The following is a 71,137-nucleotide window of genomic DNA, read 5'->3' on the forward strand; positions in this document are numbered from 1 at the left end:
AAAGGTCAATGCCAAAGATAGAAGCCACATGCATACATACCCCCAAACATAAATATTAACATTAACATGAACATATACACAAATCATATACTATATAATAAAAGTTGGACTTAGAAACTATGGTTGCACCAAGTAACTTATTACACTAAATTGCAACAAAGGCTAGATAAAGTCACAATAAGTATTTTAAATAAAAGCAAATTGTAGCAATTTTTTAGATAAAAACCACAATTTATTTTTTTTATCAACTTTTTTTTTTAATAAGGTAACAATAAGTGATTTACTAAAACATGCAACCTATGTTTTCTTCATATCGACTTCTTCTTCTTTGTTTTACAATAAGTTAATTGTACATAAAATTTTCATTATCTTACACTTATTAGTACTGAAGTATTCATCATTTATTTATTCTAATTATATTTCTCTTGATTTATCAATTTTTAGATAAACATAAATGCTTAATTTATTATTATTTCTTTTTTTAGTAAAAGATAGAAAACAAAGATCAAGTGTGCAAATCTTGCAAAATAAGTTATAACTCTTGAAGCAAATGTGCATTTGATATGATCATGTGAGACATAAGGCTTTGGTGTTGATTACATAATCTGATAGAATTTTTTATTATCACATTAAAAGAAACATTCATATAAACCAATCTCAAGATGAAACTGCATAAAATAAATTAATTTTGGAGTCTAAGTTACAAGGTGAGAAGGAATTAAGCACCCACCTTACCTAGTGAAATTGGTTTTCTAGACTATGTAGGCCAATGGCTATATCATATCATCCAAGTAATCAACCTGTTATAGACATTCAGGAACATGCTATTCAAGGTTGAAATAAGTGTGTGTGCATGGTGGAAAACTTTAATTCTAGCATTTAATCATTTTGGATGAATTGAAAATTAAAGTATGGTTCCTGTGCCATGTGATAAAGCTAAAAAAATGTTCAACATTATTTTTAATAGAACCTTAGGATATAAACATGTGAAGAACATATCATAAACATTCAAAGCATGTTATAAAAATATTCGAACAAAAGCATGCTTAAATCCTAGTGAACATATAATTAAAACAAACATGTTTTAAAGTTACACTAAGCATAAAAAATTAATAGAAAAGGGGGAGATTCCTCTTAGAATTTTTCAAGTGTGACAATAAATTACTTAGATGCAAACTTGAGACCAAGAGGACCAATGTTTGCCCCAGCATGATCTAACCAAGAAGACGAACCACATAGTGCCTTTGTTTATTACTTCCTCTAAAACCCTAAGAGAGAATTGTAGGGTCTCTTTTAGAACCTTTAAGAAGTGAAGAAACAATTACCGAGCTACAAACCTGAGACTAGAAGGATTGATGTATTCCTTTCTAGTGATTTAAGGCTAGGTGGATTGAATCACCTTAGGCACCTTTCTTTGCTACTTCCTCTAGAGTTCTAGGGGAGTGGGGTGCTTTGGAATGAAGACCTCTCCTCTATTTTTAGTGGAGGGGGAAGGTTCTGGGGGGTAGATGCATTGAATTTGAAGTTAGTAGGAGTGGTGAGCAGGCCAAACCGAAAGTGGAAGGTTTTGGTCTGCTATCTCTAAGCATTGGTAAAAGTGATCTTCTAGACTACCCTGTGACAACCCATGAACTTCCTTTTTAAGCTCTGAATTGCAATTAATTCTCTGAATTTTTTTCAATTTTCTGCCTAATTAATCATAATCAAACATTATGGAGCCTCAATTAGTTTTAATTTAATTCAAATTAAGAATTAATTTTGACAAAAATTAAGGGTTTACTCATTAATAATATAATTAATTATGTGTGTACATGCTTACCATTAGTATTAGTCTTGAACCAATAGGATCGTGATGTGTCATTTAAAGTGCGAGTGAATTTATTTGTATTAATTATTTATAGGTAATGCGCTCATTATTTATAAATAATGAATTTTTCATACTGAATTTTTAAAGATTTGTATAGGAAACATTTAATTTGGGATATGACATTGTTATTCAAATCAAGTTGTTTTGGCAATAATTGAAACAAAATCACCCAAAATAAAAGTAGATTTATTGCACAAAATCAACAATATTAAAAGATCATTCTAAAAAAACAATTGTGGGGCCAGAGAATTTGTGACCCTGGCCCACTTTACATTAGGGCCCAAGGCCTGAGCCGAGGAGGGATATAGCCGAGGACCTACGATGAAAGTCCATATAGCCTTGAGACATAGCCAAGGATGACTCTGTCCTCGGCATCCCCAAGGCACTCCTAAAAGAAAGGGCAAGAACGACATAAGAATAGTTTTGGGAAGAACCAAACACATCCGTGTTGATAGAGAAAGGACCCCTGGACAATATGGCGACAAAGGACAAAAGAAAGGCTGTCATTACTGCAATTAAATACTCTGCGCTAGACAGAACAATACTTTTCAGCTTTTACAACCACCCCTAACCACTTTGAGTATGGGCTGATGGGACAAGTATCAACCCTGGAAAGTTGAACCTACACGTGGACGTTGGAGGAGGGGTAAAAGCTAATATAAAAGGAGAAGTAAGCAGTCCAGTAAGGGGGCTGGGAAAAAAAGCCAAGAACCAAAGCCTCCCAGGCCGTGCTGAGGAGAAAGACTTCTTGAGCAAACATGATTCATTTCTGTATGATGACCATGATTAACCACCGTTCGGTGACCAAAGCCTAGCATTCCAAGCCCACGCTCTATAAATTATATTGTTGGGGCCCTCAACGTGCGAACCCAATATCATTTTGGGGTCGTTACAAATTGAGTCCTTACAACAATATTAAAAGATAATTGTAAACTTAAATCAGTGAAAATAATTAAATATTTATCAATTTACTCCAGCCATTTATTCAAATTAATTATTCACCTTTCTTTCTTTTTTTTCTTTCTTTTTTTGATAGATAGATAGTGGAGAAAGGGAATGGATGAGATTCAAAGCACAAATATCAAACACCACAAATAATGTCACTACTTTTAGACACTTATTTTTCTTTTCTTTTTATCATTTATTAGACTCCTACTTTTTTTTTTTTAGAAGAAAACCTCGTACTTTCATTAAAAACTTAGTCATGATCAACAAGAACAACTGAAGGTGCGGAGAAACATCCTCTATCCACACTAATAAACCTCTAAAATGTTTTGCATATTTAGTTAAGTTGTGAGCTACCGAATTGCCCAATCTACGTGTGTCAGAGAAAGAAATAGAGTTGAAGACATTTATAGTAGATTTGATAGAAACATACAGGTGAGACCAAAGGAGGCAAATGACTCTTCTTCACTTTTAAAAGATTTGATAACCATTTCAGAATCTCCCTTAAGGATAATTGATGAGAGACTGAGTTCAAGAGCAAAAAAGAGTGCTTTAATAGCTGCCATAGCTTCTAAATCATCTGTTGAGGGGGGAAGAGTGACTTTTTATGATTAAGATGATATAACCAACCCCTGATTGTTGCGAACAACCTCCACAGACCTACCTCTCCTAGATCTTTTAAAACTACTCCATCAAAATTGACCTTGAGAGAAGAAATTGAAGGAGAATGCCACTAAACCCAAGAGGAATGTTGTGTAGAGGCCTAGGCCATAGATACAAGAAGTTCTCAATGGAAATCAGCTAGGACATGGTTAGCATAAGGGATAACCTGCGAGATGGGGCAATCCTTGTTGCTAGTTTTGATCTAGTTTCCTCAATACCAAATAGTCCACACCAACATAGCAAAAATTTCCAAATCTTTTCCTTCTTCAATGATGTAGTGTACCACATCATAGAAGTTGAAAAAGGATATATTAGACTCTTACTTGAACCTTAATTATTTCCCAAATATTAAAACACAAAATAACTATTAGCACACACGTGATATAATATATATAGGGGTAATTACACTCCTTTCCCTTGAGGTTTAGAGAAATAACACTTCACCCCAAACTTGAAAGGAAAAAAAAAAAAAAAACTCCCCTCCCCCCTCTCTTAACTTTCGAATGACCAAACTTTGTTAAATTAATATCAAAATTGTTTTGTACTAACCTGCCTTTTGCCTAAAGGCACATGTTTAAAATTATCTTTGTAGGGGTGATAGGCCTAGGAGCCCATATCTATGTATATATTGAGTTGAGGACCCAATCCGAGGACGTTAGGCAATCCGAGAACAAGTAAACACCTTCATGAGAATCCGTGTTAGTGAGTGAAGAAGTGAAGTGTGGTCATGGTCATCCTAGAAAGTGGTCCAAGGAGGAATGCCTCCTTGGCTAAGCAAAGTCGAGATCGGAAGGTATGGTCTGACATCAAAAGCAACGTTCCAGACAATTCCATTGATGAGGATAAGTATAAAAAAGGAACTAAATATAGGGAGGCTACGAAATATCTAAAGGGAAAGCTGTTGCCACCGCATTAAAGGCTCTACAGCTAACTCTCTGGCCGCATTAATGAAGAAGTGATATCTGAACAGTAACTTCCAACCTTACAGCTACCACCCAAAGACTTCAGGAAGGTGTTGATAGGACAAGGATCAACACCAACAATCCGATCTGCACATGGAAGGTGGAGATGAAAGGGGAAGATAGTATAAAATGGAAGGGGGATCCTAAAAGAAAGTGATCAGGAAATTAAGAGGAAAACACTGTAGCAATCAAGAATTGAACTTGTAATCAAACTTGAGAGAAATATATAAGAATTGATCTCCTCGGACTGTGCTGATGACGATTTTCTTTAGATTAAACCAAACTATCTTCATTTTCTTGTTATTTGAATCCACTTTATTTGTTATCTGATTTATTAAAGCTCAGTTTTCCAACCCACTCTCTACAAATTCATTGTATTGGGTTTTTTGGGTATAAGTTCATTCATCCTTTGGGATAGGGACCCAAATTTGGTCCTCACAATCTTATTTCATAATTAAAATTCATTCTTTTAAATTTTAATTAAAGTGTAATTTAAAATAGTAAGTGTGAATTTTGCTTTCTTTAATTTTTTTTCTTCTTTTTTCAACGGGTTATGATGAAATTTTCCATTGCAAGTGTTTTTTGGTGCTTGATAAATTTTGCATTTTTTTTTCTAAATTTATCAGTTATTCTTTACTAACCATGATTAAATGTTTTTTAAAGAAATTCTTATCAAAATTTAGAATATTTCATTATTAATATAAACAGAAAGGGGGGAGAGTGTTAGTTTCTTCAAACTTCAAGGGAGGAGAGTGTTTTTTCTTTTCAAATTTGGGGCGGAGTGTCATTATCTCAAACCTTAAGAGAGGGGAATGTAATTACTCCCCACACACACACAATACCACCGCGCACCCTTGACGTGATGGTCATTCCACAAATCTAACTGCTTGTAGAGTGTGGGAGGGGTAAAGACCACAATTCAAGTCTCCAGAAGAGAGTTTCACACACATATACACTTAGATTAGGTTAGAGTATAAAAATTATCTTGTAAAAAAAAATTAACACACAATTATTGCAAGATTAGTTTTTAAAATTTTTTAAATAATTCAATAGTTAAAATAGAAAATGTGAAAAGGAATTTGATCTATGGATATAATAATAACTAGTCGCTAACCCGTGCAATGCATGGGAAAACTATTGAGTATATGAAATATTATTTAATTTCGGTTTATTTACAACAATCATCATATCATAAATGCATAGTATACTTAGAAACATGAGGTAACATTAATAATATACAAATTATTTTATATAATTTTATTATATAATTATTTTATAAAATTTTATATAGTAAATTAAGTTCTATCTAGCAAATATTCTAACTCTTTAAGTACTATCCGGCAAATATTGTAACTTTTTTGGGAATGAACGTTAAGTGAGCACAATTTTTAATTTATTTTTCTAAGATGTATATGAATGTTTTGCAAACATAACTTTCGTTGATTTTTGTAAGAATATTTAAACAATTAATTTTTTCTTCTTCTTTGATTGCAAAGTAGGATTTCAATCTCAAAAATTCCTAACCTCAATATAAAAAATTCAGTTGCTAAATAAAAAATATCAATTAATAAAAATTATGATTCTAGTCCTTAGTATCCTCAATTATCCAATAGATGTTGCATTGTTAAAATAACAATTTGTTTTTTCAACAATTATTGTGATTTTGTTGCATGACATACCTAAACGCAAGGCATTAATGATGGATGATATGTAGCATGCAAGCTATAGAGATATAAAGATTTATTAGAAAGTCTCTTTAGAAGAAGTTTATGTTTTTATTTTTGATTACTTGCCTTCGATAAAGATAAAAATAAAATCAATCACCAAAACGATTTTTTTTTTAAAAGTGAATAAGAGAGAAATATATAAATACAAAATTTTTAATATAATTACATATTACAATGTTATAATTTATAATCTATTTATATATATATATATATATATGAAAGCCAAGAAATAGCTAATGAAATAATCTCTGAAATTAATATGAAAAAAACTCATCACTATGATCATTTAACAATATGAAAGAAAGAACACAAACAAACACATAGGCTATAAAAGTAAAAATATAAAAGACAAAAGAAAGAAAAGCTACGAAGAGAAATTTACATACCTAGAAGACAAAGAGTTTGTAGAAACAAAAGAAAGGGCATAGAGGGTTTTCGTGTGGTGCCATCGGTCAAACCAATTAATAATTAAATAATTTTAAAAAAAAAAGCAAAAATAAAATAACTCATAATATTTATTAAAAATTTATCCAAGGCACATAAATAAGTTTAAGTGAGTATTCAAACCTCATAATACTAAAAAGATTATAAATAATCATATTAACATAACGAAAAAATTTATTTTTATGACAACTTTTGTTTTTATATGTTTTACAATGTAATCAAAAGGAATTAATTGGTCTCCAAGATTGAATTGAAGCTTTTTTATTTTAATAAAAAATTCAAGCTATTTTAATGTTTAGATACAAATTGTTCTATGTTTAGAGTAAATATATATTTAATATAATTGATTTTTTTTTTGGTGGAAAAGCAGGAGATTTTATTTAAACAAACATAGAGTTCATACAACACTTACAATTGTGCTGGGGTTACATAGCCGAATTTCCCCCAAGCCAGACAAGTCCCTCACATATGGTACATAGATAAAATTGGGACATTCACTATAAACAGTCATCCTACTACGGAGATGGGTCCCCCGCTTAGCTAGCGCATCTGCACATCCATTTGCTTCACGAACTCGTGATGCATGTGCACCTCCCATTCCTGCTCCAAAAGGTTCCTGCAATCACAGATCAAGGGCAATATATTAGTAGGATAATTTAAATTTGAACTTGTTAGCCAGTCTAGGACCACTTTGGAGTCTAATTCCAGATGAAGGCGCTTTACTCCCATATTCCATGCCATTACCAGTCCTTGTCTCACTACCTCCAACTCAGCTATATTGTTTGTCGCACTGCCCACATGCATAGAAAATCCTGCAATCCATTGGCCCTGGTGATCTCGAAGAACACCCCCTGCGCCAGCCAGACCTGGGTTATCTAGGGCACTGCCATCAGTGTTGAGTTTAAGAAAGGGGTAGGGAGGGGTCTGCCAGTTGATGCTCTGAGGTATCAAATCCAAGGGTCGCTTGGTGGTACCGGCAAGGAAATAAAATTCGATCGCCGCTTGAACAGCGGAATAGACTAGGCTATGCTGGGATCGGGATTTGTGTGAAAATATTCTTTCATTCCTTGCTAACCAAAGTTTCCAACAAGTGAAGGGAAAGTAGACCTGCCAAGGGGGGTGGTGGGGTAAGGAGGTTCTATTTACCATAGCATTATTTCGCAGCCAGTCTTGAAGCGGCCACTGGAAGAAAGACAAGGGTAGAATACCTGGGGATTGGTGCCAAACCTCTTTCGCCCAAGGGCAGTCCCTGAGAATGTGAATAGTCGTTTCAGGAGAGTGGCATCTGGGACAGCGGGTATCCGTATTTGAACGACCAAATGAGAGGTAAGTTTTGGTGGGGAGGCGGTCTCGCATAGCCTTCCACAGAAAGAGTTGGATCTTTTTGGGATAGGGGGACATCCATATCCATTGCCAAAGGGCTTTGTTCCAAGGAACCTGATGGCATTGAAAAAGGAATTTAGACGCAGATTTGACGGAACACGTGCCCTTATTGTGGGGCCATAGAAAAGAGTCAATAAGGCTAGCAACGCGGGCTACCGGAATGCCTTGAATAAGATCCTGGAGTTGGGTAGGGAGGGGAAGATTTAGAGAGTCAAACGACCACCCCTGGTTTGACCAAAGAGAATTGACACGACGATCGTCCTCCTGGGGGAGGAGAGGTCCCTCAATGTAATTCCGCAAGGATCCGTTAGGAAGCCAATGGTCTTGCCAAACTCGTATAGACCTCCCATCCCCTATAATCCATCTCATGCCTTCAAAAAGAAGCTCGGCCCCAAGAGAGATAGCAGTCCAAATGTGAGAGCCCCTTGACGTTCGGGGTGTGCTAAACATAGTAGCATGAGGGAAATATTTTGCTTTTAGGACCTTGGCCCATAGCGCCGTGGAATTAGAATAGAGGCGCCAAGCCTGGTTCATGAGAATAGCTTTGTTTCTATGTCGAGTAGATGACATACCCAATCCTCCAGCCTCTTTAGGGAGCGTGACAGTCTCCCAGTTGACGGTATGACAACTCCGGTGTTGATCAATGTCTCCCCAGAGGAAGTGACAACTCATTGTGTCTATTTGGTGACAAACTTTTTTTGGGAGCAGCGTGGTTTGCATGGCATAAAGCGGGACAGAGGCTACCGCAGCTTTGATGAGGGTGGCTCTTCCAGCCATCGAAAGGTATCTAGATTGCCATCCTTCAATTCTCTTATGGATATTATCCACGAGGTATTGATATGAGCTGGCTGTTCGACGGGTGGTAAAAATGGGTGTTCCAAGATATGTTCCTATGCGGTCTGTGGTAGGGAGGCCAAGGATACCTGCCACTTGATCTTTTATACGCCTAGGGGTTCGGGGAGAAAACTAAGTTTTAGATTTGTTGACGCTCATGAGCTGACCTGACATCGCACAAAAGTCCATCATGATTCTATTAAGGTTTTCACTAACATCATACAAATTACAAAGTTTTACAAACACAATATGAGAGAGGGAGAGAGAGACTGAGAGAGAGGAAATGATAAAAAGAAAAACACCAAAAACAAAGTGTGGCAGACAATGTACGTGTGGTAAAAATTTATTATTTTATAATATTTTTACCACTCATCAGAGAAAGAGAAAGTGAGAAACCTCTTTGTACAAAAAAAAAAACCATAAGAGAAAGAGAAAGTGAGAAACCCATTACAATCGGTGAAGACAACACGGTGTGCATCAATCAGTGAGCTCCAAGTCCAGTTTTTTGTGGCCGCTGTCATTGTAGTTGATACCGACTTAACAAATTTGACTTAAAGTGAGGTGTGAAGAAACTTCTTCTTATCATGTTTCCTGAGCTTTTTTTTTTCTTTTTTGGCACAATCCTTATGGCTGTCATAGGTAAACAAATCAATATTATATATATAATTTGTTTTTTCCTCATGTTTTCCACGGGGAAACAATGGAGAAGCTGAGAGAGTGGGACTCGGACTACTTTGCTTTATATGTATAAGAGAGTGTCCTTATGATAATGATAATGATAATGATAATGTAGAGTTTTAGTTTAAGTTGGATTTGTTAGAGAGATAGAATTTCACCCCTTATTAAGTTTAGTTTTATTATTATTTTGTTAATATTATATTGACGTGGAAAATTGTGGAAATTTTGAAAGTTTTGATTTTATATATATATATATATATATATATATTAGTACGTGCCAACCACTTTAGCAACATGGGTCTTGGCGTCGTAGTTCCAAGACTTGAATATTGGCATTGACATATTGGGGACTCACCCACCCTCCTCGTAACTCCAACGTATGAACTCTGTTCACCCCCACCTGCTCAGGCTTTCCATATCTCAAGCACCCAAATACCTCACCATTTTTTCCCATGTATCAATAACAACAACAACAAATAATACCACCACAACTTTTGACACCCAACTCAATGCTCAATCTCCAACAAACCATGAACACCCAGAATCTCCAGCAAAAGCCATACCAACCCAATTGTCCAATTGTGCCAACTTATTGGAACTGAATCAAATTTTTGCACACATAATCCGAACCCATTTTCTACAATTGTACCCTGCACCCTTTCATTGGAACAATATTATTAGATCGTACACTAGACTAGAGGCACCTAACAAAGCACTATGTGTTTACATTTCCATGTCAAAAGCTGGGGTCTTGCCTGATTGTTATACACTTCCCATTATCTTAAAAGCTGTGTCTCAAACTTTTGCAACTGGGTTTGGTCGCCAGCTTCATTCGGTAGCCATAAGGGTCGGGTTGGAATACAATGAGTACTGTGAGAGTGGGTTCATTAGCTTATACTGTAAAGCGGGGGAGTTTAGGAATGCACATGAGTTGTTTGATAAAAATCCTGATAGAAAGTTGGGTTCTTGGAATGCAATTATAGCAGGTCTTTCACAAGGTGGGCGTGCAAAGGAAGCGATAAACATGTTTTTGGAGCTAAGGAAATCTGGGTTTTTTCCGGATGATGTGACCATGGTTAGTGTTACATCAGCCTGTGGAAGTCTTGGGGACTTGAACTTGGCTCTTCAATTGCACAAACTTGTTTTCCAAGTTAAAACCTTTGAGAAATCTGATGTTTTGACATTGAATTCGCTTATAGACATGTATGGAAAATGTGGGAAGATGGACTTAGCTTATAATGTGTTTTCGAGAATGGATCAAAGAAATGTGTCATCATGGACATCCATGATTGTGGGGTATGCGATGCATGGACATGTGAATGAAGCACTAGAATTCTTTCAGTGCATGAGAGATGCAGGCGTGAGGCCGAACCATGTGACTTTTGTAGGGGTATTGAGCGCATGTGTGCATGGTGGGACTGTACAAGGGGGAAGATATTACTTCCACATGATGAAGAATGCATATGGGATAATGCCCCAGTTGCAACATTATGGATGCATGGTGGATTTGCTTGGTCGAGCTGGATTGTTCAAGGAGGCCAGAGAAATGATAGAGGAGATGCCAATGAAGGCCAATTCAGTAGTATGGGGGTCTTTAATGGGTGCTTGTGAGAAGTATGGGAATGTGAAGATGGGGGAGTGGGCTGCTAAGCATTTACAAGAATTGGAACCTTGGAATGATGGGGTTTATGTGGTTTTATCAAACATTTATTCCAGCAGAGGTTTGTGGAAAGAGGCTGAGAGGGTAAGAGAGGTCATGAAGGGGAGAAAACTTGCTAAGATTCCTGGTTATAGCCTGGCAACCAGTTCAAACTGAGCCAAGAAATTTTGTTTATTAATTTACATACACTTCCCTTAAATTCATTTCTTTTATTTTCATCTATGATTCAATTTCAATTATATTTGTGAAATAATTTCTTTGCTTTACAGATAATTTTTTAGTCTTTTATTCTACGTACTTTAAGACTTATGATTTATCCCAATTAACGACTTATTCTCACTGCACTGTACATTAAATTATTTAACTAATTCTACTCTTGTTAAAATTCTATTACAAATTTGGAAAAAGTTTAAATTATTTCCATTAAAATTTTGAAAATGTCAAAAGAAATTTCATTATTCATTTTAATGATCTATCATAATTTCTAATTTTGACAAAAAAATTACACAATAGTTTTCCTTCATATAAAAACTCAAGGTAAGTAATTTTGTCTTTTATTATCAGAAATTATTTTATTTTTCAGTTTTTCTGATGTGTGAAATATTTTCTTTTCTTTATATTTTGAATTTTAATCAATTCGTGCATTAATAAAAAAGTAATAACACACCAACTTTTGGCAAATCCCCTATAAATATAAACCCAAGGTCCCAAACTCTAAGTAACAATAATTTTATCCAAATTACAAATTTGAACCTTCAATTGTGTATGGGCAGTCTCATATTTGTGTACACATTCAATTTCCCGATCATATAATAACACATTCAATTTCCTGTTCATAGAAAACCACGTGAGCCTAAAATTGAGTGGGGATAGTTCATTTTGGGAAAATTGGCACATAAGATCATGTCCAAACCCTTTGGGGGGATAGCTCAAGCCTCAATTCAATCAAAAATACAAGAATTGAGAGTCAATTTGGGTCATATGTGATGACAGTTTTGATAGTGAAGGCTAATGGGAGCTTGACTCCATTGTTTAGAATGAAAATTACAAATGACCAATTTTCCAATGAATAGCTACACTGAACACTATAATCATCCACTCCCTTAATAACTTGATTTTAAAAAATAAAAAAGAAACAAAAGAGTGGACAATTCCTGTGTCCTTCGGCTAAACTCGGGGAGAAGAATTTTTCTAAGCCAATAAAAAAAATGCATTAAAAAAAAAAAAATACAGAAACCTGTTTGATTAGGTTTACAAGATAGCAAAAGGTTGGTGTGGCAGATTATACCCCAGCAAAGAATAAAATGGAAAATTTTGTCACAAGCTCAATTTCAATTTGGTTCTATACACGTCTCCAATAACCTTCTTTGGTGCTGGATCATTTGGTCCTTTGTCTTTCTGTCCGGATGTGAAGTACAACCATCCATTCCAATATCCAACTAGCGTGGTTTTCACACGGAAAGGAAGTTTTCCAATCACTGACCACTTCTGTAAACATTAACAAATCCAAAGTGTATTAGTACTATCAGATACAATCATAACAGAGCAAACTACATTGCGTAATTATTAGAGAAGTGTGAACATTTCCAGTACAGATGAATAATTTGCAATAATATACAAGGTCATGGCTTTGCAGGAGATGAATTGATACGAGTACAGGTTTTTGATTGTGGATAGTTACAATGGGTGAGGGAAAATTTGAACCTTAGATGTCATTGAATACTAGAAGGTGACAACTAGGTGAGCTACAAGGCTCTAAGCAAGTACAGGTGTTTGATTTTAACAGGGCTATTAGCATCAAATTTGGCAAATTTAAACAAAAGGTCTAGACAGACATCAGCAGATAATATGTGAACTAACAGCCAATAACACTTAATATACTCAAAAGTTTTCATATAGAAAGTAACATATGTAATAATTTTCACCATACATGGGACTTTGATGGTGAAGGCCTAATGATTAACAATAAGATTATTCCACTCCAAAGAATGCATATAGGAACCATAAATTGAAAGGATATTAATTCAAGCAGTGAAGCAGTGTCAACCTCTTTAACTGCAGCAATTAACTTGTATTTTTGAATGTGTACACACACATGTACATATAAATCAAACAAAAGCATAAAGAAAATTTTCGTGGTATTTAAGTCTTTAAGGGACCAAAAGTCAATACCAGTGTACCCAAGTTGAACTGGAATACTTCTCCGTTTAGAACCATTTTCTTGGTTACAGGGTGTTTATCTGTTGTGCCTCCAACAATAACAAAAGAATTGTTAACAAAAACCCAAGCAAATTCAATATGGGAATCTGGCTTTGGCATGGGAGGTAACTCTTTCCATTTCATCTCATCATCTAGCATGTAAACATTTCCATATACCACCTGAAACAATCAAGAATATGAAGACATGAAAAAGTGGAGTGCAATGGATAAAGGAAGTGAAGGGGTGGGGAAGGTGACAGGTATTATAAACATAGAAATACATCATCATCAATAATAATGTTTCTAACAGCTAATTCAAGAACTTCCAAAGATTATTATAATCCAGTTAAAGGTCAAAAGAGATCATTAGGAGACAAAGACAGAAAAACAACTTCAAAAATTGAACAATTATTTATTTTGTTGGTTTAAACATGCTTTTGGGCCACAACTTTTGGGGTAAGTTTCATTTTGGTCTAAAATTTGGGGACAAAAGGTATATTTAAGCCTATTTTGTTCAACCGCATATATGGAGACCCACATCATACATAACTACATAATTTTTTTTTTTTTTTTGATAGGTAAGAAAGTAATATTATAAATAGAAAAGAATAAAAGATACACAAAGTTCATGGTATTGAACAAAGAACAACATAGAGACAAAAAGAAATAAAGGAATCAAAATCCTATTCTAAGAGACCAAAAAAAAAAATCAATAATAGTAGAACAATCCGAAAGACCCCAACATACACAACTACATAATATTGTGATCCGAAATAAATCCACACTGCATCTAAAGCAGCAGGCATTGCATGGCTCAACAAAACATGTTTGTTTTGGAGACCAAAAGCCCTCTCTTAATATTAAGAAAGTATTAATCATAGCTCCTCATATGCTACATCATAGAAGGTTTCACTGATAAAAATATTTGTAAACACAGACTTAATTCATCAGAGGCTTGTAACTATTTAATCAAATCACGACATAGATAATTCAAAAAGAGCTCACAATCATATTAAAAATGATATTTAGCATCCACTTTACCTTTAGGCATAAAAGGGTGGAAAATAACATGTTCCTACAACTTAAATTTGGGGAAGGTATAATTCCAACACTGAGATACATGGATAGTAGCGGAGACAAGTGTTGTTAAAAGTGTGCTTAGGCATGCTTAAAGCTTGAAGCTCGAAGCTCGAAGCTCCACAGTCTGAAAGCTTCGCTTGGCCAAAGTGAAGCTCATTTAATGAAGTGTGCGAAAGGCATGCTTTTTGGTGCTTTTCAAAGAAGCAAAAGGGTGTGCTTTTCTATTTTCTTGCCAAAAAAATACGCAAATTATTAAAATTAACTCCTTGATCTTAAAGGAAATGACATGGACATTGATTTATAAAAACAAGCATCCAGTGTTTCCAATAGAAATGTTCAAGATTCAAATCCCCCCTTCTCTAACTATCGAATTATCAAGGAAAAAAAAGATAAAGAAGAAGAAGAACATTGATCTTAAGCTGTTGTATCACAAAAAAAAAAATGTTTAGGTATCAAAAGACATGAGCAAGGATAAAATGAGAGAGAGAGAGAGAGAGAGAGCATGCATGAATTTTAAAGAGGGGGGGAAGCAAATGAGATTTACATATGCATATGTGGATCAGAGAAGAAACCTTTTCATCCCCTTTTTTTTCATTGTGGGAACTGTTTAGCCCATATACATATATTCAAAACTGAGAGCTTGACCATGAATACATTTCATTCCAGCCATCATTGGGTAAATTTTCAAGAAAATTAACTTGCAAACAGCCATTCTAGTTGAAAGCTTCTTAATGTTAACAAAAACCAAAAGAAGGTAATGAGACCTCTCTTTATAATGATAAATCCACTCTTTTTTATATGTGCTGGTACATCTTACAAAAAGTAAAACCAATCAATTCTAAACTAAAAATATAATAATTAGCTTACCTCATTCCTACGAGAGCACTTGAAAATTGGTGATCCAGGTTTTGCCATAAAATCACCTTCTTGACCACCAATAACGTAAAGCCGATCATCAGCCACAATACAAGCCCTACACGAAAGTGACAATTAAAGAATAGTAACGCATGTGAGATTTGTGCAATGGGCTTTATGTTGAAACTTGAAAATGCTTATTTCAGCTATCCCAACAGGAAATTCACATTAATTTGACATGCACTACACATACTAGAGAACATCAATTCCCTATAACTTCCTTGTTTAAAGATGCTCTTATTCTTTTTTTTTCTTTTTTGGTATTTTCTGAAGTTAAAAACTCCCCATGGAATATGCTCATTTTATTGCTTAAGAAAATCTGTCCAGTTTTAGTATCATTAACAAAAGACTGCATTATATTGAAAACTATGAGGTATAACTATATTTGTTCAAAAAATTTCAAGCGATGAATTAGTCAGTTTAACAACTTATTTCACTAGAAAATGTATCAGTGATGACATTGATGTCTATCATCATCATAATCACTAGAATACACTATCAAGAATTATTTTTACAAATTCATTGCATCAATTTTTTCTTCTTTTTACAACATTAACTATTGTTACAAGAAGTTGAAAAATTGTAAGTGACCTTAAAAATATAAATGTCTAAATCAAACAGAAGTATTAAATCCTTAAAAACCTAAATGCAGAAGAAAGAAATTATCATAATTTGTTCATAACATAAGACAGCCCACAGACCTATGAGGTCCTCCACGGGGAATGGGTATTTCAGTCCTCCACTCTTTTTCTAATGCTTTGCCATCTTTTACAGCAAGACTCCAATGCTCTAATGCAGGATCGTATCGGTTCTCCTTGCTGCCACCCATCACATGTAGTCTACCTCTCCAGAGTTGAGTTGCTGGTGCATACCTGAAAATTATTATGTACAACCTTTTTTAGTTACTTTTCTTAGAACTAGTGCATTTTCTAGTGGGGCAATCATTTAAGAGGTAAGAAGTAACAATTGGAGTATCAAAAAAAGAAACTTATAATTGATGTAGTAATTGCTACTGAAGGTGCATTAGACATTACATCTTGGAAATGGTAAAAAACATAACAATACATTCCATGACTTCTTTTTTTATACATTAAGGGGGAAATAAACCCTCATATCCCATGGAGGAAACACAACAATATCATTAATGGTTTACGTACAGCAGAAGTCAGATTCTCTCTTTTTCTTAATAAAAGTGCATTAGAAATTGTGATGAATTCTTTCTTCTTCTTTTTTTAAGTAGAAATTATGATAAATTCTTCAAGAAAATTGATTGACTACCAATTCTCTGTCATCTTGACATATCAAACTAAGCAGAAGGATATGCCACACACATAGAATTGTTCAACATAAATAGTTTAAGAAATTTTAAATCATAAACAGTGCAATTATTTGAATGATCTTTCTAAATTTGGTATTATAGGACATATAAACTAGTTAAGAACTTTCTATAATTGATAATTTTATAGGATAGTGCATGGACACTATTCTGTACAAAGCAAATCAGCCAATACTGAGCTATTCATCTGATGAAAGACATATGAACACCAGCCCAAAATATATATATATATATATATATATTAATGGGTAAAATGCTAGATGTGATATGTTTTCTAGTACTTGAACTATGTATGCAGGAGAATTCAGATTTTAATATCTTCTTTGTCTTTTCATTTGCTAAACAACGTCATGAACTTGAAAGCAACACAAGAAAAGATTCAACCCCTTGAATCCTGATATCTCACTTCATAGCAGTGGCAGTCACTAGTGACCTTCAGGTAGGTAATCAGGAATTAGAATTCTAATCCATAAATGGAAATACAGAACTCAATTAGATAAAAATTCCAAATGAAGCTTAATTAACTTAATTAATGCTTTTAAACAATATTTTTTTGGGATTGAAAAGGCACAAACAACAAAGGATTTAAATTTAACATAACACACAAATACAAGAAAAAAGTAAAAAGACATATAGATTAGCACAAAGATGTCTAATTCTCACGCGAGAGAGAGAGAGAGAGAGAGAGAGAGAACAAGTCACTCGCACAATGCCAATGATTTTTTTTCAACAATAGTGTTAACTCTTTTGATCAAGCTTTCATAAAGGCACATACCTAGGGACTGGTAAAGGCGGCATGTCCCTCCATTGCTTTGTCTCAGTATCAAGCACAAATGTATGAGCAGTAGGCCCTCTGCACTGTGGACCATATTGTCCTGTGACTACATAAATGTATCTCCCATCTGTTACCATTCCTAAATGTGAGTGCGCCATTTCTTTTGGCATATCAAATCTTCCTCCCCATGTATTATCAGTAAAATTGTATATATCAACATGTGAATGTACCTATAGAAAATCAACATTTTAAGTAAACAGAATATTAAGGTCCTTGGCTCTGTTAGCTCAATAATACAGTACAATACATATTGAAAAGAAATCAGTTTCTTCCAATGAGATCTAGCTCAAACAGCACCTCACTAGAAGAATTGAGGTGGAGAGCTTGGTTTTCTAGACCCACAAAAGCTTGTGAACATATCAATTGGGGAAAGAGAATTTGTTTGACAAACAAATCTTCTTTTGTTAAAAAATACCCTGAATCAGTGGCATATGGTTTAATCTAGGAGAGAATCTGCTTTCAGTATAAACTTTCATATAGCCAGAAACAACATATAACATGCAGTAGCTGCCTTCAGTTTTAGTGTATTCTTTTGGAACTTTGATTCAATCTTAGTATTATTATGATTTGTAAGTTAATCAAAAACACAACAGAGCTTGAAACCAGGACCTAACCCTTCACCTTTTTATTATAGGAGAATTAAGTTCCATCTAATATAGAACTCATCAATAAATTCAATCTTAGCATTCTAATGCTAAAAAAATCAGTAATAACACTTATAGACTAAAACAATGTACTTTACAAATAATGCTAACATAAAAATGTTACAAAATTTTAATATTTTTTTAATATGTAAATATGAATTAAATTCACATAGCACAAAAATGAGGCGCAATCCTAGTACACGGGTTTTATACATGTGTGAACACCCGTGAAAATAAAGGCAAAACAAAATCTCAAATGGCATTAGCTAGACAAGGATTAAAACAAATTGGAGTAGAAGTCCAAAAAAATGTTCAGTGCAACAAAGTTGACTACATCAAAAACAACCGGCTAACTTCTTCAGTATTAAAATTTCAACAAAATAGCAGGCCATTCAGATCACCAAGACAAAAATGAAGACTGAAGCATAAAAAATAAATAACTAGCCTCTCATTTTACAATAATAAGCCTTTAAAAAAAAAAAAGCACAGAGAACTTACGTAGTCAATAGTTCCGTATCCAGCAAAAACATACAGAAGATTCTTTATTTGTACGGCAGCCCCATCTAGACGAGGCACGGGTGAAGCTGCCATCTTTTCCCATTTTAATTCCGGGCCAGGTAAATCGGCAAAAGTTGCCGATAAGACTCTCCCGGATGCATCTTCCTTCTATAAAATAAACCCAAATTGGCCATCAATTTTTCAGATTAAAAAACATAACAAAACAGTGCAGCATTTAGATCTTTCTTCTTCCACTACTTAATAAGCATATTTTCCCATTCATAAAATAAATCTAAATCTAAATCAATACTACAACAGAAGTCAATAAGAAAAAACCAACACTGCTCTAGTCTCCTAAAATGCAACAATTTTATTCAACTAAGCCAATAGGAAATCAACAAAAGCCCATAGTTCTTTTTTTTTTTTTTTTTTTAATTTTATACCCAAATTTTAAATCACTTCATTTCACACATTTTATCAGCAACCAAACAAAACCACCTAAAAAAAACTGAAATTTACAATGATTCTAGTTAAACAAAGCAAACCCACAAATTAAATTTCCCTTCTTTCTCAGAAACCAAACAAACCCACCAAAGAAATTCACAAAATGCACAAAAAAAATAAACATGAATGGGATTAAAAGAAAGCTGACCTTTTTGGGTTGTGGTTGCTTCGGTTTATCATTACTGGGCAAAATTAGGTCATGATATGAAGAAAAAGCCGAATTGGAAGAAGAGGAAGAAGAAGAAGAAGCCCAGAGGAAATCAGCAATAAGAGCTAACCCTAATAGACTTACACATATCACTACAAGCCTCGCTGATCCATGTTTCCCTGAGGGCCTTACCATTTTCTCATAACTCTTTGCTCTCTCTCTAACTCAGTTTTTGTTTCTCTCTCTACAGAGAAGAGAGACACAGTGTACTTGTTTTGTGTGTGCATGTATGAGAGAGATCTCATTCTACGAGAAAGAAGGTGCAGTTCAGACAGTCACCGACATGATTGGGGTTGTGGGATTTTTGGCTTCTTCACAATTATCAATTTTTTTGGGGGTTAAAACTTAAATTCCCAATTTTATTTTACCCCTAAAATGAGTTTTTTTTTTTAAGTTTGAGTTAATGCAAACTAGGTCAAAAAATTTCAAAATTGACCAACTTGTTCCCAATCACCGTGAAAGATATGAGAAAATGATTAACAATTTAACAGTTTAGATTTAGGGTTCAATTGTTCAAGTTGGGTTCAGAAACCAAGTTAGTCAATTTTGAAAAGTTTTAAATGTAATTGGTATTAGCCTACATTTTAAAAATGTTAATGATATTTTACTCTCTTTTTTTTATTATAAATATTTTTTTTGAGTAAATTATTATAAATAATTCGTTACAAAAACAGGAGATTTTATTTTATTTTCTATTTTTATTTTTTGTTTAAAAGATAATAGATTTAAGATAAAACTTTAACTCCAAACTAATTTTGGATCAAATTTTCCAACACATTATATGGCAATTTATGAAACTATTTATGTATATTATTTTAAAAAGTCATATGATGTACTAAGAAAGCTACACATAAATAATTTAATCTATACATCATGGGTTATAGAGCAAGAGAGCTCCTAGCCAGTATAGAACCAACAAACTTTTTCCATTACCCTTTTTTTTCTAATAGTAAGAGTGATTAAAAGAGTTGTACTGAACCATTTATTAATTTTAAGAGTAATTTATTGAAAATAAATTATATGTTTACATTTTACTAGTAATGTAAAATTTACACCCAAAAAAAAAATGTGTACATTTGTGTAGTCTACCATGTAAAATTTCCATTAATAATATAAAGTAAGAAATTTTCAGTATTTAATTTAATTTCAAATGTGAGTGAGCTTACTAACAAACTAAATTTTCCCTTAAAAAACTAAATTATATGTTTTTTTAGCAAAACTTTAAGTTTGGTATATTTTGTTAATTGAACAAGCACTAGTTTATTTGCATATGTAAAATAAATTATTTTTTCTAAAATTACACCCTTTGTCACAACTTATAACATTATGACATGTCCACTATGAGTGTTTGGACAATTATTTTTGGATAAAATACTATTATGGTTTTTAAATTTTATCAAAAGTTTTTTTTTTCCCTCCAAACTCTCAAAAGTTTTTTTTTTTTCAATTATTTTTGTAAAGAATTTTTTTTTTTTTTTTTTGGGTAGTGTAGAGGCGAAAATAGAGATGAAAAATGAAAATTTTCAATAGTTTAGGAATGAAAAAATAATTTTTTTTAATTTAAGGACAAAAAGTAAAATATTTTCAATAATTTAGAAATAAGAGTAAATTGTAAATTACACCCCTAAAGTTTGGGAGTGATTGGATTTTACACCCTAAAATTTCAAAATTTGGATTTTACCCCCTAATATTTGGGGGTGTTTGGATTTTACATTCTGAAGTTTCAGAATTTGAATTTTAGTTCCTATTTTAAGGGGTGTTTGGATTTTACCTCCTAAAATTTGAGAGTATTTGAATTTTACACTCTAAAGTTTCATAAGTTTATGGTGTAAAATCCAAACACTCACAAATTTTAGAAGGTAAAATTCAAATTCTGAAATGTTAGGGTATGAAATCCAAACATCCAAAATTCAATGGGTAAAATTGAAATTCTGAAACTTTAGGGGTAGAATCTAATCATCTCCAAACCTTAGAGGTGTAATTTGCAATTTATCCTTAAAAAAATAAAAAAATAAATAACTTTCAAGATTTAAAGTTGAAAACCAAACTTTTGACAAAGTTTACTAACAAAAACATAAAAACATAGGTGAAAATGGGCTTTTGCCCTTATTTTTTTTTTTAAAATCTAGAAATATGTCCTTGACTCCTTGTTTTGAAATTATATAGGGGCATGTTCCTGTTTTAAAACTCGATTTGTAAAAAATTGAGTTATAGGTAATCAAACTTTAAAAAATAATAATAATAATAATTTATGGAACTCGAGTTCCATAAACTCGAGTTTTACATTGAAACTCGATTTTAAGAAAATTGAGTTTTAAAACAGGGACATATCATTATATAGTTTTAAAATAGGGATATTGTGCTAGATATTTAAAAAAAAAAAAAAAAAAAAAAAAAAAAAAGGGCAAAAGCCCATTTTCTAACATATAAGGGGTATTTGGTAGAGTAGTTTGAAAAATGTTATTTGTAATTTTTTGAAATACATGAAAAAGTGTATGAAACTATATGTAATGTTATTTAAAATGTAAAATTGTGAGAATGAGATTGATGACCAAACATGCCCATAGTATCTTACCTATTATTTTTACATACCTGTCGCATCCGACACAAATTGTCAAATTCAACAAAGTCTTAGCCATGTATAGCGGCGGGACACACGGTGGCAAAAGTTGTCACACACAGCACAACGTGTGTCCCGCCGCTATACATGGCTAAGACTTTGTTGAATTTGACATTTTGTGTCGGATGCGATAGGCTTACTTTTATGCTTGTCAAAAGGTAGACCTTGATGTGATGATGCAAACTTATTAGAGACTACCCTGTTGTTTGTTTATTGTGTGTCCTAAATTCAAATCCCACAATGTTAATTTCCGCGCCAATCAGAGCCCCAACATGGGTTTCAAGACGAAGACTTTTGGAAGAGAAACTGTCGGACCTTCACAAATGGACCAATCTCAAGCAGGTAAAGCAAGTCCATGCTCAAATTTACAAAGCCAATCTCTTCCAAGACCTCTATGTAGCACCCAAGCTTATATCTGCCTTCTCATTGTGCCACCAAATGGTGTTAGCAGTCAGTGTTTTCAATCAAATCCAAGAGCCCAATGTGCACTTGTACAATACTTTGATTAGAGCCCATGTTCATAACTCTCAGCCTTCACAGGCTTTTGCAGCTTTCTTTCAAATGTTGAGTGATGGGGTTTCTCCTGATAATTTCACATACCCTTTTCTTGTTAAAGCTTGTTCTGGTGAATCTTGGTTTCCTGTGGTGCAAATGGTTCATGCCCATGTTGAAAAGTTTGGATTTTTTTCAGATATTTTTGTGCCAAATTCGCTTATTGATAGTTACTCAAAGTGTGGATTTGTTGGCGTTAATGCGGCGAGGAAGTTGTTTACGGTGATGGGGGAGAGAGATATTGTGTCTTGGAATTCTATGATTGGTGGTTTGGTGAAAGCGGGCGAGGTTGGAGAGGCACGTAAGTTGTTTGATGAAATGCCTGAAAGGGACGCAGTTAGTTGGAATACAATATTGGATGGGTATGCGAAGGCTGAAGAAATGAAAATGGCGTTTGAATTGTTTGAGAAGATGCCTGAGAGGAATGTTGTGTCTTGGTCAACCATGGTTTTAGGTTATTGTAAGGTTGGTGATATGGATATGGCAAGAATGTTGTTTGATAAGATGCCTGTTAAGAATTTGGTTACTTGGACTATAATTATATCCGGGTATGCTAAAAAGGGGCTTACAAAGGAGGCAATTGGCTTGTATGATAGAATGGAGAAGGCTGGGTTGAAATCTGATGATGGGGCTGTCATTAGTATTTTGGCTGCTTGTGCGGAGTCTGGTTTGCTTGGATTGGGTGAGAAAGTTCATGCTTCTATTAATAGGACTAAATTTAAGTGTAGTACTCTAGTTTCAAATGCATTGGTTGATATGTATGCAAAGTGCGGTAGCTTAGACAAGGCATATAGTGTCTTTAATGGGATGGCAAGGAGAGATGTAGTATCTTGGAATGCAATGCTCCAAGGGTTAGGCATGCATGGTCACGGTGAGGAAGCACTTTGGCTTTTCTCTAGAATGAAACAAGGTGGGTTTGTGCCAGATAAAGTTACCTTCATTGGTGTGTTATGTGCTTGCACGCATGCGGGCTTTGTTGAGGAGGGCCGTCGATACTTCTACGCAATGGAGAGAGACTACAGGATTGTTCCCGAAGTTGAGCATTATGGTTGCATGATTGACTTATTAGGTCGTGGAGGGCATCTTAAGGAAGCTTTTAGGCTTGTGCGTAGCATGCCAATGGAACCAAATGCCATTATATGGGGTACCCTTTTGGGCGCATGCCGAATGCATAATGCTGTGGATCTTGCTGAGGAGGTTGTGGATCACCTGGTCAAATTAGAACCATCAGATCCTGGGAATTTTTCTTTGTTGTCAAATATTTATGCAGCAGCTGGAGATTGGGACAGCGTTTCCAAATTAAGGCTGCAAATGAGGAGAACAGGAATCCAAAAACCATCAGGGGCTAGTTCTATAGAGGTCAATGATGAGGTGCATGAATTTACGGTATTAGATAAATCACACCCTAGATCAGATAAAATATATCAGATGATCAACAGATTGGTTCAGGACCTTAAGGAGGTTGGATATGTACCAAAAGCATATCAATAGAAGTTGGTGTGTATATTGAGTATGTAAGGATTCTTTTGTATACTGTTAAACAGGTCCTTGTTGTCTCCATAATGTTTGAAGTATTTCTTTTCTTTTGTCATTCGCAATTTTTCTTTTTCTATCCCTCTCTGCTTTTTGTAATTTTATATGTTTCCCCAACTTAAGCAGGTAGAATTGTCTTCGTAGACCTTGATTAAGGTTTATAGACCATGCTAGGCATCCTTATGACTCTTGACACCAATCAGATTCGGTTGCCTGCAAGGAAATATCATACTAAGAATGATGGTAATGCAGGCAACATCATACTAAAAATGATGGTATGAAGGGGAGAATGTTATAGTTAAAACTTCTTTTGGTTTTTGAATGATTTTTTACTTGGCTATGCAGTTTGCTATTTAATAGCTTCTTATTATATGCAGGTTCAATTCTAGCAACAATGAAGAAACACCCAACACACCAAAGGCAGATGCTCTTTTCATTCCTAAGGAAACTCTGAGAGCACTGGTCATTCGTCCAAGAGCATTGGTGTATGTGAGCCAGTGCAAAGAAAGCTTCTCAATCGAAGGATGTATCCACTCTGGTGCATGAGAATGGTAATTTGTTACCTTTTGTGCCATGAGGTTTCTGGTCAGTATCCGAGTTGTATTTGCATGCAGAAACAAAGGATTGCATGCAAAAAAAAAAAAAAATCTGTTTTTAATGAAATTTGATTCAAGAACACATTTTTAGAATTGATTCTTTTAAGCTTTGATGTCCTCCTTTTGGCATGCTACCTCCCCCTTTTTCTTGATGCTGGTAGGATCTTCATAACAGCCTTTGAATGATACTAGCTTGTAACCCATGTGAGGCATGGAATTTTTATTTATATCAAAGACTTTTATTAATTTCAGTTTAAAGTATATGCATTTTCAGTAATAAATAATGTTGTTTATGTAAGAGTCCTCAAATAAATTGCCTGTACACAAAAATATTAAGCAAATGAGAGAGGATCAATGTGCAAACAGTTTTAAGATACCTACTTGGACTAAGTAACAAAAAAAAAAAGAGCTTTTAATATTCCCTTGGGAAAAATGTCAGATCTCAATTTTCAATTTGGCAGTCTCCAGAAGGCATTCTCATGAACGCTATGTTGCAGTTTATCCTGTAGTTCTTATGCTCAATGTTGTAATGACAGTCATGAACTTTAAGAAAGATATATATATATTCCTTTTTTTTATATAAGAATGATATATATTTACGAGTTACTGATCTGAATTTAAACATATTTTGTGTAAAGTTGATGAATTTAAACATTGTTGAGACCTACGCAACCCAAATGCTTTTGGTTGAATACCATCTTTATTGCAGAAAATCCGTTGGAAGATTGTGTTGGCGTGTTGCCAAGGAATGTGTTCGTATTCTCAAAGTCAACCAGAAACCAAATGGAGTTAATGAAGATCATTCTGTTCAAAAAGGGGATTCTTATGTGACACTCAGTGGACTGGAGACAGAGCTGGTTACTACATCACTGCCAAAGCTCCAATAATATGTATAGAATTCACCAAGTCAGTGTCATAGCAATGTGAGCAGTGTACTGGGATTTACTAGGCTTGAGAATGGTAGAATGGGCTTTATTTTCATGTTCAATCATATCTGATATTTTATTTTCAGTTTTGTTTCCACACTTGCATCTTTTATGGTGATGCAATAGATTTATTCAATGGAAAAAAATTGCATTTGGAATTGTCTTTGAAAAATGAAATTCAGAGTCTGAAATTTCTTCTGATTGTTTTTAATGACATTTTTTTGGTTTGTTTGGGGGTTATTGCTGCAACAATTTGGAAAGCTATATGTCTAAGCCACTTAATAATGAAAATTATCTTAATAATTAATTAATCATATAGAAAAATACATTGTACAATTTTTTTTTTTTTTTTTTGAGAAAAACATTGTACGATAATATGTAACACATATGTTAAGCCATTTGGTATAACACATAGGAGATAATTTGATTATATAGTTTATGATATGAATACAAAATTGTAAATGAATATGAGAATCAAAAAAGGAAGCTCAACTAACATATCTTATTGTCTTTCCAACGGAGACATTTAAAGTTCAAATTCTCACAAATACATTAGTCTCATACTATTACACCAGATCATTTGCTTTGCCGCAACATCTTTCATAGGATGGATCCACAGATAATGCGCACTAAATTCTAACTAACTAGTTGTCAACTTGTCATCCTTTGATGGGTCTTCATCTATTCTATTCCTGCTCTATAAATGTATAATTGATTATATATATATGAGAATCAAATGATTGTCTCTATTAAATTCAAGGAATGTCACTCATCTATCCTAAAAGGTTGATCAAAATAAATTTCTCATCTACCAACATTTATCTGTATAGGTAGCATGGTATGAGATGTCGCTAGGATATTTGGACTGGACAATAGGGACTGCACATTTAGAAAGGGGCCAATATTTATTAATGGGTTTCCCTTTTTCACTACATTCCTAAAAAACATGTTTCCTTCTTTATAGTAGTATCATCATTTGACTTAAATTCCTTTTGCTCAAATTGAAGAATTCAAACAGTTCTAGGCCCACAAACTAATAAGAAATTACTTATCACACATTGACCTATAATTTTTTCTCCACCTCTGCCACATCATAATTGTAGCAATAAGTTGTGAAATAATTTGGAGTACTAGAAACAATGTGTGAATTCATTTTGCTCATACCCAAGGCTAAGCTCTGAAAGATTGAAATAATATATCTAGAAAGTAAGAATTTCTATACAAAGAATATAAACTCAATCTGCAGCATAAATCTGATACCCACTGCTTTAGTTGACGAAAGAACTCGCAAATGAGGTTTTTTTTTTTTGTTTTTTTATTATTTTTTATTATTATTTAAACCTAAATTCTCCTTAGAAGAATCAGATATTGCCACTGGACCGAACCACAGGTTCTTGATAGCCATGTCGTTTGCCTGTCTAGTAGTGAGTATTCCATTGTCACTGTATGTAATTTCTTGTCCTGTCTAAGGCATTTTCTGCAGATCTATGTAAAGTCTTCTGATTAATGATTGTACTTTTTAGTGTTTTTGTTTTGATCCATAAAGCTTCCCAATTAATCAAGATATTGTTTCTTGACTAATCGTCTAGGAACAATTCTTCAAGCCATACCATCTGAAATAAGAGAAGGTATCTCATGTCTTGAATATACACATCCTCCTCAAAAGTCATAATGTGTGGATCCCTGACGGCCGTGGTTCCATGATGATAGGGACAAAATTATTGCTAAAATAAAAGCACTGAATCTCTCAACAATCATTGCATTCAGCATGGACAGAAAATCCCTGCTTCACATCTTGTTTTATTATTCCATCCTCAAATTTTTAATAATCTCAATCACCTTACAGCCTTGCCTTGAATACATCCGTACGCAAATGGGTTAAAACCAAATGATGCCATATATATAATAAGACAGTCAAATTATGACTGGTCATTAGTGGGATAAAAATAATACATCAATAAGCCAGATTGATACAATTTTCTGTATAGAGACAATATGCTCATAACATTTTCCTTCTATCTAACATAAACCCAATCTGCTCAAAACAAGTAAAATTCCCATTGCATCAAGCCACCCCCAATAATTAAAAAAAAAAAAAAAAAAAAAAAAAAAAAAAAGCTTCCAACCCTAGAAGAAAAATAAAATAGAATGAAAGCCTGGAAAACTATACACCATGTTAAAGGAATAAATCACCACAACCCTACCTTAAACTATTACAATCTCCATCACTTTTTACTCCCACCACCAGCACCACTGATATTAATAAAGAGAGAGACGGAGAGAGAATACTTCCTAAGAAAATTAGCTGAAGAAGTTTACAGCTCACATACTGCTAAACTGGTATGACATCATTCTTTGATGCGTCTTCACACCTTAAAACAATACCGTCGAGGCTAGCAGACAAAATGCATTTGGTCCATTGGCATCCTGTTGTTATTGGCTCTGTTGGAGGGACAATCATAAGCACATTTTCATTTCTCTGAACAACTCCCATTACACTAACCGTGCTCCCCTCTTTGATATACCTACATTCTCAAGAATATAGTTTAGATGTACAGGCTCATTGGCAACCACTATATAAAAACTTATTTTTACACAGAAAAATGCACAAACATTGCATTTTTTTTTTTTTTTTTTTTGGAACTCATTGCTCATGTAAGCATCACATAAACTTAACTTTTAAAGTTGTGAGAACAAACAACCTATTAAAGCTTTATTTATTTAAATATATTATGCTTAATGATATTTATCAGCTATATATTTCAATCCTGTCAATACATATTTACTTATAAAAAAGAAAGGACCATGCATTGACTCCAAGATAAACACATCAGGCTTAGGCTGAAAATTATAGACCAATTCTACACCAGCTGAGGCACTTTTAGACCCAATGTAGACCAAACTATAAGGAAACCCACCCATAAGGACCATAAGACCACCATAGCCTCTGATCCTCACTCATGTAAGATATTGATGACTTATTTAAAAAGATAATAATAATAATAATAAATCAATAAGTAATGACTCATAAAAAAACAGAAAATAAAATTATAAAAGGGGATATTTACGTAACAACTCCTCCATGCAAAAAACAACACATTAGGATTAATCATTTGAACAAACAAAAAACAAAGGTGAACTGAAATCTTCCAATAAGAGAGAGCTTATACCCTTCTTTCAACCGCATTCTGCGTTCATCACTGGAGAGGTTCCTCTCTCCCAACCACCTGATGAACTCGGGGGACAATTCTTCAGTTTGTGGATTAACATCAATGACAATTGAGTCATCAACATAAGGAGTCACCTTTGCTCCACAGCCAGTCTTTACCAAGGCTCTCAACCCAGATTGGAAATCGGAGATGTAGAAATCAACCACACGCCTCTGTCAGATCAAGATACCAGTCAAAAATTGCAAAATCCCAAGAATATTTCACCCCAGTGGGCATAGTAAGTCTTTTGGCATCACCATTTGAGGGCCCTAATAACAACTCGATCTTTAAAACAAGCAAGCAATTAGACCAAGAATATTAGAGTTACAAATTTTGGATAGCAGCAAAGAGTGGATTGATATCTAGGATACATCATGGTATGGTAGAGGTTCTAAAAGAACATAAGAGTCCAGCGCATCTACCTAATAAAAAGTAGGCCAGGGACATCTGTTCATACCTTACCTACACGCATGAGGTATGATTTTGTTTGCAATAGTCTCTGATCCTTTGAAAATTTAAAAAGAGAGATAAAATGTTTCCATTATTTAAATAACCCAATCCTGCACCTCTTGACCCCACCCCCATGGGGCGTGCTAGCCCTCTTTTTGCCCAACACCCCAAAGAGGGTAAAAGATTTATAGCAAACTCAGGAAGTAACAGGTGATAAACTTTAAAGATGATAATACTATACACAAAACTATCAAGCCAATATTTCAGTTACTCACTTCTAACGATCTGAGCCCCCAAGTAAAATGACGATGTGAAGGGTTGGCAGCTTTTGAATCCCATCCTCGATACTCATATAAACTTGTTGATGTATATACACATCTAGGAATCTTTTGGAAAGATGACTCAAGAGGCACATTACCACAGGTGACCACCTTCAAAAAGAAAACCAAACATGTGATCATTGTCATTTAAGCATATGGGGAGATAGAAAGGGGGGAAGGGGATGAACACAGAAAACCAACAAGCCTTCCACTCCTCTTCTTTTTTTCTATTTTTGACAAGGAACAGAAAAAGCCAAAAGCAAAATCCTTGAAACACGATCCCTCTCTGTCTCTACACAAATGAAATATTAATGCCACATTACTAAGCAATTTCTGTCAACAAAATACATCGGTAACTTAGGTTTTATATTTTTAAAAATATTTACTCTCCAATAAATATTGACCACAGGTGTATTTTTTTTTTTTTTTTTGGGGGGGGGGGGGGGGGGGGGCAGGCGGGGGGGGGGAAGTAAAATAGAGAGAATAATTGTGATGTGGGGAAGATGATTGTTGATGATATCAATGGTTAAGATGAAACACAACTGCCCACCTCCCCCAGATTGATCTTGCAGGGAACTCTTTCGGAAACAAAGTGCACTGAGGACAACTCCGATACACACAATCCCTGCTCTACCTAACAAAACCTTGGAGTGGGACCATTTATATACAACAAATAAGATTAAACAGACATTTAAGAGAGAGAGAGAGAGAGAGAGAGGCTACGGGAGGCTAGATAGTTATAATATAATACTCTCACCACTAATACTTTCTGTCTTCTATCTCTTATTCTTTCCCTCTATTAGGGAAAAATCCCCTTTTACTCTCTTATTTCTCATTTCTGCAATTCAATTCTCATATCTTACTCCACATTTATTATATCTTGAATCCACAATTATAGCCTACTAATTGCAGAATTCAATTGTGCATGTGCTATATTTAGAAAAGGGGAAGAAGAAGAAAAAGGGGGGGGGGGGGGAAGGGGGGTTAGAATTTAAAAAATTATAAATATAAGTTGCCTTTGCATCACTAGAAGTAAAATCATAAAGTAAAAAATCATCAAGAAAACTACATACCCCAGAGACCTTCACATATTGCCCATTCTTCGCAGTTCTAAGCTCTGAATCAGGATAACGAGCAATGTAACCAATGATAGCTCTTCTCCCCCAAAAAGTGTTCCAAATGAATAATCCAGCAACTAAAGCAAAAAGAGCCACAACCACAATGAGGAGAATGGCATTGTGGACTGCTCCAAGAATAAATCCTCCAGCAATGAACCCCATCACAAATAGTAGAATTAGCAACCATAATACTGACTTTGGAATGTTCCTCTTAAAGGAAAACTCATCATCTTGAGTAAGAATAGTCACAGCCTGATTGTGAACAACAGCGGAACCTTGTAGTTTCATTGATCCCATAGAATCCATAGGACCAGATACCTTCCGAGGGGCCCCAGAAGAATTTAAAGGGCCTGAAGAAATGGGCCCAGATGTAATGAGACCTGTTGTTGGGAGATTAGGGGGAAGAGGCCCAGAGTTTTGGCGGCCTGTTGGTGTTACTCCACCAGATTGAGGACCAGATGATTTCTTCAAGGGCTCACCATGCTTATTTAGTGGTCCAGAATTTGATTTCTTTAACGAAGTTGAACCAGACATGCCTCCAGAAGATACAGGACCTGAAGTGGTATAGACAGCCCGTGCTGCAGCATTAGGCATAATTGGTCCTGAATGTGTACCAGCACCTCCAAAAGATCCAGTCCTTGACGGAGCACCAGTTATAGGTCCAGATTTCTTAGATTTAGAGCCATCCACAGGAATATCAAACATTTTCCCCAGTTCTCCTGATTTCTTGATATCTCCTCCAGTATAGGGCACAGCCACAGAGCTCATAGTTGGAGTCCTTTCCTTGGGCTGCTCTGGCCTCCCTGATACATAAAGGCCATTGCTGAGCTGATGAGATGGGATTCTGGAACCCATCAAGCTTCTTTAAGAAACCCCAGAAGAAATTATGCAAACACTAATGGCAGTATGATGACGTGATGCTCAGAGCCCTCCTGAGAACAAAAACATTAAAGCAATCATAATCATTGTTTACACTAAAAAATAATAACAGACACATACTCTCTAGGATGGGGGGAGATGGATAAGAGGCCAAAGCTAAATTTAAATACATAAATAAACATAGAACCAGTTTGAGAGTTTAAATAAAATATGAGCAGATCAAAAGATTCAAAACCGTCAATTTGAACGGCAGAATTGATTATGCTAAAACAAAATGCATTTCTATATAAACATAAAAAGCATTCTTGATGACATAGACATACTACTAGAATGAAAGTGAACAATTAAAAACTCAGAAAAAATTCCCATTGGTAAACTAAAAGATATATTATACAAAATAAAAATGAAAATATCACAAACACCAAGTTTTATCAAAAGAAACTGCATAGCATGTTCTCATAATTGATCAAGAAAAGTTTTAAGAATCTACATCCAATAATTAATCAAAGAACCCATTCACCTCAGGCTGGTAATGGTCAAAGGTAGAAGCTAAAATCTAAAAGGAAGCAAAAATTTATTAAGAGTTCTACATGATGGCTATGTAGACAGAATATGTCGATGGTATATTGGAAAGAAAACGAACTATTAAATAAGTAATTAAGTTCTACATCAGTATTATTTTATCATAACTCATATAGCAGCAGGGCCAGGAAGAAGATAGCATTACAGAAGAGGCTTAGAAGGATAAAAGAAGAAGATTGAATATAAATAAACTGAAATTGAAGATGAGAGCTGACATCAAGCTAAAGCATAAAACTAATAGTCTGATTTCCTATTGCTCAGCACCGATTGAAGTAATTTGCACAACTGCAAGAAGATTGGGCTCATCTACGTGTGAGAATCAGTATGTATAAATGTAGATACACAGTTATGCTATTTTTTTGATATGATGTTATAATTACCTTTTCTTTTTGGGATTGGTAAGTTATGCACACACCATGTGGGTAATGAACCCACAACCACACCCTCCAATCCATTCATACGAGAGAAGGCACCATTTGAACTAGAGTCACAACTTAAATTCTATACTTGTATTGTAACCTAAAGCATAACAATGCACATCACGCCTAATTAATACATCAAGAAAAAGGCATCATTTGGGGTAAAAGCCATCTCATAATTCCTTCTTATATTGCTTATGTCTCTCCTATTCTACAACCAACAAATATTAGTATTTCAAAGTCAAGAGTGTGTCCAATATGTGTCAAGGAGTATCCAAGAGGTATAAGATGCTTTAGGAAAATTTAAAAATATTTCTTAAATTTTTAGTTATGAATTGGATAGCATCCAGGAGCACCCAAAAAATATGGTTACCTGATAAGGTTTTGACAGAGAGATGGTTCCCAAAGTATTAAATTTCTATGCTACTTATTCGAACACCGATGATACAAAGAAACTTTTCCATCATTCAAGTAAAGAGAACAAAGCATAACCCTACCAACATTTACAAAACAGATCAAGAAACAAAGAAGAGAAAAGGCAGAAAAAAATATTGCATGGACTAAGAGGTGGAGCAGAGATTTTATTATACATTGAGCTCTAGACCCAATGCGAATCTACATTCTCAAATTTCAAATAGAAGCTTTTCAGTCCCCCAGATATCTCACTAAATTTGGGAACTACAAAAGAGAATTTACACTTTTTAATAGGGGGGAAAAAACATCACAGTTTTTCATTCATAGAAAGTTTTGACAAAATATTGCAAATCAAGAAACAAATCCATATGAAGAACCATTTTCATGGACCAAATGAAATGAACAGAGCATAAAAGGATCACCATTTGATACTTAAAAGAGTTAGAAAATAATTAGTAATAAAAGTTTAAAAAAAAAGGTCTGGAGCAATAGTCATATGATTAACAAAATTCATAGTATAGGATTAACATCCAATCTATCATATCAGCAACTAGATAAATGAGGATTATTACATTTACAAAGAAGTCAACCACAGCACTTGCTGGCATATAAGATTCAAAGAACCTGAATCCACCCCAATTCAAAGAAACAACACAACCAAAAATCATAACTTTGAACCAAAAACACTAATAAATACAAGACTTACCAAAGACCAAAATTTTACTCCTTGGAAGTAAAGTCCAAATTCTAATATTAATAATTCTTAGTTTATCAGTTTATTTCCCTACATATTCTCAACCAAACAAACCACAAAGGCAAAAATTACCCATTACAAGCCAGAAAAAAAATAAAAATAAAGGAAGAAGAAGGAAAAATTAGAATATTCCATATTTGGAAAGATTACAGACAAATGGCACCCTCTTCATTCTCCAACCACCCCAATTACCAGATTTTATAGCCCAGAGCCAATGAAACAAACCATAGACGAAAAAGATCTGTAGAAACAAGTACAGATTACAATGCTTAAGAGTTCAGTAAAGTGAAGGTTTTTGTCTAGTGAAGTCCCATATGATGAAAGCAAAAATATAAAACAGACAATAAAAAGGAAAAAAAAAATCCAAACCTTTTAAAACTGTCATTCCATTTTCTTTTCCTACATTTTCTCAACAACCAAACAAAACCCAGATTTCAAAACAAATGGAAGCCCCAGAATCTTCCACATTTAGAAGGATTTCACACAAAATGGTATGGCTAATAGGAACCCAAAACCACATTAAAAAAACAAAACAAAAATGACACCCATTTAGAAAAATAAAACAAAAAAATGAAGAAAATAAGACATACCCAGGTCAGCACTCAGTTCAGAAACCAATAAAATGGAGAAGATCTGAGAAAAGAAATGAGGCACTCAATCACAAAAAGTGAAGCAACTAAGAGAGAAAACAGAGTAAGGGGCAGGGGCATAATGGGGGAAAAGAGGGAACTTTAGTGGCAACATAGCATAAGATAAGAAAAAGTCACAAACCTGAAGGAGAAGGAGAAGGAGAAACAGAAACAGAAGTAGTAGCAGAAGCAGAAGCAGCAGCAGAAGCAGTATGGGTTGAAATCAGGAGATTTGGAGACATCATCATGTGTTTGATCAAAGTCACTACTCAGCTTCACTAGGGACCAAACTAAATATATCCCATAATATCTCTCTCTCTCTCTGTTAAAGCGTGTGTGTAATATCCCTCTCTCTCTGTTAAAGTGTGTGTGTGTGTGTGTGTTTGAGTGTGTGGCTTTTTGTGTGAGTAGAGACGAGAGAGAGAGAACAGCAACAATTGGTGGGTTGTCTCGTCCGGCAAATCACTCAAAGCTGAGTGAACAGCACGATTAACGAGGTAGTAGAAATGTTTTTATTATAATATATATATAGAGAGATCATATAATAATAATACTGGCCATCAAAAAAAGATTATCTAATGTTTATATTTGACTATGACTATTTTTTTTTCTCTCTAAAAAAAAAAATAAATAAATAGTCATAGTCACTCTTGAATTGACATTTTTGTTCATGATATTTCCATCAAAATGCTTAGTCTACCCCTGACTAATGACTAAAGGGGGCATGACTTTCTAGAAAAAAAAAAATATATATATATATATATATATAATTTGCAAAATTCGATAGTTTGGATAAAAAACTTGAATCATGCATGTTTAGGTTGGAAACACAATTGGGTTTAACTTAAAGTAGTAAAAATTTTTGTTGTTGAATAAGAAACTTGGATTTTAACCATGCCTATGTATAAAACTAATTAATATATTAGACTAATGATAAGAGTAATCATTATAGAGTAGATGTCATAGATTGAGTTTCTAAACTATTTATAAATTAAAAAATACTGAAAATACCAAAAAATGTTAATCAATTGAATTACAAGACTCTTAACTATAATTTAAAGTTTCTAATTTATATATTTTCCATTGTTTTGTCTGTCCCCATATTGGATTTGGACTTAGAGGTCCATTCACTTTAATGATTTTATATTTTGGAGAGAAAAAAATTTCTCGATCTTCTAATAAGGGAATTGTTTTCTTACGATTTAATTCTATCATAATCTATTCATACAATTATTTACTTAACAAGTGTAATACCAAATTTGATGGTTCGAAGTATTCAAAACAAAATTGATGATTCAAAAAGGAAAATACTTTTTTTATTAAAGGAAGAAGAGAGAGAAGCATGTTTGTTTGATTTGTAAGAATTTTAAGATTGGGATAATCAAGAGTTTTGTAGCTCAATTAGCATCTTATGGTATTTTCAATGAAATTGTCTAGGGCTCAAATTCCTCATCTCCCATTGTATCTATCAAATTATAAAATTATTTTAAATCTTCATATTGGTAGAAGCAATATATGATATGAAAAATTTTGGGCCAGATGAGATTAATTCTATTGTAGAGTTTTTAAAATCCTAAAAATTCATGTTAAATCAATAATTTAGATTTTATCTGTGGGGGTATGAGGATCCAAAGCAGTAATAAAGTGGGCAAGGTTGTTTTCGAGGAGGGGAATTTCATGAGGAGTCTTTGGAGAAAAACTATTTTTCTAATAAAGGAGTTCGGGATATTGCCTTGAGAAAAAAAAAAACCAAGGATGGAGGACTCCATATTAACCTCGGAAGGTCGAGAATCAGGCATGCATGGAGCATGGTGCAATCCCAAGGGAGACAAAGGTAACTTGATATCAAAGAAGGAAGAGAAGAAAAATGAAGGACAAGGCAGCCATCTCCTCCACATTAAATGCACTACAACCACTTAGTTGGCCGCATTAATGGGGAAATAACCCTGAACATTGTCCCACATAGCTCATGTTCTGATGTAAAGACCTTCTAGCAAGGCCTTGATAAGACAATTGTCAGGGGAGTTTAATCACCCTCCAAATGTAAGATCTAGATGTATTTTTGTTAAGTTATATAAAGCCAAAAAGTGCCTGAATCATAAAAATAAAAAAAAAATAAAAAAGAGGAAGCTTTTAGTTGAAGAAAAAAAGGAGAGAGAACGGAACCAGCCATTGTACCTTCTTCCTTGGACAAAACCCAAGGACAAACACTTAGTCAATTCTGAATCTATTTAGTTAATTGTCAAGCTCCAAGATTGTCATCTTTTGTTACAAAAAGGGGTATTTAACGTTGACCTTGCATCTCATCTCTAAAAATTTATTGTGTGGATAACATAGATTCCTTCTTTTATTTTTCTACTCACCACATTATCATTTTATCAATAATATACCATATTAAAACTAATCAATATTTGTTTAAATAATGATATCATAGTAAACTCTAGATCATTGATTTAACAATAAATTGTTATTTGACGATTTTAAGAACTCTATACACTCATAACTCTATCACAAATTTAAACTATCCCTTTTAAAAGTGATATTTAAACCTCTTTAAATGGAAAAATTATTAAGTATTTCTAAATTCCACCATTTCACATGAATGGTGGATGTCATCATGAATTTATCAACTTTGATTGCCAAATTACCCTAATTACTTTTAGTAAAAATTAAAATGGTCATTCTTTCTTAATAAGGCTAGAAAGGTACAACAAAGCATTTTATTAAAAAAATCTTTAAGTTTATAATTTTATCAATTAGAGATATCATGGTAATTGAAAAGTTTTTTTTACTAATAATTCACTCTATATAATGTTTAATATAATTATTAAATTCTCCTTCTCATTATTGTAATTATCGAATTATAAATAAATAAAATTATATTCTTGCTTTATTTTTGCCCCCCGCACTTAGACATGCATATTTTGACACGTTGCAGTCAACTTTTAGTAGTGTTAGGTTTATAAAGTTTCACATCCAAAAAAAGTTCACTTAATGGTTCCCTCTTCCTGTCACATGTTATTGTGAAGACATACAATATAATGTGGAGGTCTTGATCATTATAGGGATGCCATGTCCTATGAAATTGACTTGTAGAGGTCCCTGTTTTTTTTAGATTAATATAAATGTTGTTTAGAATAATCAAAGGTCACCCTCTTAATGTCACTATTGCTCACATAAATTGACGTTATCATGTCCCCTCATATTTTGCCTACAAACGGTGAGTCTACCTCTGACTTCCCAGTTTCTAACATTTCTTGCCGTAGGGGTAGGAGTATATGACTTTTTGTTTTTTTGGCTGTATTTTCTTCTTCTTCTATTTTTTTTTTTTCTCTTTTTTGACTAAAACTTGTTTTTATCATAATTGACTAAAACATATTTTATTTCATCTAGTTGTAAACACTTCCATTTTTTTAATCAATTCTCAGGTTGGGTAGTACTATCTAGTAAGGGTTAGAAAAGGGTAACTACTCATCCTTTTAAAATAAGTATTTGACTAAAATGTAAAATTGACCCTTTAACCTTCTTTAGATTTCATTTCAGTTCTTTAACTTTACTTTCGTTTATTTCAATCCTCTAAGTTTCAGATTTATTCAATTAAGACATTTTTGTTAACTTTTATTAAAATTTTTTTTTAAAAAAAAATTCTGAAAAATATTTTTCAATCATTAATTAAATTTTTTTAATTAAAAAAATTTGAAGAAAAATTTATAAAATTGAAAAATTAACCACAACATATAACAAAAGTTGATGAAAAAGCCGTATTTGAATAAAGTTAAAAGTTAGAGAACTGAAATGAACAAAAGCAAAATTAGAAGATTGAAGTAAAATCTGAAGAAATTTAAAAGATCAATTTTGCATTTTATCCCAAGTATTTTTAAGACCAAAGAGTGAGGATTTTGGGAATCTTTGAACTATAAGATTACTGCCATTTTGATCTTCTTCGTAACTTTCATTAACTACCCATAAATGAAGTCATTTTGTTTTATAACTCTGGGAAAAAAATTAAATTAAATTTGAAGTTCCCAGATTAACGGCAGTTCAGAAGTCTAAGGGGTAAATTGTAGAATTTGAAACTTCAAGAACAAAACCAATAACAATTAGAAAGTCTGCATGCATGATTTATACAAATATTTATGAAAGGAAAATTGTGATTCACTAATCTGTTCTTATACAATGCCTCATACAGGATATTTTCTTCATATTTGACATTTATAGATAATAAAAATCTTTACAGTGATTGTGTATCAATTAGAATAGGCAAATACAACTTCCATTCCATTCTTAGTCTACAATATAAATAATTAGGGATGACAAAAGGGCAGGATGGAGTTGAATCAAGGTTGCCCTATCCCATCCCTGTCCTGTCGAAGGTATTTTGCCATTCTTGATAAGGTGGCTTTGACATTAATTTGGTATAACTTATGTCAATCATTAGAAAAGTATAACTATATACTTGAGAAAGCAATTTATATGGGGCAAGTCATAGAAGAGAAAGATTGGTTCCACCCCCACCTCCCCACCCCTTCTCTCCCCTTCAAATATGGAATACAAATAACCTCACAAGTACAATTCCAATATGAAAAATCAACTCATGAATCAAACATTTTCTTTCCTTTTCAACATAACTGCAGTCTGCTCAAACCTGTAAATTTTCTCATTACATCAACACGCCCATTACAAAAGCTTCCAAACCCTAGGAAAAATAACGGAATGAAAACTCCTTAAAACTATACACCAAGCTAAAGGTGGGGAAAAAAATAAAGGAAACAAAAAAGAAAAAGATAAAAATCACATCATCTTAATCAACATACTTACCACCACTTTTTTACTACAAACACCACCACCATCACCAATTTCTGATATTACGAACAAGATATTTCACAAATGACTGAATGAGTGATGTCCTAAACAGGTATGACATCAATTTTTGATGTATCTTCACATCTCAAAACAATACCCTCAAGGCTAGCTGGAAAGATACATTGTGCCCATTGACATCCAGTTGTTAGTGGATCAGGTGGAGGGACAATCATAAGCACATTGTCATTTCTCTGAACAACACCCATCACGCTAACCGTGCTACCTTCTTTGATGTACCTACAGACGTCATCAGCAGTTTCAAGGTTTTATCACAACGTTCTACTGTTGAAGGTTTTTTTTTTTTTTTTTGATACATTGCAAGTGGGGATGGAGAATTTGAACCCTAGATATCTTTGTTGGAAAACACCAAGAAATGGCATTGGACCTAAAGGTCATTGGTACTGTTTAAGACTTCGATTATTCTTGATTATTAACAAACAAGGCATTTGGTTGTCCCTTAATCCAATCATGAAGTAACTGGTATATGTTATACTTATGCATTGGACTCAATAATGCTAAACTGGGGGCTCCCTCCCACCCAAGGACAAGGAAAAGAAAATGTGAATCTTTGGTTAACATTTTTCATCAGACAAACAAACTAAGGTGAACAAAACTCTAAAGAATAAAACAGTTTCTTACCCTTCTTTTAATTGCATTACACGATCATCACTTGAAAGGTTCCTCTCTGCCAACCAGCGGAGAAACTCAGGAGACATGTCTTTGTTTTCTGGGTTAACATCAATAAGAACAGAGTCATCAACATAAGGAGTCACCCTTGCACCATAGCCTGTCTTAACCAATGCTCTTAACCCAGACTGGAAATCAGAGATGTAGAAGTCGACCACATGCCTCTGTTAAACAACATAAACAGAAGATTCAAGATAAACAATTGAAATGAGTTGGGAATGCCTCTGCAAATTCCCGATGAACAAAAGGTTTCTGTTGATAGTGGCATGTCTCTGGCCTGCATGCATCAATCAACAGAATTGTAATGAGATGGAAACTTGGCTTAAAAGGCCAAAAGGCAAGACATTTTACAAACACGCCAACACCCCTACTCTCCTCTAAGCTGCTGTATGCTGCATAAACGTTTTTTTTTTTTTTTTTGCCCTTTTAAAAAATACAAAACCCCTCAGACATTGCCCAATAGAAGCAAGGGCTGAGAATTAACTAATCCAAATTCTTTCTTTGTAGAAGCCACTGAGGGTAACTGGCTGGAAGGTTGAACTATAAGCCAAGAAAAGAAACCAAGGGCTTCCTTTCACTCACAAAGCTCATGGGAGAGAGCTTTTGCTTCTTCATTTTTTTTGGTCCGTTACACATGCACCCAATGAGTCTTGAAATATGACCTCACCCTCCCCCTAGAACTTATAAGGAGAGAGGTGTCAATTGAGCTAGAGCTCATTGATATAGGAGAGCTTTTGTTTGGCTCTCAAGAGAGGCCTATTGTGTTTGACGAACGATAATTTTAAATTTGACTGCAATTTTCTTTAATAAGTAAATGGTGGGGGTTGGACAGATGGGGTTTGAACCACAAACATCAGACACCACAAAAGATGTCATTACCACTGGACTATCACTTGAACCCTAAAATTTGATTGCGATTGACATGAGGTTAATGAATAGAAGTACTCTCCCTGATGTATGTTAGCATTATATTTGCTTTTCTGCTCCACTTACGCAAACCGGGGAAAGATGCGTGCCTTTCTGGAAAAATGTTAAAAAATTCTATTATTGGCACAATTCTATAACACCTAATGGTGGAGACATGCCCAAAGTGTCTTTTCTAAAAAGCCTTTAAGACTAAGGGTGGGATCAAAACATGGACATCCTGGTTAGCAGAAAATAGATTTATAGCAGAAAAAGGTGAAAAAATGCCAAGATATGCAAATGGTATCCAACTAGTAAGGCCAGGAACCTTCAAGGGTGATCAATAGTTTCATTAGATTCAAATATAAATTCATAGTTTTTCTAGATAAGTAAAAAACATGCTAAAATATATCATACACCTAAAACAACAATAGAAAATTTCCATAGAAATCTCATGGATGGTATAAGATCCAACTCATTATGAACCACCAACGGCAACTGAGAAGTAATATTTCAATTACTCACCTCAGATGATCGAAGTCCCCATGTAAAACGACGGTGTGTAGAATTGGCTGGCTTAGAATCCCATCCTCGATACTCATATAAACTGGTCGATGTATAGACGCATCTAGGAACTCTCCGGAAGGATGACTCAAGCGGTACATTACCACAGGTAACAACCTTCAAGAATTAAAACAAAAAAGCTCATCAGATTTTCATATAGATGTCACTTAAAGCGTGAGCAAAAAAGTAACATTAAGCAGATGAAGAACTTTCACACAAGAAAACCTACCAAGCCTTTATCCACTGCACAGAAATCAATTTTCTGCAGCCAATTAATGCCTGTTTATAACTTGTGTTCAAGATACTCTCTTTATTTCTCTCTCTCTCTCTCTCTCTCCACACACTGACACACACGAAGACAAACATACAAAATACTGAAGTATAAAACATTGATTGCCAAAAGAAATCTTGTAAAAGTAAATATTGTTTTGTAGATCTCCATAAATACATTTAAAAAAAAAAACTCACATAATTTGACAACTGATGCTATTCATAAGAAATCTTTTTCATAAAATTTCTACTAACATGAACTTTCTAAGATTCTTGTAAGAATTCTATGTTCACATGTCCAAGACATTAAGATAATCTATTTTCATTCAGTATGTGGCCATGTCAAGATAAAATACTCGAACCCTTTCTAGTAATTCCTCTTTTATTCAATTTTCATTACCGCAGCTATTTAGTCTTCCACTGTTTTTACTGTCAGGAAAAAAAAAAAAAAAAACCCAAAACCTTTCCAGAAAAAGAAGAAAAAAATTCAATTCACATAAGCATAGATCTTAATCAGTAAAAACTGCAACCACAGCAGATATATAAGAATTATATCAGCACTTCTTAAGCTACATACCCCAGAAACCTTCACATATTGCCCATTTTTTGCAGTTCTCAGTTCAGCATCAGGATAACGAGAAATGAAACCTGTGATAGCTCTTCTCCCCCAACATGAGTTCCAAATGAATAATGCAGCCACTGAACCGAAAAGAATTATCACAACAATGAGCAGAATGGGATTGTGGACCGCTCCAAGAATAAAACCCCCAGCAATAAATCCCATCACAAATATCAGAATCACAGACCAGAATATTGGCTTTGGGAAGTTCCTTCTGAAGGAATATTCATCATCTTGGGTCAGAGTAGTCACAGCTGGGTTGTGAGCAACAGAGGAACCGTGTGTTTTGATTGACCCCATGGAATCTAGAGGCCCAGAGACCTTTCTTGGGGCCCCGGATGAATTTAGTGGGCCAGAAGAAATAGGCCCAGAAGTAATAAGACCTGTTGTAGGAAGAACTGGGATAGGGCCAGAGTTTTGGCGTGTCACTCCACCAGATTGGGGACCAGATGACTTCTTCATAGGTTCACCATGCTTATTCAGTGGCCCAGAATTTGATTTCTTCATTGAAACTGAACCAACCATGCCTGAAGATACAGGACCTGATGTTGTATACCCAGCCCGAGCTGCTGAATTTGCCGTGATGGGTCCTGAATGCGTCGCAGCACCTCCAAAAGATCCAGTCCTTGAAGGAGCACTGGTTAACTGCCCAGACTTCCTAGATTTAGAGCCATCCATTGGGATATCAAACATTTTCCCTAGTTCTCCAGACTTCTTGATATCACCACCAGTATAGGGCATGGCAGTTGAACTCATTGTTGGAGTCCTTTCTTTTGGCTGCTCAGGCCGGCCTGAGACATAGAGGCCATTGCTGAGTTGATGAGATGGGAATCTGGAACCCATCAAACTGTTTTAAAAGAACCAAAAAGAAGTCCTGCAACAAACACGACTACCAGTATGCTGAAACAATATTTGAAGTCCTACTGCAAAAATGAGAAAAATAAAGAACAAGAGAAATTTTAGCAGGAAATATTTCAAATTGTTAATAATAACCAAGCATCAGAAGTAAAACTCTAAATTAGAAATAAGGAGAAACAGACCTAAGTATACTATTCTTGAATCTATCAGAATCTTCCAATCAAGCTAGAACATAAGTGGTCCAACACATCACATTTATCTTACTACTACAAGAGATGCTGAATGAGAAACAATTAAAATTCATAACTCAAAAATCTGATGCCATATTCAAATGACAGGCCAGTTAATCGTGACACAATGGTATCATAGTTAAAACAAACTATCAAAACCACTATCATGAAGAATTATGGATAAAGCAAAGTGGAAACATACAAAGTTATAACATACAAATAACATACTGACACAATAAATAATGATTGGAATAGGTTTCATTTTGAGAGAATTAACAGTAAAATCAAAAGAACTACTGATACTATTACTAAGTTTCTCTCAATAATTAAGAAAAAAATAAATGCTTTCTCTCAATGAGATCCACACAAAGAATCCCTAATACAATAAGTAAAAAAGTCTATAATACAATCCAATCATGTTAGCATTAACCATAGTAAAGTCTATAATACAATCCAATCATGTTAGCATTAACCACAGTAAGTTCTAGTTAGTGAGTATATGTAGGAAAATAATAGAAATTAATAGATCGAATCCAACGTTCTACATTTTCTTTTGGCATAAAAATAAGAACTCACCTTATCCAAGCTAAGTAATTGTATAAGGATTGAGGTTCCTCGCTTTCTCAGGGCCTAAATAATTAAAATGTGATTTTCAATTCTTTTCCCATCCATTCTTTACGTTAAAACAGTTGAAACTTCAAAAAGATGATTTATACTCCAAAATCCAAATTTTTCTGGGGAAAATTATAATATAGAACTAAGTCAACTAAACCAGAAGGCTCATAACTTAGGCACGCTAAATCACTGAGCAAAATCAAGCAGTCTCCTTATTGCAACCAAGCTAAAAACAGTTGTCTTTTGAGAGACCAACCATCCAAAGCACCATTTTTAAAGAATATATTAAAGAAACATAGATTACTGAAAACACCTATGTGGTTTTTTATTTATTGATTTACATTTTTTTATTGATGTTTTTTCTGAACCTAAGAACTATCCCTTAAAAATTGACCCAAAGCCTAAGTGGGACAACCACTGAACCATTTCAAAAACAATTTTTTTTTTTTGATAAGTGATTTCAAACACAATTCAAGAAAATACAAATCCAAAGCCCCGTAGATCAGAACTAATACGCCAAATCCAAATAAAATGCATCCCAATACATAAGATCTAAACGAGATTTTGGAACTAAAGACCTCAGTGTAAGACAGAACTAAAAATCAAAACTTTAATTTATCAACTTTTCCTATACCATTTCTAGAAGAATCCTACCCAAATTTTTAGAGAGATCCAAATGAGAGAGAGTTTTCAGACATCCATCATCCACAAAACAAAAAGTTTATAGCTCAAATCAGACAGAAAACGCCATTTTCTACAAACTAAGGAAATTGAAGGACTAGTGCAATAAGCAGGAAATCAAAGATCTGAAAGTACACACTTAAATGAAGGATTAGATTTCATTGGTTCCCAAATAAGAACATGACAAATTTAGAAATTTACATTTTACATCCTTTCCTAAATTTTCTGACCAACCAAGGACACTATTAGAAAGAAAATTAATCACACTTCAAAAAAGATATAAAATATAAAATATCTTCTATATTTAGAAATGTCTAAACAAAACATCTTCAGACCTCAATCTCCCAAACAAACAATAAATAAACAAAGCATTCCCGAAATATCATTCTGACAAAAACTCTGGATAGTGAAGAAGATCTGAAAGTAGAGAGAGAGAGAGACAGAGATTATGGACTATAGCTTCTTTTGGATCTGAGAGAGAGGAACAATGAGAATTGAACATTGACCAAAAACCGAAACGTAACCAAAACGTAATATAAAAAGGGAAAGGAAAAAAAAAAACCATGTATATAATCCACATTATAATTAAGAAAAGAATAGATTTTTACAGCCCGAATCAAAGAAACAAGGCATACCCAGATCACCATTTTGACCAAAAATGAAGGAAATGTGGAAGATCTACACAGGTAAGCAGAGAAATTCAAATGGGGTTTGCTCAGAATTCAATCTAAAGAGGGGCTATTGAAAAAAGAAAGAGATGGGTGTACCTGAAAAAAAAAATGAATGGGGAAATGGTTGGAGTTAGTAGTAGTGGTGGAAGTTGTGATTTTGCTGGTGAGTTTGAGATCCCATCTCCATATTAGTCACCATCTTACTCTCTCTAATATTTCTCTCTTTCTCTTTCTGTCTCTCTCTCTCTCTCTCTCACTCTCTAAAGTCTTTTTCTTTTCTCTCTTTCTTTCTCTCTCTTCAAAGAGCCGCAACAACTGGTGGGTTGTCTAGTCCCGCAAAAACCCACCAAACAATAAGTAAAATACTCCTATTAGCTTCAGACACAACCTTCCTCACACTCTCTCTCTCTCTCTCTCTCTCTCTCTCTTTTGTCTGTCTTTGTTTTGTTTGTGGGTTTTTGGTCAGATGAGATCTTCTTCTCACCTCACCTCCTTTTTTTTTCCTAAGGAAATGGTTAAATGATGGCACCGAGGGCCGGTGAGGTGAGAGAGTTTTTAATAAATCCAAACGATCATTATCATGCTTATTATGGAACCAGTTTTTGGTACATTAGCCAATCAAGAAAAAAATTTAGTGTTGGTACCAAAAAAATAAATGATAAAAATTATATTCTCATTTAGAGACTTGGCCTGTTGTGAGTAGTGAGTGAACCACTAATTGAAAAAAATTATGCTTAAAAGAAATTTTATATATATATACCATACACAATTTTATATAATTATAGCAAATCAAATATATATAAAAAAATTAAAAAAAAATTATATAAGTTGTAGCAGATTGGTGTGTTGGTAATACTCTAGTACTACTAAAAAATATATTTTTGGTGAGATTGTTTATATTTAAAGAGACTTAAAATTTGTATTGTATATTCAAAAGTTAGGTTATTTTAAATATACACCACAGTCAGTTTTTTTAAGACTTTCTCTCTATTCCCGTATGTGTGTGTTAAAATACTTAGTATTCTTAAAAAAAAAAAAAAAATTAAGTATATCTATGAGAAACACAATCTTATTATGTTGCAACACAATAAGATTGTTGAATTTAGATATTATTATACTTTTATCCTTTGAGGGGATTGTTTATATTTTGGTCCCTTAAACTTAAAATTTTTCATTTTCGTTTCTCAAGTTGTATTCAATTATCAAAATAGTCCTTACGTCCATCTTAGTTAGTGATTTGCAAATTACTACATTCCAAATAAGCTCAAAATGGCATAATTTTTCTATTTGAAATTATGTCATTTTGAATAGTGTTAAATTATTATTATTATATATATATATATATATGATCAAAATTAATGAATAAATCTTTGCCTCTCTGTGTCTCTCATTGAATATTACCATTTTTATTCAATGAGACAATGTAGTAAGCCACAATGATGAACAATGACAAAGTAGCACTATTTTTGGGATGATAATGTGATTGAGGTGGAGGCGGCGGTGGCAATGGAGTTCGTTTTGTTTTAGAGAGCATCACGAACGATGCCACACTAAAATGTGAGCTTTACTTTCTCCAAGTGATTTTGTACTACCCACGAAGCCTCAAAGGTCTTGAGGGGAAAAATAGGCTTTTGTTTATTTTTGAGTTGGGTTTAATATTTATTGTAAGATTTGCAATGTTGTTGATGTTTATTAAAGATAATCTCAATGCAATGATGGGTTTAGGTTGTACTATTAAGGTGTTTGTGATCTTGTTTGAATGAGGTCTTCCAGAAAAGGTGATGTGTTCATATGAAAGGGGTGAAATATATGGGTTTGATTTTCATCAAGACATCTCTCAATCTCTCTCTCAAACTATATTCCAAACTAAAATTAAAAGACTAAAAAATAAAATGAAATGGAACTAAAAGGATTACGAAGGAGAAAAGAAAAGGAAAAGAGAGAGAGAGAGAGAATTTTATTTCAATAATTTTTACTTCTATTTTTAAAAATAATGCTCATAATGCATGTAGGCGGTATTTAATGAAATTTGAAGTAACAGACTTGGACGAAAGGATGCTATTAGAAAAAAGAATCAAACTGGAGAGATGAAAATGCAAATTTTAAATATAAAGGATTAAAATAGAATTATCCCAAATTTAAAGAAACAAAAGTGTAATTTAATTTTAATTTTAATTTTATCAAGAGATGATGAAGATTTTGAAAACTAGACAACAATTACAACCTTTTTTTAAAAAACTTTACTAGGTTCAAGGAACAATAATTGATAGTACAGACATCCCATTTTGCCATCAAACCGAGTTAAATTTAAGAACTTTATGAGAAACACAAGATTTTTCTTTCCGTTTTTGCCTTTTCTGTATAGTGTATATGTCTCATCTCAACCACTTGGGGTAACTATTATATCAAAATGAACAGGAAAAGGCTCATTTGTTCAATCACTAGAATAGTTAATTCTAGATATTAAATTTATTGTTCTTAAATAATTATAAAAATTAAAAGTAGTATAACAAATAGCTGAACCCTAATGTTTCTCTCCTGATGTAATATATTTTTCTTGATGTTAAGTAAAAGATTTAGACAAAAGGATGCTATTACAAACATAATCAGATTTAAGAGACAAAAATGAAAATTTAAATATAAAGGATCAAAAAAAAAATTATCTGAAACTTAAAGGAGCAAATGTGTAATAAAATTTTAATTTTACCAAAAGATGATGAAAATTTTGAATGTGATCATTTTTCTTTAGGGTGGACACTTTCACTTCAGGTTATCTATCTTTGGTCTGCTTCAAGGGAGCCTCCCTCTAGATTGCTTCGTTGAGCTTTGGAGAACTTACTTTGTATAACTTCTACAAAACTAAATAACTTGACCCTAAGGTTTCTCTCTTATTATTTTAAAGATGTTTGTGAGAAATTTGTAGACTATTTTCTATCATTAATGAGACATGAGGGCTATTTATAGTAGATTTCGGCACCACTAGCTATATGCATGATAGATTTTATCTTAATTAAAAGGTTGGCTAATTCTTTATAAGGATAGCATTGGGGCATGGTGGGGTCTATCATAGGTGCCCTATCCCCTCTTGGGAATGAAAAAACCTGTGTGGGGGTAGGAGCACGACTAGTCGGGTTCTAGATGGGTTGGATTTTTCCATCTCTATTAAGGTGACTTAAACATTAATGTAGTAGAGATGAGATATAAATGGGATGGGCAACCATGAGAGTGCTAAGAAAGAGACAAAACAAGTATTTTGGGGATGATAATATAATATGTTTGAAAAAAAATAAATTATAAATAGAATTTGTATAAAAAGAATAAGTTTAATTATATATATATATATATAATATATATATATAATATAAAAATATATTAAATAAAAACATATATACACAATTGAGAAGGGGGAGGGAAAAACCCATCCCTACCCCATCATCACCTCTTCAAGGTTGGAAAACTTGTGCAAGGCAAGGCAGGTCGAGCACGGTGGGGAGTTGTCACCATTCCTAATTCTTTGGAAATTTATGTTTTGGTCTCAATTCTAGTAACAACGAAGACATTGTATGCGCGACAAGCTGTTAGTGCATTGGATCTAACAATGCATTAAATGTAGGTGATTGAGAGTAATGATTGTGTCACCAGTCGCACTTAAAATGTATGCATGACAATTCCCACCTTTGACACATGTCTTTTTTAATGGCTTTTATGCCTCTGTTAGGGGATTGAACTTGGGCAACAGACAAGCTTAGGGCTAATTCATTGTATGCAAGACTAGTTTTGTTTCAAGTATCTTTGTTTTGATTCTTCGACAATGCTTGGTTGAGTTAGGCCTTTGTTGTTGTGCATACAATATTGTATGTGCAATTGTCAAGGTCCATGTTTGGTGTTTTGGGTTTTAGTCTTTTGGATTTTTTGGGTAAGGGGCCAAATTACAGTATCAATACTTTATTCTGACATATGTTGTGTATAACTGCTTATTGGGTCATGTAACTCGCCCGTCATTAATAACTTTCTAAAATTAAGTTTAAATTGAGAGCTAGTATAGCATGAAGGTAGAGCTTTAAAGAACCTAAAATGACTTTGATTGTGATTGACATTATTTATAGGACTTTAGTTATTTTCAATTTATTTGAAATTACATGACATTTTGAGTTTTTTTTTTTTTTTTTATTTTTTTTCAGTGATGGATGCTTATTGTTTGTAAGACATTTATTTAAGAGTTTATTTATTTGGAATTAATTTTGAGATTTAGTAACTTTAATTGATGTTTCTAAGACCAATAAGTTATTCATATACCTAAATTTGTATCATATGGATTTGGGTCATGACATAGGTCTCTGAGCTCTGTGATGAAATAATACTTTATTTGAGGTGACGAACCACCTTTATTCAAACCAAAGCAACAATAATTCAAAGGAACTCAAAGATAATGGTTCTAAAAGATACTATATGTGTATGCATGGTTAGTGAATGAGTACACATTTAGTGTCAAAAACCCAAAACCATATTTCTTAAACAAAACCATATCCACACAAAAAAAAAAAATGTTATCAATGTCACACTAAAATAAAATAAAAAAGTAATATTCCCTGAAAATATTCTCCACCAAACAGTTTTCCTAAAAACAAATTTTTCCTAAAAAAACAAACGAAATAGCTAGGTTATATACTCATGTTTCTTTTGATATATTCTTCACGTGGAAGGAGATTGGATATACTCATGCTTATGCTTACTTTGAAGAGAAAGCTCAGTGACATTTCGCCAACTTGTATATGGACAGGCTTTTCTCTACGCGTTTTGGCTGTAACCAATAAAATCAAATGAGTACCATCTTTAAAGGACTTGCCCTGAACTTCCATGCAACTTTGGTTTTCATATTGGTCATGCACTGGTTGATCCTTTTGCTCTCTCTCTCTCTCTCTCTCTCTCACATTCTGACACACACAACAGTTTTTTTTGTCACATTTACCTGTGTTCTTGGAGATGTGTAGAAATAACTTTTTACACACATCAAGTAGAACCAACATTTATCAATTATCTCTGATGAGGTTTATGCCTATTCTTTTGAACTCCCAAGCGAGATCTGAATGATACATGCATTTTTCATGATATATTGAGATCATCAAATAGAAAACTAGTGAGGAAGCTAGGGAAAGATTAATTGTGTCGAACATGTTCTTAACAAAATGTTTGATTTGGAAAATTCTATTCTAAACCATACAGTAAGTGATTTTTTTTTCTTTATTTTCTTTTTTTATAGCATGCCAGGTCAACTTATGAGGTGATGTGAACCCATTTGCATGTGAGAGGGTAATTGCATGTATTAGATGTATGGTATACTAGCTCTTAGAACATGACCTCGATCTGAGTCATCTTGAAATGTAACATGTCAATTACTTGCCTATTTATACTAATTTTTCAGGTTTAATTTTTAAATTTTTTGTATATCATCCTAAGATGGAAGTCTATTTTCTGTAATTAAGTTATTTCGCAACATAAATCTAAGATGAGCCATTTATTTATAGAATATAGTACATCCCCTGTAGTATACAAGATGACTAGGCTTCTTCTTTTTTGTTAATTTATTTATATTTAGAGTGGAGGATGTGAAACTTATCTAATCAGGACGTATATTTGATGAAAATCTTTATGTGCTGCATACAAAAGCACCTATAAAATCTCATATAGACTGATTGCTGAAGCCGCAACAATGGCCATGTTAATTATGCAAAGGAAGGTAAATCTTCTACGCAGACTCCACTTAAGTCTTAAGGTATTATCCATATCCAATCAAGATTTTTATGAATTTCATTACAGAAGTTTTAATAATTTAGCTATAAAAAAGGGTGAAAAGAGAAGAAGAAATTTTGTTAGTGAACCCAATAATTATGCATTGAAGGTAGCTTGTTTTTCATCATAGCAATAAAAATGTACCTATTTTCATTATTAACTACTTCTATCATGTTAAATAATTCTTCAAAAAAAGCATGTAAAATAATTCAGTATACCATGTGTAATAGGACATCCTCTCACTTAAGAATATGTCTCACCTATAAGTCGTTTATAGGGACAAACTTTTATGTGAGAGAAAAATTCAATATATCAAATATATGAAATAATATCTACTTTTTGGCCATTTCCTAAAAAAGCCATTGTCAAAGCTCTATTTCCCAAGAAGCCTTGGCAATTATAAGTGGTCTTCTAAAACCTTTCAATCAATTCATTCTCTTAAACTTGCCTTGTTCTTAAATCTTCTTGGTAATAATGTGATCGAGAAGCGCAATACATCAGATGTATGGAATAATTTCTGCCTTCTAATCATGTATTAAAAAAAGCCTTTCTCTAAGTTTTATTTCCCACAAAGCCTTGGCAGTTAAGTTATCTCACAAAAACCTTTCAATCAATCAATTCTCATAAACTTATCGCACAACTATTTGTCTTTGGTTCACACTTTTTATTGGTAACAATATGATAGGAAAGCGCAACACATCAGAGAAATGGAATAATGTTTTTTGGCTTTGTCCTAGAAACGCCTATGTCTAAGTTCTGTTTCCCACGAAGCCTTGGCAATTAAGTAGTCGGCTTAATTAAAACCCTTTCAATCAATTCCTTTCTCTTAAACTTATTGTATAACTATTTGTCTCATTCATACTTCTTATTGGTAATAAGTTCCTATCCTTAAAGGAAAAGAGAGAGTTTATACCCTTTACATATATCAATAAATGGATGAAAACCAGTCCTTACGCAAAGTCAGGCCTTGATCATTGCATGTGAAATTATTTTGCACCAGGACCGTTTAGAGATAATTCTAGAGGCACACACATAGGATGAAGCAGTATTGGGCTGTCAATGACTCTTTTTGATCGATCAGTACGTAGCTCTTCCAACCACCACCTTTTATCTTTCAACAGATTGCTTATTTAGGTGCTCTTTGCCTTTCAAGTTCCAAGTCCAACCCGTAATACTGTAGTACTTTTTGTCATCGAAACAGGACACATTTGGAGACAATAATGTTAGACTTCTTATTAGGGATTCCATGGTTGATAGTTTTATAAGTGTACATCTAAGTTTTTTAAGGTTGTTTAACATGTGCCAAGTTTATCATTAAATTGAAATGCACTGGGTTACTACCAAATTATAAGGATGGTTTAACCAATTGGCTATAGAGTGGTTAACGTTGGTTACTATCAATGATGAGGTAGTTGAGTCGGCTGATTAATGTGCTGATTACTTGAAGTACTGCAACAATTCTTACTTTACTTACACCCCAAAAATAAATAAATAAATAAAAAAATAAAAAATCTTCCCATATGTATCAAACAAATATAAGCAAAACTAGGTTCACGAAAAGAGATTTTATTAATTGAGATTAAAACTGCAAACCAACTCTCAAAAGAGAGTATTAAAATAAAAGGGTGCCTATTCTCTATACTTATCTTTTTTCATATCATTATAGTATCCAATTCTTGCATACAAGGATATTAAGCATAGCTCAAATAGCATATTGATTATGAGGAGAAAAAAAAGGATCACCAAGCTGTGTCTAACTTTAGTAGTGAAAGTTCTGTCTATCTGGGTCATCAACTTCGTCAGCAATGGTCAGCTCCTCTTTGCTAAGGAAGAGGTGTTGTAGGGTGTATGGCCCTACAGATGAAGGGGGTCCATTCCAAAGAGCCTGCCCAAATTGCTCATGAATTTTCTCTGTAGGATGGAAAGAGTCCCACCATACAAAGTCATCAGCATTGTCACATAATTGGTAATCTGTGACCTTTTTTGTGCCTCCACAGGTGAAGATGCCCCCATATGGTCCGTTTCCACAACAAGCATTCACTCCATCCTTAAAACCTTCACAAGGTAAAGTTGTGACTTATAATTAGATGCCTGTTTTGTTTACATTGATATTTGCAGATCAGAGGCGTGGCTATATATTTAGGATCATGTGAGGACAAAAATAAATCCTAATTTTTGTAGTGCTTGGTGTTCTTGATCCCAATTCATAGTTAGGCTATTAACAAACTGGACTGATCTTCAAAAGTGATCAAGATTATTCGTTTATTCATTTTGAATATGAGTGAGCGTGAGCTAATCACCAAACTAAATTACATGATCAAAATTTGTTCATTTTCTTCTCAAACCATTAACTTGTTATATATTTTCCTATAGATAATAAATATCAAAACTAACATTTTTTACCCATTCACAAATATATGCTAATAATTAATAATGAAATTATAGTTAAAACTATATTATTTGTCTTAATTAGGTAGAATTATCTTTGTGTATGAAATTATAAAAATTAGATTTACCAATAATGTATTGTTACAACTTATAACACAGCTTATCTACAATTTTCACTATGAAATTGACTTTTATATGATTACTAAATTAAATATAATAATTTAATATCTTATAAACTTATTTATTTACATACTTATATACATAATCCAGCATCAAGTCTATATAAATATAATTTATACATGTATAGATATAAACATATAATATTATATATACTAAAATTGAGCCATATTTAAGAGCTTATTCATGGACACATTATTGTATTTGAATTTGGTCCGTATAATAATCAAGCTTAAACTTAAATTTGAGTTTGAATCATTTGTTAAAATAAATGACACTTGAGCTATTTAAGAACATGCAACTCGGTTCATTTAAAGCCTAGATATATGTCCAATTCCCAAAAACTATTGTATTATGTTGTCCTAAATCCTAATCCCAATGTTAGTTGTACTAGTCTGGGGTTCTAACTTTACTATATGTAATCAGGATTATTCCTCGGTAATTATATCTTGAATTGCTAGTCTTTTACAGTTTTTTGATGCACAGTTGTTCAAGATCATTGCTCCCTCCGATGATGAAATTACCACGCATACTTATTATACCTTTAATATCATTTTTATCAATGAATCACAGCTAAAGTAGGGAATTTACAGCACACATACCATACTTAGAGGGATTATTTATTCTGTCCAGGAGCCAATCATAGAAGTTGGAGTTGCAGTACTTGAATCCTCTCAATATATGTTCAAGGCTTGTTAGGATAAATTTTAAAGCAGAATTATGTGCTTGTGCAAGGGCACATGCTTCTTTAAAACAAACACTCTCATTGGCCTTGGGGCTTAGAGCTCTCAGGGCTGGTAAGCAACCTAGTGGAGACAAGCTCAGAAAGCCAAATTTTCTACCTCCTTTCTCATACAACACCTGAATATATAAAAAAACAACATACAAGAATAAACATCAAAATTGACATATACAACTAGTGCGGCTTTAGCTTATCAATAATGGGCTTACTTGGATTGCCTGGGTCAAGTTCCCAATTACTAGGCCAACATATCCTTCTGGGGCATAATATTCCTGCATTTTTGGATTACCTAGATAACCACCCAAATAATCATTGCTTCCAATACTAATGAAGTAAACAGCTTCTGAGAATAGCTCATTTGCTTTTGCTTCTCCTAACTTTTCTGTTAACGATTTTTGAACCTCTTCGAAATGTTTTATCTGTGTCTGAAGATCAATCACCTAAATAACAATTTTAATTAATTCAACTAGTTTAATCCAGATTTTTTTTCAAATCAAAAATCAAAGTAAAAATGGCATTGAGTAAATCTCGTACCTGTCCTTGATTGGTTTCTGGAAGAATGCCAGACCCACCAGAGGCAAAGTTAACACCATTGATGAATTCAGCTGAAGGTTGTAAAAATGGAGGAGGAATAACTGGCAACTTAGCATATTCAGCTGCATATCAATGGTATAAGCTTGGTAAGTTTAGTAATAGAAAATGCTAAAATTATTACCAGATTTACTTCAAAAAGCTTACAAACTAATGTGAGACTGAATATGATTAGTGTCATCTCAACAACATAATAAAAAAAAAAAAAAAAGTTATTTTATTGTTACAGTAAAGCTTATATAGTAAAATTTATAATATCTTTTGCATCACTCTTTAATAAATGTTAACATGGTTGGAATCTAACATTAGAAAATTATAAATATTTTATTGTAAAATTGGAAAATGATAAGAGATTAAATTATATAAGGATATGGTATAAAATCCAAGTTTTACCCTTCCAATTCCAATATGTCATATCATCTTATTACAAATTAAAGAATAAGTACAACCACACTCAATCAATTATAATACCCTTTGAAAATCCAACTTGACTAACTGTGAGCTTATTAAGATATTATTATATGTAATAAGAACTATTAAGTTTTAAGTAAAAAGTTGATATATCAATCTCTCATTGGATGATGTAAAACATGAGTTTTACACTCCATTCTTGTCAAATTCAGACTTAAATAATAAAGATACTACTAATTTTACTAATTAAACTTATAAACGGACGTGACAATGAATATAATTAGTGTCATATCAACAACATAATAAATGACTTTCTTAATTACCTTTTGTGATTGATTTAAAAAGGAAAGTACTAATTGATGCCACTTCAATAACAAAAATAAAAATATATGAAAAATAAATAAGTATACAAATTATTTTTCAGTAATTAATGAAATGTAAGTTTATAAGTCTTGTTATAGTAATAATATTTCTAGCATATTTAACAGTAGTTGACATATCAATTTATAAAATTTGTATAGCAAAATTTGTTTTATCCATAAAACACACCGCTAGAAAATTTATAAAAAAGAAAGAATGAAAGTCATTAGATATATAACCAATATTGTTATAGTTGCACTGCAACATGGAGCAGTAATCATTTCTGCTATTTTGAATGTGAAAAGAGAAATATATATGATTACCTATGAAATCTACAATCACACGGCCATCAGAGAAGCGTCCTGTGGGTTCTTCAAAGAAGCCATTGAGTCCATAAGGCTTGTAATTTGCTTGGTATTCAGGAATTGTGTTGATGTAATTATTGTTTCCAGGATCCACAGTGGAGTCTCCAAATATGAAGAAGGGAGTAGCAGTACCACATACCCTGCAAGGAATTGACAAAGCTAGAGTTACACAGATGATGAAGTAATCCATGTGGGAGATTAGCCTTGCCATGACTCTGTCACAGTTGTGCTCCTGATTAGAAGTACTTCTTAAATAACTTAATATTTGGTTTTGGCCAGCGATTATTTCAATGGCAAGTGACGTATGGTGTTGAAATCTTATTGGCTTAAACATTTGAATTCTTCAAAAACATTGAATCTAAACACATTACATTGTAATCATCAGCCTCATTGTGTCTATTAGTGGGGAAACTTATATTTAAAGGAGCTATCAGCTTTAAGATAATAATGTATATTCCACAATCTTACCTTAATTAATTGGAGTGGTTAGGACTTAGGTTTACTTCCATGCATTTGACATATTATAATGCCTTGAATCAAAGTTACATTTTTAAGGGAATACATTTGTTGTCTTATCTTTCCAAAATTACCCTTAAAACAAATTTAGAAAAAAATTCTATCCTTTAAATTTTTTTTAAAAAGTAGTTATAAAAAATTTGAAATACAAAGTTACCGGTTAGAATAAACCTTTTTTGGATAATTTTTTTATTGCATTTTTAGAACCAATAGAACCAATGTGGACTGAATCAAACCTTTGAATAAGAATCAATTTATAGCCAAATTGTCTAATATAGATTTAAGGGGACCGAAATTGACCAAGTGGACCAAAGTAGACCTAATTGGACCGAATGGGACCGATGTAGACCCAATTGAACTGAATAGAAAAAGCAGTTTAATTTTTAGGAAGAACAAATTATCTTCAACAAATTTTAGAGAAAAGATTATACATTACTAGACTCATCACATGCGTTTTGCGAGTGCAATAATGCTCTTTTTTTATTTAATTTTTTGGTTTAGTGTTTTAATGTTTAAAAGTGATATATAAATAACTGTGTATTTAAAAATAAAAAATAAAAAATAAATAAAAAAGAGGTAAGGTAATGTGGAGTAATGTTTAAAAATGAGATAGAGATAGTGTCCCAAGTTTTAAGCCAAATGGAGAAGATAAAGAGAAAAGCCTAAAACTTAGGAACAATAAATTACTCTTTTAACCGTTTTTGTTTTTTAATTTAAAATTATTTAACTAAAAGATAAGGGTATTTTAAAGAGTCTAAGAATTTGTGTAAGGGTATTTTAATACATAAAAAATTGAAACCCAAACAGGGAATCCTATTATTAATAGTATAGATATTACAATACAAAATAATTATCCTGCTACTAGTTCTAAAATAAAATAGAATTAAAACAAGAAAAAATAGTTAAAAAATAATGTCTATTTATTTATTCGACCCACCAGAACCCAACCCAGCTCGACCCCTATCTAAATCAAACCTAATTTTAAAATTCACAATTCACATGGACACCAACCCCATCTGAAAAAAAAAAAAAAACTGCTAGATAAAACTCGCTCTAAACTCACTAGTAATCAAGAACCAAATCCTTGCAAGAACTCATTGTCATCAACATCTTCCCTCTATGAAACCCAAGAAAGGAGAGCCAGACATGAATCCCAAGAAAGATTCCACACCAAACCTTTCTCCAAGTACAAAAGGTTTAGATAAACCATACAACAACAATTCACCCAAGATTGAAGATGCTATACCATGGAAGAGGACAGTCACCAAGAACAGGGCCACCCCTTTCTACTCTATTAAGCCTAATGAATGAATACAAATATTTTGAAGAAATGTTACTCACAGATGTAGACGCTGTGTCTATATACTGCACATTAGCCATGGAGAAGGAGAGTCACCAAGAACAAAATTATCACTTTCTACAACTACCCCAATAAGCTTAATGAGTGCATATGAATCTGATAAAAAAATGTCACTCAAAATTGAAGACGATGTGTCTTAATACTATTTATTAGTAATGGAGGAGGGGAGTCACCAAGAACAGAACCGCCCCTTTATACAACTAACCCAATGAGTGCATATGAATTTGATAAATAAATGTCACTCAACACTATGTCTCAATATTGTACTATTAGCAGTGGAGGAAGCACACCAAGAGTTAATTGTTCTTTGGAGCTAACACTTTCTACAACTCCTTAATGCAGAAACAACAAACTTTTCAGAGGATGATCACATCATTCTCATTGCTAATTTTGTAAGTATCTCCCATTCATGGTATTAATCCCAGCAAAAAATATAGGCGTAAATGCTCTTTTCTTCCCTACATTTTGGGGTCATTTCTATTTTGGTTCCTATATTTCTATTTTACCACTTTTAGTCCCTAATCCAATTAACGCTTGTTATTTTAGTCCTTTCCGTCACTCAACTAACAGAAAAAGCTGACGTGGAAAACGGCACATTAAAATAATAATTAAAAAAAAATCTATTTTGACATTAAAAAATGTCACATCAGCATCTAAATTAATTTTAATTAAATAAAAAACAAAAAATTACATATCTAAGAACATAAGAACTTGTTCTTCAATATTCTTCTTAAATCAAGAAATAAATGCAGCAACGACATCAAACCCAGAATCAAAGAGCAAACCGAGAGTCAAAGAGCATGAACATCAAAGAACATGAACATCAAACCAACAGGAAAAAAAAAAAAAAAAAAACATGAACATTACCAAATCAAAGAGCATCAACAAGAGCAAACACAGGAAAACCCACACAAAACCACACCCAAACCAAACCATCCAAAGAATAGAAACCCAGCAAAGCAACCAACTCATCCACTCCCAAACCAAACCATAATCAAAGAAATTTCGAATACCACAACAAGTTAATAACTTAAAAAACAAAAAGAAATTTCAAAATGCGAAATTCCTAACAAACGCGGAATCGGACATCGGAGTCATAATCAGAATCGGACTAGAGACTGTGTTGGTTCTTGAGGTCGAGAAACTGAGGAGACTGAGTGGTGTGAAGCTCACGACAACGAGCCTCGAACACGGCAAGGACTGAGGGGTTTTCGCGGATCGTATTGGCTTCGCTTTGCGTGAGAGGCAGAGAAGCCATCTCTTTCTCTAAACCCAGATCCGATCAAACCTAGTCAAACCCACCAACGATCGCCGATCAAAGCCGAAGAGAAAGGCCGGATCCCAGCAAACCTGGTCGAACCCAGCACCCACCATCTCGATCCTGATGAGATGGCTTCCAATCCCGATGAGATGGCTACGGTGTATAGCACGCTCACGACGGTGGAGAATCTGGTGGAGGTGAAGCCTGCGGTGGCGGAGATGGTGTGCGAGAGGACGAAGTTATTGAAGTGGTTGCTAGGTTCTAGGTTCTACGGTGACGAAGTTGTCCTGGTCGGGTTCTGGGTTTCAATGTGAGTTTGGTGATTGAAGAAGTGTGGGTTGTGGCTTCTGGGATTTGATGATTTTCTGGTTTTCAACTTTCTGGGCTTATGGCTTAGGGATTTGATGATTTTGCTGGGATTGAAAATGAGGACTAAATTTCTTTTTTGAGCTGAATTTTTTGGATTTCTTTATGTGTTTGTTTCTCAAGAAAATTTCTAGGGATGAACCCAAGGAACATGAACATGTTCTTCAAAAAAAATAATGAAAGAAATAAATTTTTTTAATTTAATTATCTTATTTTATTTTAAAAGAATTTAGAAAAAAAAATGAAAAAATCTTTTTTTATTATTATTTTATGCTGACTTGGCATTTATTAAATAATAAATAATTTTTTATTATTATTTTATTCACCACGTCAGCATTTACTATGTCAACCGTGCACTCTGTTTGCCACATCAACTTTTTCTGTTAGTTAAGTGATGGAAAGGACTAAAATAACAAGCGTTAATTGGATTAGGGACTAAAAGTAGTAAAATAGAAATGTAGGGACCAAAATAAAAATGACCCCAAAATATAGGGACGAAAAGAGCATTTACGCCAAAAATATATAATAAATAAATTAAGAATTACCATTTGATAAATAGAATGTGAGGTTATAACATGAAATTTCTTTTAAATATCAAATCCAAGTGGGTGGTAATGGTAATGTAGTTAAGGTAATGCTTGAGAAATTAGGTGGTATGATCTTGGGGGAAGGAGGTTGTTGGGTTCCTATGTGCCGAGTTTCAACCTGAAACATGTCTATTCTTTATGAATGATTATTTGTCTTCAATGGGGCTGACCTAGGAAGCAGGGATGCGGATTCGAATTTGGGTGCAACGTGGTGACATGACAATTTTTGAAAAAAGTAGGACACAAGTGTGACAGGATACGTTTTTTAATTAATTATTAAATATATTTTTATTTATATTTTCTATATATTGCTAAGCATTTTTTTTTTCATATAATGGTAAGCATATATCAATTTAAGAGCAATAGTAGAAAATAAAGTGAATACATAACCATCACATGATGTTCATAAATTAGAATACAATATCAAAAGTTTGAAACTAAAACTAAATAAAAGATAAGTTTGAAATTACCTTTTTTTTAATAAGTGTTTCGACCCATATCGGGTCCTATTTCAAACCATTTCAGACCGAATCGGACCCATATTGGGTCCTATTTTGGACCAAATTAGATCGCGTAAAAAAAAAAAAAAAATCATCGAGGGATGCGCATGTAGTCGCGTCTAGGCCCCAAAACGCATCCCGCCAAGTCCGACTTGGGTGCGTCGACCAAAACAGCACGCCTGTGTTTTCTTAGGGTTGACAACCTTTGTTGACCTTTATTTTACCAAGTTTTTCTACATTTTTAACTTGTAAGTTTGTAGGAGTTAGTGACTTGTCTTAATAGTCTTGTTGTTTATGAGGGTCCTTTTTGGACAGTACCTAGGCCCAAGTAGAAACAAGGATCCTAGGCCTTTTAATAAGGATCTTGAGCCCTTTACTTGTTGTTTTGGTGGACTAGGCTTGGTTCACCATAGCTAAATGGGGCTGATTACAAACCAAGTTGTGCGCAAGTCACATAAAGCTCCTTAAGGCAAAATGCGATTCCTCCTAAGCAATAAAATACCATTATAAGTGTTTTAGTGTCATAAAATGACCATTTACTCTTACGAAACAAGTAGAATAATTATTCGTAATATTCACAATGAGAAAGAGATTGAAATAGAGTATTTGAGACTTATCTTTTATTGTATAAACATTTAAAAAAGTTCATTCACTTGGTACCCCGGGTGTACTATCGTGGGATCCCGGGGCGTACTAGGCCTGTAAGAACCCAGAATCTCTGGTTCTTTGATCTATATGATCTTTCTCCATACTTATTATGCAATAGAGTTTTGTCCTTTTCCTTTACCTCTATAGGTCCTGCATAAAAAAACACACTATACAATATACATATTTTCAAATAATTTTTAGTTTCTTAGATTAGGATATACATTTTAATACATATACATATATGTAAATGAATTTCATGAGAATGATTCAACCACGAGAATCCTGGCCCTAATTCTCATAGACTTAGTGCTTTTGCACAAGACTTGTGGGATTTGGAACTCAAGTCCGAGTGGCTTTGCTTGGGCATTGCCTTCCAAGATGGTTAGGTGAGGAGGATTTTTGTGGGAGAGAGTGATATCTGATGTGTGCATGTTTTGGCATATGTTTCTTTGGAGGCTAAGTGTGTCCAAAGCCCAAGTTGAAGTAAGGACCCCGGTAAAAAGACTCAACTTTTGGCTGAGTAAAAAGAAAACTAGCAAGCAAGAATATATGTATTGAACAGCAAGAAAGCAGCAAAGGAGTGCAAAGTAATCAGGAAATACACAAAACAATCGTTAGGGATCCTTGGGTTAATAAGAAATACTTCATTAGTTTTCCTTAGTTATGGATTACAATGTGCTTATTAAGACGTGTTACAAGATCCAAATAAGCTCAAAAATTACAGACTTAGATGGCTATCTAAGCCTCTAAGACTTGCAAAGTTTGAATCCCTTTGAATCCAAGTATGTTCTATAGTGGTTGTTTCTAGGATACCGAGCGCTATTTTCTACTTTCTTTGACTTTTTTGATAGAGTTTTCTCAACGATTCTTGTTCTGATTCCCTATTCCTAAATCCCCCTTTCAATGTTGCCTGCCTTCCTCTTTTATAGTGTCATTCTAGGGTTCGGATACCACTGATTCTCCCCCCTTGGCTCCCTGAGTACCAAAGTCCCTGTTATGTCAGCCACTTTAATGGCTGTTTCTTTCCATGTTTCTAATAGTTTCATCTTTTAATACTGTTTCTCTAAAAGTCACTTGCTGACTTTCTATTCTAGGGCATCCTTGGGCAACTAACCTTCAATCTCTCTTCTTTCAGGGCTTCTTACTTTTTAGACTCAACTTTTGGTTGTCTTTCCTTGCTGTCATTTTCCCCAAGTGAGCGGAATCCATTTTTGCTGGGTTGAAGGTTTTCCTAGCCACTTCCCCTTATAGTTCTTCATTTTGGATTCCCCGAGGTACCAGCTTTTTGTTCATGAATTGTCACTCTCCAAGCTTTTTGGTTTTTTGCTGCACCACTGGGTGCTTGAGAAGGACATATATGTTCTTCGTTTTTTGTATTTTGTGGTACCTCTTTTGAGCTGTCTCAATCCCACTTTAGCTGTGCTGCACATTCCGAGCCTTTGACAGCCTTTGGGTATCCCAGCCCAGTTCTTTCACTAGATTTTGTTGGATTTTTAATGGCCTTTTTGCTGGAAATTTGAACATACATAAGGCCTTGATGTTGATTCTTTTTGCTGCATATCCTCTGGTCTTACCCGAGATCCTTGCTGCATGTCCTTTGGTCTTGCCCAGGATCCTTGCTGCATGTCCTCTGATCGAGATCTTTTTCTTTTTTCTTTATTATTTCTTTCTTTTTGGGACTTTGGGCCTTCATGGTCCTTCTTAACTTCATGAATTGGGCCTTCTTTTGTTAAGGCCCATGGTATTTCCTTACTTTTCATGGAATGGGTTTTCTTGTGAAATTTTGGCCCTCAACATTGTCTATATAAAGCCTTCTAAGGATTTTATCTAGAATCCAATAAGAAAGAGGGTTAGCAATTCAATAGGGAAGTTTGTTTAATGTTTTAAGCATCAATGAAGGCAAATATCAACATAAAAATGCATGACTTAAGTTAGTAAGGGTGTTTTGGCTGATTATGCGTAGCCTTGATTCCACAAATCAGTCTCTACATAAATTTATCAAAATTCTAGTTAGAAGAAACATAAACTGATTTACCAAATCTAGGAATTTTGTGCATATCCATAGAACTGCTATTAGGAACTTAAGCTTATTGAGTTGGTGAGAGTGTTTTTTTCTTCAGCACACTAACCCAAGGATCTTAGGCCAAATAGTTGTAGTTTGGTGGACTAGGTTTTGGTTCACCGCAACTAAGGGGTTGTTTAAGAATCAAGTGATGCACAGGGCATGTTTCCTACAATACACATAAACTAGCAAAACGAAAATATTTGTATTGAATCAACAATGAAAACATCAAAGGAGTGCAAAGTAATCAGGAAATACACAAAACAATTGTTAGGGATCCTCAAATTAATAAGAAATACTTCATTAGTTTTTCTTAATTATGGTTACAATGTGCTCACTAAGACGTGATACAAGGTTCAAATAAGCTCAAAAATTACAGACTTAAATGGCTATCCAATCCTCTAAGACTTGCAAAGTTTGAATCCTTTTGAATCCAAGTATGTGCTATAGTGGCTGTTTTTGGGATACCGGGAGATATTTCACTGTTTTCCCTTGAATTTGACAGAGTTCTCTTAAAGGTTTCTTGTCGAGATTTTTTATTGCTCGCTCAAAAAATTCCTCTCTTTTGCCGACTGCTTTCCCCCCTTTTTATAGTGTTATTCTAGGGTCCCGGGGAACTATTGATTCCCTTATTTTGCTCCCTAGGTACCAGAGCCCGTTTTGTGCCTATCACCCAGAAGGTTGAGCATTTCCCTGTTTTTCATATTTTCCTCCTTTTGGTGCTGTTTCTTTGACAGCCCATGGTTGACTTTCCATTCCAGAGTGCGCTTGTTCCTAATTTCACGTTCCTTATGGTTCAGCTTTTGGCCGTCCTTCCTCCTTGTCATTTTTCCCAAGTAAGCGGAATCCAACTCTATTGGTTCGAAGGTCTTTGCTGCTACTTCCTTTTTTATAGCTCCTCATTCTGGTTCCCCGAGGTACCGTTCCTTTGCATTGTAAGTGGTTACTCTAGGCTTTCTGCTTTTCTTACTGCATCTCTAGTGCCTGAGAAGGACATATCTGCCTTTCGTTTCTTGTGTTTTTTGGCATTTTCTTTAAGTTGTCTTAATCTTGTCTTAGCTGTGCTACACGTCTCGGGGATCCCGAGCCGTTGGCAACCTCTGGGGATCCCGGTTTAGTTCTTTACACTAGTCTTTCTTCAATCTTCTGATCTGGGCCTTTTTTCTCTTTTTCTTCCTTCTTTTCTCATAGGCTTTAAGGCTTGTCCCTTTATGGCTTTTGGGCTTCAAGCCTTTTGGGCTTACCACCTCTTTTTAATTTCATTTTCTATGGCCCCTTGTGTGATTTCTTTAGGCCTGGGTGCTGTGATTTTTTAGACCTCAACAGAGTTCAACAAAAATTTTAGCACGCATTACTATCTTTGTTAACTTCATTAGGAACAACAAAAACACACCACAAACTCTGCTGCTTTAAGTGGATTTTGATTTGATATGTATTTATATAGAAAACTTGTGTTTGACAAGATATTTCTACCAATATTACATTGAATTGCAATAAGACAAACACTATTTTAACCCGTTGGCACGGCTTATCATTGGTGCTACATATTTTATCTGTAGCATTTTGGATCTACCACTTTGCTCCTCTCTTTGGGGGTAGTGTACAAGCCAAGGCTTTCGTTGCAGTAGCTGCATTGTCTTCTTTTGGTTTGTATGGCCTATACTTAGCAATCTTTTATTTGGGGCACATTTTCACTAGATGGAAAACAGAAGTGCATTCAACCTTGCTGCATGAAGCCATTCTTCACATTGCAGAAAATGAGGTGACACCTCATTTTGGCTCTCCACAATATATCCTTCATCAGCTTCAAGAAGGCATTTGCTCAGGTAGACAAAATGAAAGTCTACAAGATTTTTTTTCTACAATTCACAAGAATTGAACAACATTAGCGAATTAATTTTCCTAATAATAGCCTTAATTTGTTTCATAGTGCATGTAAATCGAAGTTCTACTTCTAATCATTACAAAATAGGCTTTTAAACGAAATGTTGTATCATCTTCCGTTGTCCCTCTTAAGTTTTGTATCTAAAATCTGAATCATGTTCTAACTATCAATGTGATGTCATTTAATAATAAATAATAAGTCTAGTTAACGGGTGCTTTTAAGGTATTTGTTAATTAACTATTTTAGAAAAGTTTTGATACTACTTTCATGAGAAATATAAAAATTTGTTAAAAAAAATCAATTACTTTTTTATTTTCCCATATAAGTTTCTTAAAATGGTCCATTAATAAATATCCTAAGTGAATCCCATAAATTTTCTCATAAGTAAAATAAAAAAGTGGGCTTCACATAATCACAACTTATAAAATGCAACCATTGTACCATATATTAATTAGTAATTCGTTATTCTGTGTAATGCACTGAAAATATTTAATAACAGAATATGTTATTCTTCGAATCACTTGTTGCGCCAATGATAAGAAGCCACGTTGAATGAGCTGCTCTGCCAATGAGAGACACAAAGATTTGTGGTCATTGGCAATAGGTGAAACAGAAGCATTTGTAGGGTCTATTAGCAACGTACAAGTTGTAATTGCTCTTCTGGTCCTAAAGAAATAGTAAAAACAATAAGAACCAGGCCTTTTCTTAATCATTTTCAATCACTCTTGTCTGATTACAAGAAAATGAAGGGTTTTAGAGACAAAATCTAGCATTTTGAGAACGACCCAAGTGCCAAAATACAATAAATCTACAAATAAAAGCACAAACGAGACCAACCCAAGCGATAAAGTTGAAAAGTTTCACAGAACCAGAAGCAAGAAAGACCAATACTATTGGAGAAGACTATGAATGAGAAGTTGTAGATTTTCAAAGGCAAAGCAAAATTGAGACTAACCCAAGTGAGGAATCGGACCCAAATAGCAAGAATAAAGTAGAAGCAAGTAGTGTGCTATTAGAAGAAGAAGAAAGTAGTGTTTTTGACACTTGAATATTGATAGGATGAACGGACTAAAACCCTTCCTCTTTGTTTATGTGTATTTTGTTATTTGGTTTTTAAACTGATAAACCCCTAGTCGGTGTGCTAAACCCGAATGTGTTTTTTCAGATTATTAATTGCAATTATTTACCCTAAAGCATAAGCATATTTTTAATATGCAACCTTATCTATACTACTATTTAAAAAGTTTTTCTTATTTGGACGATTTTTTTTTTTTTAGTTCCAAAATTCCCCTATACATTTTTTTTTTTTTAATATGAAATTTTTTGTAATTATAATAATCATTAATAGTCATTTATTAAATGACCTCACATTGACGATTAGAGACAATAACAGAAGTGGGGTGTGGAATGATACCTACAGAATTGGGAGGAATAGGAGCAGCAGTGATATCTGTAGAATTGGTAGGAGTAGAGATAGTAGAGATAACAGTGATATCTATAGAATCAATAATGATATCTGCAGAATTGGGAAGAGGTGAGGCAGGAATGGGAGAAGGAACTGGAGTAGGCTGATCAAGTGCAGTGGGAAAAGAAAAAGTGAGAACTGTGGAAGACATGACAGGCTGAATTGAAGAAGGAGAAGATTGAAAAGAACCTTGAATAGATGGTTGGTTTGAAGAGTGAAGATATAGCAGATTAGACAACCACAAAGAATACAACATGTGGAAGAAGAAGATTTTGAAGAAAAGGTATTGAATGGAAACTTGTGTTCATTGAATACAACATGTCTGGAAATCCAGAGGGCTATTTTTTAACTGCTAACTTCTTACTGTAAAAAATACATTGGAGAAAATTAGATTTTGACCTATCTATATTCTACATCACATCCTTGTTCAAGAGCCAAAGTTGGAAAATTATCCAAAATCCTGTATATTTCATTGGTTTGCAAATGAGAAGTGTCTCCAGCTCCAAATGTGTAGACTCTCTTATCAAGTTCAGTTGCTTACATGCATTGCAAAACTCACCAAGGCTGTTAGAAGGAAGATGAATCCGCTAATGTTCTTCAACTCTAAGAACATCTTCAAACAATTTCTTGTGAATTGTAGAAAAAAAATCATGTACACTTTTAGTTTGTCCTCTTGAGAAAATGCCTTCTTGAAGGTGATGAAGGACAAACTATGGAGTGTCGAAACGAGGTGAATTATGACTGCATCTTTTGCAATTTGAAGAATCACTTCATGCAGCAAAGTTTGAGACTAATTTTGATAACATTTCTGCTATCCATCCATTGAAAATATTCTCCAAATAAAAGATGGCTATTTTTTACAGTAAGAAGTTAGCAATTGAATTTGGAATAAATCAATACTACTCCAGGAACAACACTAGATTTTCAAGAACCTGATGTTTGTAGGAAGTCATTCTTTCATCAACACTGCACAAGTCAAAGGCAGAGAGACTATCTCACGAAACTTGATTTGCTTTCATTTTTTCATGTAACATGGTTAGCAAGCATAGCAGAATTTTCTTTTGTATTTTCTTTGTTTTTTAGCTTGTGCTCTATTTCTGTGTATTTATATTTTTTGATTTGATGTTTAGTTTTTTTGACAGGACAATTCTACCCTTGCATATGGATTTGGAGATGAAATTTCACTCAACACACTATAGACCCCTATGAGTGCAGCAACAACAATCTTTTTTTTTTCCTACAATTCACAAGAACATCTTTGAAGATGTTCTTGGAATTGAACAACATTGGTGAATTAATTTTCCTAATAACAGCCTTGATCTGTTTCACAGTGCATGTAAACTGAAGTTCTATTTCTAATCATAAGCTCTTAAACAAAAGGTTCTATTAGTTTTCTCCAATATTTCGATATGTTTTTACCAAAAATCTTGTAACTTAATTGATTGGCACATCAATTTCCATAGAAACATTCATTATTCAATAAATTTGTAAAAAATTGTAATCTTTAGTTATTTTATATATAGACAAAATAGAAATATACTAAGAGTAATATATTGATTTGATCATATTATATATATGTATTTACAAATTGAAAATTGCATGATATAGTAGCTAATATAGATAGGCATGTTTCATGCCTACTAAAAAATGCATATATCCCTTCAATTATTATTACTATTTTTTTACGTAATTGATTGGTTGTCACTAAAAACTTTTCCCCTTATTGTTGGACATGATTTCAATTGTTGCAAAAACTTCTAAGTTTGAGTAAAAATTCCATATTTCAAATCAATTATTTTTCGAGTAAAAAAACCAATTGTTTCTCATATAAATTTTAGAAAAATGATATTAAAATTTCATTATGCTTAAAATAATTAATATAACAAAATAAGCATATTTATTATATTAATAATCTTTCTAATTGCATAGAATACATATTACAGTATTAATTCCACACACACACACATACACACGCGTGCGCACACACACACAAGGAATTAGGAAATTGAAAGAATTAAGATTAATTTTAGTGAATTCACATATATTTAATTTTTTATGACTTTTGTGAAAATTGTTGTCAAAGCAACTAAACATGATTAAGAATGTAATATTCTAAATTTATTATTATTATTCCAACTAAAATTTATTTTCTATATAGAGTTTATAAAATTATCTTATAAATTTATTTAATATAAATAATTAATGCACAACAATAGATAATTAATATATGCATTTACTCTATTGGCTAATTCAATTAACTTATACTTTAATATAAATGCAAACTTTGTTGAAGTAGAAAACTAAATAAAGAGAACTTCAAGGAATGGCCACATGACACAACCTTATACTCTCCAACATGAAATTTCTGCTTCTATATATATATATATTTTTTGATTTTTTTATATGGGGTAAAATTGAAGAATTTCAATTTCAATTGTTTGAATGCGACTGGTGTACTTTTAGCTAACTTTTATTTAATGAATGTTTATAATGTTTTTCGAGGAGGGAAAACAATCAAATTAACTTCATACTGTGCTGTTTTAAGTTGTTGTTTTTTTCTCCAATATAAGAAATATGGTAGCCATAATCTAATTCTCTTCTAGTGGAATCAATGATAATTTATATTCATCCCTCCACTTTCTCTCTCTGAAAGGTCAACTTTTCATTCTCTTTTCTCTCTTAACAAGGGTTGCTTATTGTTCTATCAAAAATGGTGGAGGCCAAATTCTTTAAATGTACACGGAACACCCTTTACATTCTACACATTCTTGCATCCCGCATTTTGTAAAATCTTTAGTGGCTTCATAGTCTCCACATTAGCATGTTTTTTCCCCTTCCTCAATTTATTTATAAAAAAAAAAAAAAACATTTCGACTCATCAAAATAATATATGTGTGTACGTACGTGCTCATGTGTTCTATGGTATATTTTGTGTGATATGTAATAAAAAGAGTACTAACTGGATAAATGAATTCATTTTCATGCATTAATTATTTATAAGTTGTGCATTAATTATTTATATAATATAAAATTTTTTAAGATTTATATAAGAGACAATTAATTTTTTAATTTATTAAAAGATAGAAGAGAAACAATTAATTGAAATATGACATTCTTGCTCAAATTTAGTTGTTTTTGAAATAATTAAAACAAAATCCAAAAAAGAGAAGAAGACAAGAGCAAATTTAATAACACACGATCAAAAATTTTAAAAAGAAAATGTTGAAATTACTACTGTAAGAGCGCGTTTTGGATCCTTGGCCCAAGGTATGATTGGATCCAAGCCCAATACAATGAATTTATAGAGAGTGGGTTAGAGAACTAGGCTTTAATGAATGACTTAATAGTTAGAATGGATTTTAAAAGATAATCAGACAGAAATGGACTAGATTTATCTAAGTAAATTTGTCCTTGACACAATCCGAGGAGATATATTCTAGTATATATTGATTGAAAATGGTTACAGATATGGTTCAAGCTGCTACAGTGTTTTCTCTTACAAATTTTCGATCCCCTTCTCTTAGGGTTTTCCCTCTAATTTATATCATCTTCCCTTCTCATCCTTCCCCTACACGTGGACAATAGATTGCTCAAGTGGATCCTTATCCCATCCACCCCCTCTTGAAATCTTTAAGAGTAGCTGTAAGGCTGAAAAAATATTGTTCAGAGATCACTTCCTCATTAATGCGGCCAAGGAGTTAGCTACAGAGTATTTAATGCGGTGGTAGCAGTTTTCCCTTAGATATTTATGAGCTCCCACCCCTCTTGTACGTTCATGATGAATGTCCCTATCACTGAAACTTCCTGGAAGGTTACCTTGAACATTATGATATATACATTTGACCTGTGCTTGGCTTATACGAGGAGATATTCCTCCTCGGCCTATCTTCCCATTTGTAACCTACTCATGGAACTCTGAGCTTAACCCACCCACTACTATTTATTCGTCCTTAGATCATCCCATGGTCTCGGCCAAGGCCCAAGGTTCAATATATAGTTTGGGCCCTAACTACAAATTTTACTAAACTTATAGACAGACATGACAATAAATATGATTGGTGTCACATTAACAACATAATAAATAAATTTCTTAACTATCTTTTGTGGTCAATTTAAAAAGGAAATTGCTAAGGTTACTATAAATTTTACTGCAAAAGAATTACAAACTGACCTTATAATAAATGTAATTGATGTCACTTCAACAACAAATAAATAAGGCAAATGTTAGCAAGCACCATATAGGTGCTTGTTAACACAATCATTTAAAGAAAGTTTTTATGGAAAAAAAAAATTAATATTTTGACAGCTTTTTCAATTTT

General features: G+C 33.5%; 6 protein-coding genes and 1 non-coding gene across 20 annotated transcripts; 2 read left to right on the forward strand and 5 right to left on the reverse strand.

The window, feature by feature from the left end:
• Window positions 1-9,804: 9,804 nt before the first annotated feature.
• Window positions 9,805-11,379, forward strand: LOC115991919 (pentatricopeptide repeat-containing protein At1g77170, mitochondrial). The gene has a single exon (XM_031115900.1). It carries the CDS (start codon window positions 9,883-9,885, stop codon window positions 11,317-11,319), a length of 1,437 nt encoding a protein of 478 aa, XP_030971760.1. The 5' UTR covers window positions 9,805-9,882; the 3' UTR covers window positions 11,320-11,379.
• A 744-nt stretch (window positions 11,380-12,123) lies between these two features.
• Window positions 12,124-19,717, reverse strand: LOC115992595 (kelch repeat-containing protein At3g27220). Its single transcript, XM_031116820.1, has 7 exons — window positions 19,323-19,717; window positions 18,671-18,838; window positions 17,469-17,698; window positions 16,059-16,229; window positions 15,310-15,415; window positions 13,336-13,542; window positions 12,124-12,651 (listed from the first exon to the last, which is right to left on the reverse strand). The coding sequence occupies exons 1-7, from the start codon at window positions 19,515-19,517 to the stop codon at window positions 12,481-12,483; spliced, it is 1,248 nt and encodes a 415-aa protein (XP_030972680.1). The 5' UTR covers window positions 19,518-19,717; the 3' UTR covers window positions 12,124-12,480.
• A 2,315-nt stretch (window positions 19,718-22,032) lies between these two features.
• Window positions 22,033-25,482, forward strand: LOC115992428 (pentatricopeptide repeat-containing protein At3g29230-like). 7 transcript variants are annotated; one of them, XM_031116624.1, is made up of 4 exons: window positions 22,033-24,098; window positions 24,214-24,362; window positions 24,465-24,638; window positions 25,393-25,482. In XM_031116624.1, the coding sequence occupies exon 1, from the start codon at window positions 22,243-22,245 to the stop codon at window positions 24,043-24,045; it is 1,803 nt and encodes a 600-aa protein (XP_030972484.1). In that variant the 5' UTR covers window positions 22,033-22,242; the 3' UTR covers window positions 24,046-24,098; window positions 24,214-24,362; window positions 24,465-24,638; window positions 25,393-25,482. The 7 variants fall into 7 exon arrangements, with proteins under 7 accessions (XP_030972484.1, XP_030972486.1, XP_030972485.1 ...); XM_031116626.1 differs by having other exon boundaries at window positions 22,033-24,068; window positions 24,211-24,362; XM_031116625.1 differs by having other exon boundaries at window positions 22,033-24,068.
• A 2,005-nt stretch (window positions 25,483-27,487) lies between these two features.
• LOC115991682 (uncharacterized membrane protein At1g16860-like) lies at window positions 27,488-34,869 on the reverse strand. Of its 2 annotated transcripts, XM_031115524.1 has the most exons (6): window positions 34,526-34,869; window positions 34,345-34,387; window positions 30,662-31,638; window positions 29,544-29,699; window positions 28,780-28,991; window positions 27,488-28,134 (listed from the first exon to the last, which is right to left on the reverse strand). In XM_031115524.1, exons 3-6 carry the CDS (start codon window positions 31,559-31,561, stop codon window positions 27,942-27,944), a joined length of 1,461 nt encoding a protein of 486 aa, XP_030971384.1. In that variant the 5' UTR covers window positions 31,562-31,638; window positions 34,345-34,387; window positions 34,526-34,869; the 3' UTR covers window positions 27,488-27,941. The 2 variants fall into 2 exon arrangements, with proteins under 2 accessions (XP_030971384.1, XP_030971385.1); XM_031115525.1 differs by lacking the exon at window positions 34,345-34,387.
• On the reverse strand, window positions 30,079-30,220 carry LOC115993449. Its single transcript, XR_004092984.1, has one exon. It is a non-coding gene; the product is annotated as a small nucleolar RNA snoR135 (small nucleolar RNA).
• Window positions 34,870-38,963: 4,094 nt separating the features above from the next.
• LOC115989479 (uncharacterized membrane protein At1g16860-like) lies at window positions 38,964-45,860 on the reverse strand. 7 transcript variants are annotated; one of them, XR_004091955.1, is made up of 6 exons: window positions 45,441-45,860; window positions 42,248-43,212; window positions 41,362-41,517; window positions 39,886-40,097; window positions 39,202-39,483; window positions 38,964-39,079 (listed from the first exon to the last, which is right to left on the reverse strand). XR_004091955.1 is itself a non-coding variant. In XM_031113165.1 (6 exons), the coding sequence occupies exons 3-6, from the start codon at window positions 43,130-43,132 to the stop codon at window positions 39,291-39,293; spliced, it is 1,446 nt and encodes a 481-aa protein (XP_030969025.1). In that variant the 5' UTR covers window positions 43,133-43,212; window positions 43,330-43,425; window positions 45,441-45,860; the 3' UTR covers window positions 38,964-39,290. The 7 variants fall into 7 exon arrangements, 6 of the variants coding, with proteins under 6 accessions (XP_030969025.1, XP_030969027.1, XP_030969026.1 ...); XM_031113165.1 differs by adding an exon at window positions 43,330-43,425 and having other exon boundaries at window positions 38,964-39,483; XM_031113167.1 differs by adding an exon at window positions 43,954-44,007 and having other exon boundaries at window positions 38,964-39,483.
• Window positions 45,861-52,684: 6,824 nt separating this feature from the next.
• LOC115992753 (GDSL esterase/lipase 5-like) lies at window positions 52,685-56,546 on the reverse strand. Its single transcript, XM_031116974.1, has 5 exons — window positions 56,127-56,546; window positions 54,976-55,097; window positions 54,651-54,881; window positions 54,302-54,560; window positions 52,685-53,189 (listed from the first exon to the last, which is right to left on the reverse strand). The coding sequence occupies exons 1-5, from the start codon at window positions 56,500-56,502 to the stop codon at window positions 52,894-52,896; spliced, it is 1,284 nt and encodes a 427-aa protein (XP_030972834.1). The 5' UTR covers window positions 56,503-56,546; the 3' UTR covers window positions 52,685-52,893.
• Window positions 56,547-71,137: the final 14,591 nt, after the last annotated feature.

This window comes from Quercus lobata, chromosome 5, assembly GCF_001633185.2.
Source record: "Quercus lobata isolate SW786 chromosome 5, ValleyOak3.0 Primary Assembly, whole genome shotgun sequence".
Classification (NCBI taxonomy): Eukaryota; Viridiplantae; Streptophyta; class Magnoliopsida; order Fagales; family Fagaceae; genus Quercus; species Quercus lobata.

What these genes read in the sequence shown, in the direction of transcription:
- LOC115991919 (XM_031115900.1), top strand. Translation starts at nt 9,883, where the DNA reads ATGAACTCTGTTCACCCCCACCTGCTCAGGCTTTCCATATCTCAAGCA.
- LOC115992595 (XM_031116820.1), bottom strand. Translation starts at nt 19,517, where the DNA reads ATGGTAAGGCCCTCAGGGAAACATGGATCAGCGAGGCTTGTAGTGATA. An exon ending in AGCAACCACAACCCAAAAAG is followed by an intron (nt 18,839 to 19,322) that starts GTCAGCTTTCTT and finishes TTTATTTTATAG; the next exon opens with AAGGAAGATGCATCCGGGAG. An exon ending in AGTTCAACTTGGGTACACTG is followed by an intron (nt 12,652 to 13,335) that starts GTATTGACTTTT and finishes TAATGTTTACAG; the next exon opens with AAGTGGTCAGTGATTGGAAA.
- LOC115992428 (XM_031116623.1), top strand. Translation starts at nt 22,243, where the DNA reads ATGTTAATTTCCGCGCCAATCAGAGCCCCAACATGGGTTTCAAGACGA.
- LOC115991682 (XM_031115525.1), bottom strand. Translation starts at nt 31,561, where the DNA reads ATGGGTTCCAGAATCCCATCTCATCAGCTCAGCAATGGCCTTTATGTA. An exon ending in AATATGTGAAGGTCTCTGGG is followed by an intron (nt 29,700 to 30,661) that starts GTATGTAGTTTT and finishes TTCTTTTTGAAG; the next exon opens with GTGGTCACCTGTGGTAATGT. An exon ending in GGGGGCTCAGATCGTTAGAA is followed by an intron (nt 28,992 to 29,543) that starts GTGAGTAACTGA and finishes TTGATCTGACAG; the next exon opens with AGGCGTGTGGTTGATTTCTA.
- LOC115989479 (XM_031113168.1), bottom strand. Translation starts at nt 43,132, where the DNA reads ATGGGTTCCAGATTCCCATCTCATCAACTCAGCAATGGCCTCTATGTC. An exon ending in AATATGTGAAGGTTTCTGGG is followed by an intron (nt 41,518 to 42,247) that starts GTATGTAGCTTA and finishes TAATTCTTGAAG; the next exon opens with GTTGTTACCTGTGGTAATGT. An exon ending in GTAATGCAATTAAAAGAAGG is followed by an intron (nt 39,484 to 39,885) that starts GTAAGAAACTGT and finishes TGACGTCTGTAG; the next exon opens with GTACATCAAAGAAGGTAGCA.
- LOC115992753 (XM_031116974.1), bottom strand. Translation starts at nt 56,502, where the DNA reads ATGTTTAAGCCAATAAGATTTCAACACCATACGTCACTTGCCATTGAA. An exon ending in TGTGATTGTAGATTTCATAG is followed by an intron (nt 55,098 to 56,126) that starts GTAATCATATAT and finishes ATTGATATGCAG; the next exon opens with CTGAATATGCTAAGTTGCCA. An exon ending in AAATAATCCCTCTAAGTATG is followed by an intron (nt 53,190 to 54,301) that starts GTATGTGTGCTG and finishes TACCTTGTGAAG; the next exon opens with GTTTTAAGGATGGAGTGAAT.